This window comes from Gymnogyps californianus, chromosome 20, assembly GCF_018139145.2.
Source record: "Gymnogyps californianus isolate 813 chromosome 20, ASM1813914v2, whole genome shotgun sequence".
Taxonomy (NCBI): Eukaryota; Metazoa; Chordata; class Aves; order Accipitriformes; family Cathartidae; genus Gymnogyps; species Gymnogyps californianus.
Genome location: NC_059490.1, coordinates 12,741,070 through 12,802,017, shown reverse-complemented (window position 1 = coordinate 12,802,017; position 60,948 = coordinate 12,741,070). Strand labels below are relative to the sequence as shown.

Below are 60,948 nucleotides of genomic sequence, written 5' to 3'. Positions count from 1 at the left end.
AAGGGATTTTCAAACACAATTTAAGACAGCACTCTCACTGAGGTTTATTTTAAGCTTTTAAAAAATTGTTCTGAACGTCTGGTAAGCAGGTCTAACATTGAACATGGTGCTATGAAACAGAATTTTCTGTATTTGGGGGCAGAGGAAAGGGCTGTGAAAGCATGTCTGTTAAAACCATATCACTCCATGCATAAATTTATCCTCTTTTATTCTGCACTCATTAGACTTTCACATAGTGTAATGTTCTTGTTATTCTTTGATACACATCACAGCAATGGACTTGATGGATCTCCACACAAGCATAAGCTCTCTCACTCTGTTGTGTATTTTGGGGTCTGTACAGGTTCCAGCAAAGCTGGACTTACCAGGCCTCCCAGGAACTCTTTCTTTATTGTTCTTCGAAGTCTGTTTGAAGAGGGCTGGTAAACATAACATGGTCTGAAGAGAGTCCACAGTAAATAAGTAAAACAAGTTTGGAGACAAACTGGGCAGGCAGTTCATGCTCCACAGTCTAAATCTTCATACAGAGAAAGACAGGAAAACATTTTCATCCCTTTTGAAAAGGAACTTTGAAAGCTTTGCTGCCCAAATGCAAAGGAAGATGCTTTGCACCTAGAAAGAGCCCAATTTACCAGACAGGACAACAAATGGGCAGGAACAGGCAGGTAAGGGGATGGTGCTCGCACCAGCCCTCCTCTCACAAGACAGCTGCAGGCCAACGCCGCGCTCCATCATGGGTTAGCCTGGCAGCGCAGGACAGCCATGGGGTCACATCTTGTACTGCGAGACAGGAACCACAGTGGCTGTGTCTGAAAAGTGTCACAAAACCTACGTTACAGCACAAGGCCAGCTTTATCCTTACAACCCTTTTTTTGGGGGGGTGCGGGGTGGGGAGAAGGCCGAGCTTATTAAAGAAGTGGTATTTCCTTGCCTCTGAAAAGCACAGCGGGGCTTATTTTGGAAATCTATGCGGCAGTGTCATCGTGTGGCTGTTGTTGGTACTGGCATGAGCTAAGCCGTGTCATGTCTGGAGACCTGGGCTCTGGAGGGAGGAGGAGAACCATGGGCTGCCTCGCCAGCATGCCTGTCCTGCTCCCAGGCTGCACAGCAGCACTTCGTGGTTACTCTGTCGCTCCAAGTCTACACAGACTTTGGGACTGTTACTGTTCAGTGATTAATAACTTCAGGCTCCCAGCTAGCTTAAAGACAACAGCATCTGGATAAAGAGACCAGCAAGCCAAGCATCCAAGGACTGGAGCGCTCCTGAAGTCTTCCTGTGGCATGCTTTGGTGCCCTGCGTGCAGACAGGAGAGCTAGCTGCTAGGAGTTTGTCTCAGCAAGAAGAGAGCCACTTGTGAGCCCCCAGAAAATATGAGCCGAATGAAAATACCGCTCTGAAGGATCTTGAAAACACCTGAAAACGATCAGACTCCTTCCTTCTCCCAGGGTGAGGAAAAGGCTGTTACAGCTACATCAAATGTTACCCTGGTCCCGGAGGTGCTGTGCTTACCCTATACAGCAAGGTGACCCCTGTTCCCAAGCTCTGTGAACTCCTTGGGGACAAAAGAAGGCTATTCAGTTTTGCAGCGTGACCTCTTCCTAAATTGCTGAGCTCTAGAGGGAAGGTAAAGGACCTGTTCATTTGCAGAGACAAAGGACTGTATGAAAGCAGCCATGGCCTACGCTTACTGCAAATCTGAGGTCTGAGGGTCCATAAGGGATATGGATAGGGTAGCACAAAGTTAAGGGTGAGAAGCAGGCTTCCTTTCTCTTTTGCTCTCGTTGGTTTCAAAATTCCCCAGATTTGTAATCCAGTTTGGTGTGAAAGTGGAAATAGCTTTGGTCACTAGATGGCAATAAAGAATCAATGATGTGCTCTTCCCTGTTCAGCGGGGAAAGTTTCTAAGAGCTTGGCCTAGATTTGCCCTGGGAGAAAGAACTGGAAGATACTAGAGAAACCAGGAAAATAAGTGTGCAATCATTCTGCTTGGTAATGAGGATTTGGTTTGTTATTGTCTGTTTCTTAAAAAAAATTAGATAGGTTGTATTTACCAAGCAGAAAATAATTATCAGATTAAAATTACAATTCTGAGTAAGAAAAGGAAGCTCAGCCTCACCAGGACAGGTACTCAGAGAGTATGGCATCATACTCCTGAAACACTGCTGATGTTTCAAATAGACTGGGATTTCAGTGTTTTGCCCTGAAGCTTAAGACACATTTTTATTCTTTAGCAGTGGCAGGAGGCAATCCATTTCTGTATGACGCTCCTTCCCCCGTAAAAGCTTACCTACCTCTCCATACATTTTTTTTTAAACAATCTTTTGTCATAGTGAAAACTTTAATACAAATCTATGAGATACCAGAGTGAAGCACACCTTGTATTTGTCCATTTCCTAGGTGCTGTATGCTGGTGGCTTCTCCTCCACTACACTGTGTGCTGTGCGTATCTTAATTTTGCTTGAAGGTTAATCTCGTTTGAAGGCAGGAGTTTTGTGTGTACAGAAAATTGCAAAGCCGGCTGGCATATCCTACTCCCATATACTGTTGTGATTCGAAAGCAGCGTTATGGGAAGCAGAAGGAACTAAATGAAGAAATTAAACTGACAATATACCCTGCAGTGAGCTGATGGGGAGAAGATGAATGACCTATTTTTGGATTTGCCCACTGCTGCTTCTCAGTGGTTCTGTTGCAAAGGACAATGTGGGATCTCAGTACTTATTGCTGTCTTCTATGGGATGTGGATTTTCAATAATCCAAAGGGTAAAAGTCGTCTGTTAAGAGCCAACACAAGGCCTGCATACCATCAGCATGTTTATAGAAAAAATAAGCAGCATATTTTTTACAAACCATACCCGACTATGTAACTTGCATAGCACCTCATGATTGACAGCTCTTCATTTGCTGTTGAAGGGCTTTCTGGGTTGTTTGAATTGAGTCACATCGGGATAAAACTTGGCAGAAACTTGGGCCCAACTACTTTTTTGACTATTTAGAAAAAACCCACAAAACCTAAACAAACTATTAGATAGATGGCTGGGACTAGTCATCTCCTATGGTATATGAACATTTTGCCCAGCAATTCAGAAAGAAATGCAGTAAAAGTAAACAGTGGGGGGGGGAGATGGAGTGTTAAAAGTAAATGACTTGGGTGACTGCCAGTGATTTCAGAGCTGTGTATTTCTTTGATTTCAGAAGGCACGTTTCCCACAGTCCACAGGCCTAGATGTTGTCTTTGCCTGGATGTGTGCAGAAGCGGTGCAGCTACTTAGATCAGTTCTTATTAACAGCTGTCAAGAACAATCGTGTTCCCTGGAAGGTAGAAGAACGTGTTAAAAGGATAGCAGCCTTATATATAGCTGTGCATCCTTATGTGTCACGCCATTTCATTCTTGAAGCGTTGCTGGCAGATTCCTCCTTGGATTTAATGCAAACAGTTTAATGCAGGCCCCTTACAAGGTGTGGGTAGGGAGCAGGTTGATAAACATGCCAGTCAGTCAGGCCAACAGCTTGGTTTTAAAAGAAAAATTCAGTAAGATTTTCTTGGCTTTGTAAAAAGGTGGCGTTTCATTTCTACACCATGAAGTGTAATGATAACTGTTGTGACTGATGATTGGCGAAGGCTTGGCAAGCCCATGGAAATAGTTATTGGAAAGGTGTTCAAACTGGCTGTTGGGAAGTTGCACCCACCAGTGTGAGAGAGGCAGCCGCAGGTACTGTGGTGAATGCTTCAGTGGCTGATCAGACTAAAGATATGCTTAGCCTTTCTCAGAGTTACCCTGAGACCAAGCCTCAGTGCAGCTTGGGTGGACCATGACTGTGCCTGGGTCCTACGAAGACAGTAATCGCCGGCTGGATTACTCTAGCGAGCGGGACTGGGGACCCTGTCCTGCAACCGAGCACGAGCAGCGCCGTGGTGGTACCTGCTGTGTAAGTGTTCACGTCTGTGGGGAAAGAAAGAGAAAATCGGGCTACCCTGTCTGAATCAGAGGATGCGACTGGCTCCTAAAAGGCTTTTCAGTGTGTTTGATTCTGCCGCAGCGCACATGTTGTGATCTAGGGAAAAATGGGGAAAGAAACTCATCAGTATTTGCAAATCAGTAGACCATGGTGAAATTAGTCTCCCAGAGCTGCAGATGCCTACAGAGGAGATGGCTGCAGTGCCGTAACTACCTCAGGTCTTTCAGACCCAACAAGGGCTCTGGGATGTGATCCTTTTGCCCCATTTTAGACATTTACTTCAGGATGAGGCAGACTGTGTCCTGGAAGTGCCTGGTTTTCTCTGTTGACTGCAAAGGGTGTCTCAGTAACAAGCTCAGATGTACACCTCTGCATGTCTGATGAATCATACCAAAAATACTACAAACATTTGAAAGAAGGGAACGTTCATCTCAGTCATTTCCTAAGACCAGTCCTTTCCACGTCAAGGCAGGTGCCTTCTTAGGTAAGGGAAGGAGGAAATAAATGAGAGATCATTTGTCAGTTACAGGTTAATGTGTCAGTAACTATGCTTGTGTGAAGTCTTTATGACCAGAATAGGTTTGATGGGTGCTTTTCGAATCATGCTCATCCGCAAACTATTATACAAAGTGCACTGTACAGCGTACTTGCTCCAGTGCAACTGGCAGAGGCTGTGCAGCCAAGGAGCATGGCTTTGCTGTTTCTGCTTTACTTCAGCCTCATTCAGTTATGCTGAATGACTCAGTGCTTAATCAAAGAATTAATGGCAAATTTAGGATATTGGTCTGTGAGGTGCTGTGCACACAGCTAATGGGTTGTGCATTCTGTCAGCTTTCTGCATGCATTATTTGCTTGTGGTGGATCTGACTGAGCAAGGGAATCCCTTCACACAGTTCAGGAGCATTGGTTTATGCTCACAGGTGCTTGCAAATTAAGGACAAATGTCAGAAGGGGAATAACCACCATAAATATTCTATGTGGGCATCATAGCAGAAGCAGGTCTTTAGAAAGGACTTAAATACAATTGGAGCAGAGATTTTATAGAGAAGTTGTGGGAGGGGGAAGTTAAATCATGCCTGAAGTGTCACACTGAAATGAATATGCCAGAATCTGGAGAGGGTCTCATTTTCCTAAATATTTCTTACACAGTGTGGACAGTCAGAGAATCCTTACAATTTCCTTTTCTTTTCTTCTGAATGAAAAAAGATATAAATAATTTTCATCTTTGGGACTCCTGAAGCAGGCAGCAGCTGCAGGTGGGATGCTGATGTAGCAGTGCAGGGCAGAGAGGGCTGGGGACTCCTCTCAGGTGGCTCTGGTGGACACAGGTGAGTTTGGGGTGACAGCACCCATCGACACCCACCACCAGTGGCGTTTTTGGAGCAGAGGTGCTAGTCCTTTCAAGGCAACAAAGCAGCTCACTGTCAGGTCACAGTCTTTGTGTCATTTTGTACAGCTACAACACAAGTCATTTTACTCACTGCAGTTGGCTGAATTGACCATAGGCTTTGTGAAGGGGGTGGCTGAGGAGGTCCTTGCTGAGGGACGGTCCTCCTTTGCAGTGGCACAAGAACCACACGAGGGAAAAGAGTGCAGATCAGGAGGTCATTAAAGACATGTCATAGCAAGCATGCACAAGGGACCTGAGTCCAGGAAGCAAGGGCAACAGCAGTTAAGATATGCCTCATTTTCAAACGCTTGTCTCCATAAACTCTGCAAGTTCTTCACACGTAGGCTGAGTGTGTCTACATGTGTGTAATATTTACAGATGCTTGAAAACACACATTCACATCCTCTCACCCATGTATAAAATATATATCAGCACAAAATAAATACAAAAGATCACATTTTACCAATCTTTACAGTTTTCCTTTAACTGAGATAGGATTTAAGACAAAAGCTCTTTCAAGCATCTGTCTCAGTTTTTGAACTCTCCTCATGTTACCTATATTTTTCTCATTGTTAAGATTTTCATTACCTCATTGTTTAGAAACATAGGTATCTCTCTTACTTCTGATATCCCATTTGCCCTAGGGCTGATAACTCCCTGGGAGCCATGGGGACCAGGTGGTACGTATCTTACACACTTGGTTTCTGGGGACTGCTGGTGCAGGTGTGATTTTTGTGGCTGGGATTTTCATGCAACATGGGACAGCAATTGATGGTGACCACACAGCATGGAGAGATGCTGCTGCTGCTGCTTAGTGTTTTAGTATTAGTATTTTTGAAAAATGGAATCCATATGATTAGGAAAGCTTTAATATACTGATAAAGACCTGAAATACAGAGACAGTGGAGGTTTAACTGTGTGCTGTTAAACAAATGCCAGCATTCTCATTCTTCTTGTGGAATTTCACAAACTCCAGTGTCAGGGAAGCAGTGTGAGAGGTGCCAGCCCAATGCTGTTTGCTGGCAGGCAAAGGGTTAAACCAGTTCCGCAGGTGTTTGCCGGTGTGCTGTGGAGGCTGGTCCTGGCTGGGCTCAGCTGTGGCCAGGGCCTTACCTGCAGAGACAGGGGATGTATAAAAGGGATGAGAGGGCACCAAGCGCTCTTGGCATTGCTGGAGAGAGGAAGCGCTTGTTAGGCAAGTGTGACCGATGTTCAGGGGATGGGTGCTGGTGTTGCTAGCTGTGGAGAGCAGGCTGGAAGCTTTCAGACTGAAGTGTTACAGGAAAACAAAAAGCAGTCCTAGGGACTAGATGACTTCTACTATCTCTCTGTCTCACGTTCTCTTTCTATGATCTGTGCTATCAGAGATTTATTACCATGGGCATGTGAGCTGAAAAGTTATGGATTCAGCTTGTTGAAAGATCCCTGAAGCTAGAGACAGCAGTGGATAGTTGGACTGGTGGTGTCTGCGGTTGCACCTCCTTTTAACCTCAGTGCAATTCGGGGCATCTCTGTGCTGTGCATCCAGAACGGTGATGTGGTGACAGGTTTGTACGTGAGGAATGTGTGGAAATGAGGTTATAACAATGGCAGTGAAGTACTGCAATTTGCATCAATTCAATCAAGCCCACTAGCAAGTCATGATGGGGGAGGGCAGGAGGAAACAGAGGCTCCTGAGAGACTAGGCTGGGTGCTGCAGTTAGCATGAGCGACTTGATTCATCTTTCACTACTTTCATGCCTGTGCCGTAAAAATGAGTGAACTAAGGTAGGTAGAGATCTCCCTGCAGCGATGGCAAACCTTTCAGAGGGAGCAGAGCAGAAGGAAATTCATCCATGGGCTGTGGAAATCAGTATCCTGCAACTGCCTGAAATCCCAATGAGCCACGTGTCTGAGCCGATGGCATGACACGCAAGCAACGGCAAGATTTGCGCTGGCAGGCACTGTGTGTGGATCTTTCTGCTCTTCTCTGTCTTTCAACAGAAAAGTGTCACTTCTTTTCCTTTCTGTGAAATGGATGCTGCTACTCCCACAGGCCTGCGCAAGATATCAAAAACTGGTTTCCCATGACTGGAGGCAGTGCAAGGAAATGAGATTTTATGCTTTGTGTTATATTCAGAGATCACAGAGGGGGAGGACGGGGTTATAACATCATAAACTGCTGTATCAAATTTTGACTGGGGCAGAGTTCCCTCTAGTACTTCTAGACATCTCCTCAGAGGAGAAAGGTGGTGAAGGGACTTGTTTCTAGCAGTCCATTTGCTGTGCCAAAAATAACTTATTCTACCAAATATGATGAAAGTTTCATATCTCTTCTTGATTTTTAGAGTTTGTTCTGCCTTTACCAGCCAGCAGTTACTTATCCGTAAGGCTCGAACTTCTTGAAAGTTGATTGTCATTGTAATAGGTCAGGTTACGCTACCCCATAGGGAATTTTCCACAGAAGTAATTTGCCTGTTGTGCAGAGCTTGGAGCCCAGTGCCAGCACTATCAACATATTAAAGATGCTTTTCAGGAATAGGGAATATACTTTTTATAATGACTTGCAAATGTGAAGAGCTGGTGTGGGTGTTACAGGAAACATTGAGTAGAGGTGAAGGTGAGGAGTGAAAATTGCTCTTTTAAAAGTAACTTGTAATGGTGAGTAAAAGTGGCTGGTACACAGATCAGTCCTCAGCCAGTTCTCATCTTGGGCTGTTCTGCAGAAGTAGTTGCAGCTGCATAGAGGTTGTCTTGAAGCAATACTGAAATCAACTCTTTTCTTTCTTTTGTTCCTTCTTTTTTTTTCTAAAAAGCTTCACAAAAAGGGATGTCTGGATAATGCAGCACCTGTTTATTAATTGCCTGGGATGGCCTTGCTCTCTGATGGGGCCATCTGAGCAGAGTGCCCCGAACACCGAGACCACGCGGATGCTCCCCTGCGGGTGGTGTGTCCGTGCCCCGGCCCCGGGACGGTCCCTGCCCGCCACCCTGCCCTGTGGCTTCTTGGGGCTGGCCTCGGCCCGGCCTCAAGGGCACTGGTGGAGAGGCAGCAAGCTGGTTTGCAGAGTTGGCCGTGGCTTGTGACGGCGGCAGCTGTTGGTGCTGAGCACGCCGGCGTGCGTGGGGTGCAGCGGGAGCAGTGAGCATGCGTGGTGCCCAGATTAACCTCTGCTGCTTCTTGGCAGCATGAACTGCATGGACTGCATAAACACCCATAGGCTTTCTGCTGTGATGCAAGTAAACTTGTTATATTTAATAACTATCATTAGCTTGGAGAACCTTAGCAGTCTCTTTCTTTCCCTCTAATTACTGAGCTCTTCAAGGTGAGCTTGGAAGGAAAACTCCTTACTCAGAGGCTAAAGCTCAACTGAATGTTGTATTTTTGTGCAAAAAGCTTGAATTTCCAGCCAACAGATAAAAAAGATTGGGATTTTTTTTTTAGTTGACATTAAAGCTGGTTTTGCCAGCTTGAGAATTACTTTAGTGAGTAATAGAAAATTGCCATGAAAAACAGGTCTCTGTGCACAATGTCTGTTTAGGTGAAAATTCAGTTTTCCAGCTGGGCCAACTTGCAAATGCATTTTTTTAATTTGGGAAAGCAGCTTCTGTCATTAGGTGCTGACAGCAGGCACTGAGAACATGCGTTTTCTGTGCTTGTAAAGTGCCCTTTGGTCTATAACACTGAGCTGTGCTGTTTTGGAGGCATGAAGAAAAATACATGTAGACTTGAGCGGAATTTGCTCGTAAGAGCTGTTACAGAAAAGGTTTTCAACATTTGCATAAATTCAGACTGTGTGCTGCATGTTTTCTGTGCTGTCATTTTTGAATGGAGAGCCTATTATGCCTTTTTGTGACCTGTTAATTTGGTTGAAAAGCTGCTTTTTAAGTAAAGGGTAGGCTATTTTTTTCCCCAGTGCTACTTAGAAAAACATCACAGAATGATTAAAAAAAAAAAAAGCCCTAAGATGTGGGCCAAGAGGAATCATAATAATTGCTTATCCTTGAAATTACTCATGACACTAGGATATTCTTATGATGTGCCTTGGTTTTGTGCAGGCAGCCTTGTTGTGGGTGGAGGGGGAGGGTAATGCAAATTAAAGAAAATCAGTGAGGAAGACTTTAAGTAGAGTGCTCTGTAAAACACTGATCTCTGGTCCTGAGGAAGACAATATTAAGTTTGTCTGTTGTACAGAAGCCTTATGGAGTAGACTTTAAATGGTCACTCCAAAAGCTGTGAAAGTTTTTTCCACCTTTGTCCTCCAGATCTTTGAAATCCTCAAGACTCAGTGAAGAGATGGTTTCAATGTGTCTCATAGCACGAGCAGTAACCAGATGAACGGTGTCTGCATTGGTGTGCCATCCTCAGATACCAGTGTGAAAGCCCAAGCTCTGGCGAGTGACGGCAGTGTTTTTCAGAGGCCAAGATGTTTTATTTCTAGGGAGCATTAAGAGCTTTCTGTGACTAAGATGGATGCTGTTTACAGTGAGACTTTCTGAATGAAGGTGAAGGAGTTCCTTTACACAGGTGGTATTCCCTGCAGGGCAGAAATGGGGTGGCTTTGCCCGTACTTCTCTGACTGGAGGTATGTGAGGAAGATGAGATGATACCCGTGACATCCACATTTTAGTGCCTGCTGAGCTCCATGAGCTCAGGCTGAACTGCCTGGCTCTGTGTCAGGCATGAGAGCAGGGAGCTGGTTTCACTGTGGTGCAGCCCCGGACATTGAGGATGGCGGGGATGGGTGGTGGGACCCTGCTGCACCCACGCTGGCAAAAGCTGCTGTATTTCTATCTGCTCTTCCATGTTTTGGTGAAAGGTTCAGCTGCTCCACGTGAGGAGGAGTGTTTAACTGGCTGAGAGCATGTGCCTGCGGATGATGCTGGGTCTGTGCTTAGCTGGAACCCTTGGAAGGGGTTTTTGTATACTACTTTCTGTGCTACTTTATGCATCAAAGAAAGCAAGTTGTTCAAACTGGTTCACTAAGACAGCAACCACGTAACATCGAGAGGATCGTTTAATCTCAGGTTTTTCAGACAGGGCAGCTGTAAATCAAAGGGCAAAAATCATTCTCTTTAAGCAGAAGTATTTTCCCAAACTTCATTGAGGAAGGGTGTGTAGAATACTTTTCCAAAATCTGTTGCAGAAGACACATTATTTTAAATAACAATTAGACTTCCTTAAATGACTTTCTCAATCACTGATGCATAGTGAAAATATATAATATATATAAGCATATTTTCTGAGATATCAAAACCTGTAGCCATGTATTTCCAGTCTGGAGAGGGCAATGAAATGTGACAAAATGGGATTTTAAACTGAGTTGCCTACACACTTTTTTTCTTGCAATACCAAGCAGATAAATGTAAACACACATCATAACACATAAAAATGAATCCCATATTGAATATTTCATTGGAGAAGCAATAAACTGCACTAAAAATTGATGAATGGCAAATAGATTTTTATTTAAGCATTTATTTTTATGGCATTAACAAATAGAAAAATATATGGAAGTATGCAAATAATTTCAGAGACATTAAAATGAACAATATCAAGTTGCTCATCCTTCATGGAGATTTTGTGCTTCAGTATTGTGGACATTATTAAAGCACATATAACATGGCTGGCGGAAACACTGGAAATAGATTTGATTCTTCAAAAGCCTGAGCTTTCACTATATTTCCCTATTGAGAGCTCGAACTTTTTAAATGTTGGAATAAATCTGCTTTATGTTGCTTTTATGACATACCTTTATGCGTGCATATTTTATTATAAGATGTGTAATTGGGTCTTCTTTATATATTTTTCTTTAGAGTTCTATTTAAAAAGTCAAAGAAATAGTGTAAACTGTGATAAGCAGAACCTTGTAGTAAATAAACTTTACCAAAGGATGATTGTCTACAGTAGGAGTTTAAACTGTTTATTATGGACTACTTCTAGGCAAAAAAATGGGACTCTTGTCCCATTGCTGCTTGAATTCTTAGAAGCTGCCGTGGTGTCTGCGGGGCCATCGAGCTGCCTCTGCTGGGGCAGGGACCCCCGTGGGCAGGGACCCCGCTTGGGAAGTGCCAGCGCAGCTGGGAACGCGGCTGTACGCCAGCAGTGCTCCGGTGTCTTAAAATGGATGGGGGAGGACGCAGGGCATCACCCCAAACACAGCAATGAACGGTGGGTGTGTGGATGGATGTTCACTTCCTCTTGTCTGATGAGTTCTTCTTGCTGTGCGGTGGCCGCTTTTTAGAGCACCTATTTATCATCTTCCAGTATCAAGCTCCCCTAGCTGGAAGTGAGATGGATGGGATAGCTTGCTGGTTTATTAGCTTTTAATATTCCGGTTGCAATTAGTTTCAATGAGTTTATTTACATTTGTAGTTTACATTTTGACTCAGTGGGGGGAAAAAAGAAAAAAATCTCTTCCGCTGTTTTATGATGGAGCCTATGCAGGAATAAGGCAGATGGAAGAGGCCATCTCTTCTGCCTTACTTCCATTAATTATCCTTTAAAATATAAGTATAACTAGTTTGTCCTCTCACACTGTTGGTGGGGATTATTTCACAGCTCTCCCTGCTTACGGTTGTAATAGAGGTATAAAATGCTAGCACTTCCTAATCAGTTAATTTGTGAAAAGAAACTTCACACCCATTTCAATTTTGCCTTAGATGAATCTTGCCACTTTGTCTCTCTGTGAAATAATCTATTTCATTTAATATTAGCCTCACGTCACTGGATTGCACGTAATTTCTTGACAACGCTGTGGTGATCTGCAGAGCAATGTTTGCTCAAACTGGGCTGTGGATTATGAGTATCCCAGCCAGGGAGAAGTAAATGAGTCCTAACCTAGGAGACACTACAGAAACATTGTCATAGAGGAAGTTATTGATGCATCAACGTTTATAAAATGTCTGAGAGTCTGGAGAAATGGAAACAGTCCCAGAGCTTTGTCCAGAAGTTCAAAATAATCATTTGTTGCAGAATTATGATTTCCCCAGGAAAGAAAGGACAGATGAGTGTTGTGTTGTAGTCATATAGAGCTATGTGCAGATTAGATTTAACAAAAACCCTTCATGTAAGTTCCTAGAAATGACAGATTTTATTCTAGTGTTATTAACGAATTTTATTTTGTAAACTTTGCATATTTGTCCATAAAGGTCAGTTGGTCTGGTTTATATATAATATTTTTATTTTTAAAAAGTCTTTTTATATCTTCTTTTTATTTATATTTGTTTTATTCACTTCTAAAAATAAACGATGCCCAAATCTAACAAAGAAAGGCAGAGGGAAGTCAGGAGGAGAAATAAAGCCTTGGAAAAAGTCACTTGCTCAGTGACAGAGTTGAAAAGACCCTGGTTCTCCTGGGCTGCAGGCTGTGTCTCTGCTTTCAGCAAAGGTGTTTCCGCAGGTCTTTTCAGCCAAACATCCTTCAGAGGAGGTGGGTTCTGTATCTGCCTGCTTTTCAATTTGCTTCCAGCTGATGGACGGGACACATGTTCGTGTTATTTGGATGGTCTGAGCAAAGGCATCAAGGTGCTGCTTGGCTCTCGGGGTGGCGGCACTCCTATGGGGCTCAGTTTAAGTGAGAGGTGACGAAGGTCTGAGGACGTATTTTGGAAGAGCTATTCCCACATGGCGCTGGATCCGACCAGAGGCAGTCTGGAAGGGTCAGCGTGCAGGTCCGTGGGCAGCAATGGGCTGCCCATCACTGGGGCACAGGTGATGGACACCCGAGTGCAGGGGAGTCGGGCCGGGCGCCCGTGCCCAAGGCTTGCACCAAGGACTGTACAAAAAGGCTTCGGTCCAAACGTGCTCCTTCTGCAGCGTGGCCAAATGCTGCCTGAGCTGCCTCCGGCTCCTGGGGCCAACCGCCATGTGGCCCTGCAGAATTCCTCTAAATTGGCAAAGATGCTTCTCACATTCCTGTAAGTTTGCTTTTTCATTGCTAATAATAATTCCTGGGCTTTATCTTCCGCTTGATGCTCAAGCTGTATTTCTCTTTACGTCACCATAATTAATTTATAAGCTCAGAAATGACAGATAATGTTTATTATGGAGATGACTTCCTTGAACAAGCTCCCTGAAATAACCTCCAAGGATTTGTAAGGAACCTTACATTTGGTAATTAATTATGCAAACCTACTTTTAACATAACTTTAGGTAATCAGAACAAAAGACGACAGTTGTCTTTGTTAATTATCATGAAAATTTACTTATGAATATTGTAATTACGCACATTACTGTGTCTGCTGTCACTCATGGCTGGGGTGCCTCAGGCAGTATTATTTTCCTCCCATTGTCATTGTCACAAAGGGCTAATGACAAGAAAAGGGCTGAAGTTAGAGGTGCTGTAGTTTAATTTCAGAAAACGCTATTTGCTCGTTCAGCTCAGACCTGGAAGCGCAGCGCGGCGGCACCTGGGTGAGTGGGCGTACTGCCCCGCCATCTCCAGAAACCGTGCTCCGGGGCCAGGCAGAGCTGCGTGAGCTGGCGAAAGCCCTGACGTCCGCCTGGGCCAGGCTTTTGCGGCGGAATGCTCTGCACTCTTGTGGGTTGGTCCCTGTCAGAGGTAGGAGTGCAGCCACGCTGGCCATGGGGCCGCTGATGCTGCTTTGACGTCTTCTGTCCCCGGGATTAATGCAACACACCGCTTTGGTGTGCAGGTAAAGCAGAACTGTTTTGTGACCACTTAAAATTGCTTTTTAAGTGTTTGAGAGCACTTACATTTATCTTTGAGATAAAGCTGTATCTACCCATATCAGCTAGGAATTTACCTACTAAGTTTTGCTAAAGTGTGTTCACAGGTCAGGTTTTCTTTAAGGTGATGAAGTCACAAATCTGAAGGTCCCCTGGCCAGTTCTTGAGAGCTGGACGAGTGTGACAATTAATTATGGACTCAAATTCAGCTTTCTGGCACTTAACGTGGTCAAGGGCCTTGTCCTTCTGCAAAAGCAGATGATCCATCAGAATGGGCCAGCTCAGCCTTTGGCCCTCATTTCTTCTCCAGCAGACAGCTGATAAAGGAAATTGCCATTAAATTAATTGAAGTTTAAAAGTTCACTTTATAGTTGCCCTTTATAGCACAGAGAATGTCTTTGAATTTCCATAGCTTGACACTCACCAGAGGTCAATAATGTATCATTAAATACCTTTGTATGTGCTGCTAATACACATTTTCTGCTCTATCTAGTACTGGAAATGTTAAATGGTTTTGATGTCTGATTATAGGCATGCCTAAAGATCTAAGCTCCACCTTTAGCCTGTGCTTCCAAGACCCAATTTTCAAAGATGCTCTTGTTAGCTTGATTGAACTCTTCAGTGAAATAATCTCAACACACTACCTGCTTCCCGCCTTTTACTTCTTACCAATGTTATCTCTGTGTGCATAAACGGTGTGACTGGCTTGTTGAAGCACATGTCTCTGTTCTACTGGAAGCCTGATGGAAGATGGTGATTTTTTGTTTCTTTTTATTATTTGTATGAGTATTATGCCTTCCCCCAGCTGTGCTGATGGCCCCATCATGTTCAGGAGTGTGTAAACACAGGAGGAAAGCGATGCTCTGAAGAGCTTATCCAAATACATAAAGCAGGGAAAAGGTGGGAAGAGGGAAATTTTTTTCTACCTCTTGTAGAGATCTGGAGCTGAGAGATGCCAATCTCATGTGCATTTTCTGAGGTCAGTTGAAGAACCCAGCAGATCCAGGCTTTCGGCTCATCTCTTTTATGCCAAAGCCAGAAAACTGGATAAAAACATAATTAAAATATGACCTTACTCAGAGCATTTTACAGGAACTAGGTTCTCATGCTTTTTAATGAAAACTCTGGCAATCGGTTTTATGTACGTTTATTTGCATCTTATGCTGCAAGATTAGGCCATGACAGCATGTTTTTTCCATTTTGTTTTTTGGGGAAAAAGAAAAAATCTGTTCTCTGCCACTTTCTAAAATCCAGAACGGAACTGGTGAATGATAGTCATGACTGAGTTCCAAATTTGCAACCTGGAGGATGGAGAAATGGCCTAAATCTCTGTAAGATTGCTCTGAAGCCTTGTTTTTAAGTCTACCTCCGTTCCCCAGATACTTAAAACTGCAGAGACAGAGACACACAGAGGAAACTGGTAGAAACACAAGAGCTGATGCTGGTCCTTGATTTCAGAACCTGACCTAAGTGACTTTGATATCTGCAAGCAAACTTGCTTCATAGATATCTGCAAGTACTGCTGCTGTCCTGTACACATCATTTTACTGTCATGCAATTAGAAGCTACAACTATGATGCCACTTCAGCTTTGTAGTTTGCCCTTTTAATTTTGTCTGTTGCTATGGTAGCAACAAATGATTGCAATCACTGCTGTTTATATTGCAATCCAAGTCACATCAATAGAGATGTTGGAAACTAAACAATAAAAATCTGACTTAACTGTATACTGCATTTGTTGTTGTACATAATAGGTTGTTCACAATAATCAGGATTCATCGAAATCTTTTGTTCCTGAAGCATTTGGAAAATTCCTTTAACTAAAGGGTTGTCAAATGATAATTTATTTTCAATACATACTTACCCAGTGCTCTTCACACAGCTGGACAATATTTCTTTTGCACTGTTTCGTGAGTATATCCTTGAAAACAGTTATTTTAATAGCCCTTCTAGTTTTGAAGAAAGGCTACTCTTTTTTTTTTTACCTTGTACTAATCATAGTAGTATCTTAGGTCTAAAATAATACATCTTTAAAAAGATAATTCAGTACTTTCTCCCATGCTTTGTCCTGTCTATTTAGATTATACAGGCTTTTTGAAGAAGGATTGTCTTTATTTTGTGCAAAGGCTTGTATAAAGGCACTTCTGTGAGCTACAACATTAATGAACTGTAATATCAATTTCTGATTTTGAACATCACCTGCTGAGCTTTGAAGATGTTGAGAACAATAGAGGAGAGAGAAAGCGGGCACATGAGTCTGTCCAGTGCCCCTGAGGGGATTAGCGATGGGCAGCCAGCGCAGGGAAGCTGGTTATGCCATCTGCCTGCGCTCACCCGTCAGTATTGCACCGCCCCAGAGCTCATTTTGGGGACCTCAGCACTGCCATTTGGAAGGGAGTTTAGCTAATATTGTAGCAAAACAGTGTGAACTCCTACGCTCCTGAAGTTTAGGGTCTTTCTGCTGTTGATTTCAGCTGGGAGAGGATTGTTGGTTCTGACTTCTTCAGCTGCGGAGGCAGGAGGCACACGGCCGCAGGGCTCGCATCTCTGCTGCAGCAGTGGCTGGGGGATGGAGCATCGCCCCCATCCCGTCCGCAGCAATGGGCCCGAGCAGAGAGCAGAGCTTGCAGGGTGTGAATTTAATTTTCTGTGTGGGTAAGCTCTAGTACCTGCTCCTTCTCCGTACGCAGACCTGTGGCTGCCCTCTTCAGGAGTCTGATGCCCAGACACAGCAGAGTCCCTGGGGCTAACGTCTGCTGCCAGCCCTGGAAAGGCTGAGATTTGTCTGTGGGGTGGTGCGTCCTTTCTTACAGAAAGTTGAACCTAGACTGCCTAAATAGGAGGCCAGTAAGGCAATTTGCTGTTTAAATGACCCAATGCACATTGGGCATATTGAAGAAAAAAGCCATTTCCTAGTGACTACATCTCATTAAAAAAGCAATTTTCCAATCAATTACAATGCAATTTAGCTGCTAACTGTTTAATTATCAAAAAAGAAGCTATTTTGTTCTCTGTTCCTATATTTATGAACCATGCTTTAAAATCTCATCTTCAGAGTAGCTGTTTGGAGGACTGTGACTGCTCTATTGATGCAATTATATAAAAGTTAAAATTTTCAGTTCAATGTATTGTATTAGTTCAAGGAAATATTGTTTGCTCAGAAGCTCTTGAAATAGGAGATTCATTGATTTCTACAAAAGCTTGAACCTTTATTGTTATTTTCATGCACTATAAAAATTGTATTATGTAGGTTTTATTAGAGGAGCGTTATTTCTTTTTTTAATCCTGTGCAAGAATTTCAGTTCTGGAAACATATGCTGAAAATAGAGCAAGGTTCCTCTCAAAAGGAAGACTTCTGTCTCCGAAGAGACTGAAACAGGTAAAACACAGAGGTGATTTATAAGAGCTGGGATGCTGGCGCCTGGTTGTGACTCGCTGTCTCGGGGTAAGCACCATGGTGAAGGATGCACTTATGGCTTAGTTCTGAGAATAGGAAGACATTAAAGCAGCAGTGCTGCCATGTCTTGCAATTTTTATTAAAAATCTTGCAATACTTGGTGTTTCTTCTTAAAGCTCCAGCTTCCAGAGTTATCTGAGACTTTCATAATTCCTATTCCTAATGCTGTTTCAAGTCTCTGTAGTTTAAAGGAAATCTCAAATCCACAAATTTTTCAGCCTTCAACAGTGGATGAAAATGAAAAAGAATGCAAATCTATTGCTTCCTTACAGCTTCTCCTTTTTAGTCCACTTCAGGAGTAGATCCTGCACGGATGTAACTTGCGGTATCATTTGACACTATCCTGAGGCCTCTGAAAGTGCTTGATAAGCAGCGTGCATCTAAAGTGCTTGGACCATCAGCATTTGGCCCTTTATTCAGGGACCCAGCTGGGTGCTCTGCTCTGAAAAAGCTTGGGCTCAGTTTAAGTGCAGACCTCAGCGGAGCAATGCTTACTCTTGTGAGCATCAGGCCATGTGAGCTCTCAAGGAGGCATCTGAGACCCTCAGCTTGCACCAGCCGATGGGGTAGGACCGCATCCCTGAAGGAAGTGCTGGCAGTGCCTGCGCCTCTGCTGTAACCTGCCCTGGCCATAACAGGCACTGAGTGTTCTCCTCTTCTTGGACTGTAGCTGGGCACCTTACTCTGCTCTTGTGTGTGATTAGCCTTGTTTTATACAGTGGGCAAGTTGATGGAGGGCCCGGAGCTGCTTATCTTCCTCTGAGCCCATGAGCGTTAGGAGGCTGAAGGACGGTGGGAAGCCAGGCATGAGTGTCAGAAACATTTCTGGGAAACCCCCGAGAGAAGTCTGATGAACCCGAACTTGTGCCCACCAGCCCACACCTCTGAAGCTGGAGCAGAGGCATGCTAACTCCTCCTGCTGTCTAAAACAGGTATTTGTTTTCAAAAAGCTGAGAGAACCTATGCATGACGAAAACAGGGAAGGTGAGACTGCGTGGTCCACAGGATGGTTTAGCAAGCATCAGACTCTGTGGTCTGAGCCCCAAAGCTCACGCCGGTGTGTGACAGGCTCTCCGCTTTCATTGGTGGGTCCCCTGGCCTTGGTGCCTGCTGTCACCCTGCAGAGGATGAGTGAACACATGGGTGCTGCATCGCTGCTGAGATGGGTGGCCTTGGCTTGGCCCTTGCTTGCAGTTGCAGAGGTGGTGATGTCCTGTTCCTGGGCATTGGAGAGCCTTAACCCTGAAAGTCAGCACAAGTATCCCCACCCTGGTGAATTTACAACATTCACTATATCCCCAGCTGAAATAAATCTCCATAATTATTGAAATAATATGTCTCGTGCCCTTGGAAATGCCAATTACTTCTCTGTAAATAGTTCCCAGCACTCAGATGTGCTCTGTCTTTTACAAGTTCAGAGACTACCCCTGACCTTTTTCAGAAAGCCTCAGAGGCAGCAGTAATAAGCACACGTCCAAGTCATTATTCCACGTTTTTCCATTTGTCTTCATATAGTGTATTAGGACCCATGAAAACGCACGGCAGAATAAAAGTATTCTGATCATTGACTGCCTGCCCGTCATGAGTGCAGGGTATGTTCCCCCTGTATAAGCCTGTACGTGGAAGCTGGGTGGTGCATCACATTTAGCTGCAATTTACCTCTCTGCCAGAAGACGAGACCAGCCAGGGATGTGTGTAGCATAGGCCGGTCCTTCCAATTACCAGCCCTCACCCTCTCCACTGCGCTTCCTCCTCGGCGCCTGTCTCCTCACCGGAGCACGCTGCGGCCCGGCCGTCTGCCTCGCTGGTGGTGCTGTCGCTTGGGAAGGTGGGGAGCGGCTGGAGGATGCAGCTGGCTGGAGGCAGAGATGGCAAAGCTCCTTGCTGGTGTTAGTCAGCAAGGGCCAGTCCTGGCTGCTGCCTCCGGTGTGGATTTGGGCAGTGGCGCCAACGGACTCGTGTCTGGTGACACTCCTGCGTGAGCAGAAAAGAAAAATAGCTTGTGGGCTTTGTTGCTGCTTGTGTAGCTCATCGCAAAACCCAGAAAGGGCTGTCTTGTGGCTTCCTCTGAACAGGAGGACTAGAGGTGAGGGAGTGGGGAGGCATCTTAATTAGGAGATAATTAAATAGGCATTTCTCCAAGATGTCATGGGTATTAAAATGGAGTTTAATGGTGACGGCGACTGGACGTCTACATTTTGTTCCTCCTTCTCTCACAACTTTTAGATTATTGCAGGAAAGTTGTTACATAAAAGTCCTAAACAGGTGAAGACCCACGTCACTACCGTTCGGCGTATAGCGATCACTTTGCTAATGTTTGTGTGCCCTTGTGCATGTCTGGTCAGTGTTTAAAATTATGGTGCAGAAATAATACCAGATGAGGTAATTATGAATCTGCTATTGATGTAATAAAATTTTCAGAAGCCTATAGTGGTTTTAGGAATAAATTATCAGTTTACAGCTCAGGAACTTTGCAAATTTCACTGTTAAGCACTTAGGAAAACATGTAATTTTTCTGAGGAACAGCTGTTTTCCCCTCTTTCTTGCACGTGTATGTGTGGTTATTGTTTATTTCCAGTATGTGTAGGTCTGGAAGGTTCTGTTTATGAGCACAGTGGTATGGCACATATAATTATTTATTGATTTAGCTCAAATGATTAATGATTCACCTTTAACAGGTCTGTTTTATTGCTGTGCATAAACAGTATTGAGGTAATTAAAACGGTTTGATTGCTTTGTGAGTAAGGTGAGACTTGCCGCGCACACACACGTTGCAGTGTCATCCTGAGGACAACACTCAAAAAACCCACCACCCAGTACAGCCCAGTGACCTGAGAAACCCCACGCCTGCTGCAGTGCTTCGAGCGAGTTGTGGGAGACGTGCACCGGCCTTTCGAAGGGGAGTTCTGTTAGCAAGTTTCCTAATGAAACTCATTTGCTGAAGCTTAAATATTGACTGGGAAGACTGAATGCCTTTGGTCACAATCCTATAAAGGCTAATCCTCAGTTTTCAAATTTCAGTGTGTGAGTCATGCTGCATGTGTGAGTGGGATGAGTCCTGTGCTTAACGCAGAGGATCAAGCGTCTGCAAGATCAAAGATGTAGCCATCGAAATGTTTGCCTTTCAAGCCGAAAAGCACAACTGTATGTGCTGATTCAGTTCAATAGCACTACACCTGTTTCTAAGTGAGAACAGGATTGTGGTTTGCAGGTTCAGACTCTGGCTCGGATGAATGAACACCTTCTCCTCAAGCCTCTGATTTGCAAACGGCAGGGGAGAGTCCAGACCTTACCAGAGCCAGGCAGAAGTTGTTGCCCTCCCTGCAGCGCTGGCGGGGTGCCTGGGTGCCCCTTGGCCACTTCTGCCATCGCTGTCTGCTCAGCCTTTGCCAGGGCTGCAGCGTGCTGGGGACGGTGTCGCGCTCCCCAAAAGCACCGAGCACCAAAGAGTGCTTTTTGGTTCTATCCCATGCCGTTCCTGAGGAGTGGCAACAAATTTAGAAGATGAAATGAGTCCAGCAAATGAATTTTAACTGTGAAATGAGACTTTTATTTCTGCTAAGCCTATCTATTTAGGTTATAGAGCTGTGGATTGAAATGGTTTGTTCCAGTTTCCCTGCTACCAAATGCCTGTTTAAATAAAAGAAGCTTGCTGAATAATTCAAATAAGTATTATTCAATAATTGATAAACTTTGTAATAAAGATTGAAGCATAACCCAGTAAAACCTCAATGTGCCTTTATGTTCTTTATCAGCTTTATTCTGCTGGGGAAAGGACTGTTTCTATGTGGAGGTTTTTGTGTTGTTTTTTTGTTTTTTTCTTTCAACTGGCCTAGCAGGAAGCAGGGATTAGAGATTTGGCATCCGTTACAAGTGAAGCCACGACTCACAGAGGCACATGGGGATTTACTCCATCTCTGCAGGAGAACCACTGTGAGGGCCAAATGTTGTGGGCCTCAGCACAGCAGACAGCTCAAGGGCCCTATTTGGGACCAGCTTCCCTCTAAAATTCTGCAGAAATAAGCCCGTAGGTAAACTATATCTTTGGATAACTCAGTAAAAGAGTGTAGGAGGCAGAGATGTTTTTGGCTACAAGGAGGATCTCAGCTCGGTAAAGTCTTGGCCTCTGTGGTGAGGCTGTCCCTGACAGCTCGTCTCCATCTCCTGCCCACAGCTCTGCAACGGAGGTTTGAGCAGCTTGTGTTGCAGACCGGATCCCTGCGCTGCAGCTGATCTCTACGTTAGCTCTCAGGAAAGTTCAGGCATATCCAGCTAAAAATGTGAGGTCACTATGCATATTGGAAAACACATTAGCTCTCCTGCAGATGTTTTCATTCAAAGATAAATTAGCTTTCAGCTGCTGTGGAGGATTAAGGTATGGCAATTTAAGGCCAAACAAGGATCTTGTGCATGAGTTTCACATTTTTTAATGATTCGTGTCTGGCTTCCTGGCTGGCCTTCTGCTTAGGAGATTCGGTGGTCTAGAGGCACAGCAGTAGCAAAGGGCTTTGCCTTTGTAGATTTGAGTCTCATTTCCACCCATGTGAATACTCCTGCAAGTTAATGACACATTGGTGCCTTCTGCAAGCTGAGGTTCTCAGGGCAGCTCCTGAGGGACAGCTGTCCGTACTGCACCAGCTGAAGCTGATGCGGGTTAGCTCTTGTGAGAGAGCACCAGTGTATGACGTATCCCGAACAACACAACACATGAGAAATCACCCTCCTCTCCCAGGGTGCGGGCACACGTTTGTTCTCACTAAGCAAACCAGAAGGCTGCATACAGCCCTGTAGCTGAGTGAGAGACCCCAGGAACAGAGCTGTTGGCATCGCTCGACTTGGCTCCACAGATGCCCAAAAATCTATGTTGGTTTAGACTAGCAGTAAATCAAGGTCTCTGGGACAGTTAGTCCAGGACATTTAAAAAACTCTGAAGGCAACTTTGTTTTAAGGATTAGCGAACTTAATTCAGACAGTGTGGAACCTGCCTCCAGTGGGACAGATGAGTTTAAGTGACACTGCAACCATCTCTGGAGCCATGACATTTTGTTACAAAGCACTAAGTTATTACCAAAGAGGAAATCAGTACTTGATATGGAAACACATTTAGGACAAATATTCTGTCAATGTTCATTTAAGACCTCCCCAAGCAAATTTCTTCCCACCATGGGAGTTAATATGATGCAAACAGTGTATTTTACTTGTCAGTCATTGCATTTTAGTTTCTCTCAAGGAGTACAACTTGCCAAATACCAGGGTGTAATTATAAAGCTTTATGGCTTGATCACTGTGTGTAAAGACAGACTCGGGAGTCAATCAGCGCTGCAGGGACGCAGCGGGCAGAAGGCTCGAGGTACCGTGGCAGCGTAGAGTCCCAGCAGGAGAGCAGCCTGTTAGGCCAGCGGGGCCGCCATGCCTGGCAAGTAAGCACCTCGGGACTGTTGTCCAGATGCAAACACCCTCAGTCCCAGAGCTGCCGCGGGTCCCAGGGAGCCATCCTTTCCCCCCGGGGGAGCAGTGCCACCTTGGGAGGTGCGGTTATCCCAGCTGGAAGCAATAAGGTGTCTGAGGCCGCCTTGAAGGAGCAGCTGGTTGCTGCCAGCCCCTGGCCGGGGGTCCCCGTAGGACCTGCCTGGGTGCTGTGCTCTGCCAGCCACTTCCTCGTCTGTTCGGTGGCCGGGAGGGGGGTACGGGGCAGGGGGGTCCCACCCAGCGCTTTGCAGCTCTGCAGTGGCTTCAGAAAAAGAGGGGAGGCCGCGGGGGAGGAAAGGTGGGAGTGAGCTGCTTTCCTGGGATGTGAGGGGGAGGATGACAAAGAGCTCGAAGTGCTCAGAGCACGTCGGGAATCCAGGTAAGATTTGGAAGATGGGTGGGAGGGAAAATCATTGCCCCGCAAAGTATCTAGGAGCAGGGAGCTGGGAACGGGTCGGAGGTGCTGCAGAGGGAGAATGCAGAGCCTGCAGAAGTCACCTTCCTGCAGAGAGGAGAACCTCCAGCAAGAAGCCAAGCCAGGAATTTAGCCCCACGATTTCAGGTGAAATGGATGAGAGGCATGCCTACATCTTCAGTTTGGCTCTGCTGTGTCTTGTTGTTCTAGCCATTAGAGCAATGTTTTTTTATGGCTAGTACAGAAAATTTGTCACAGGTGTTATGACCTCCCTCTTTCTGGCTAGCACACTTGTGATCTTTCACCATCTTGTGAATGCTGCAAAGACAAGCTGTCACTGCGTGCAGAAGACAGGAGGTCTTGGAAATGGCATATGAAGTGTGCTGCAGCTGTCTAAAAATAAAAAAGAAATCAAGTGAGTCACATATGCTAATGAAAATCTGTGAATTGATCAAACATTTACCATGTTGAAGCCATGATGACTATAGTGGTTTCTGTGACAAAGCCTGCTCTGGTGGGAGCTGAGGCATTGCAGAGAGCCATCCCTGATGCGCGTGTGGGGAGGGCGGCTTGCCTGGGGGAGGACGTGCCAGGGAGTGAGTTACCTTCCCTGCCCTATCAATGCAGGAGGTGCATGTCTTCAAGAAGCTGGCCTTGATTTACAGAGAAACCTTTATGATGCTGTGCCTGGGTATGTCAGAGATGCACTCGCTCTTTCTCTTACCTGGAAGGATAAGAGCAGTTGAAATCCCTGAGCTCCAAGTTGCTAAAAATGGGTGTTGAGGAGCAATTCTCGGTGGGCTCCTACACGTTTTTTCAGTTGATTTGGCAGAACCAAGATTTCCTAGACAGGATGCAAAAGTTTTGAATTCCCCAATCTCCATCTACCTTTCAGTAGGAATGATGGGTCACTCCCATTTATTGAATGGGAAGGGGGAGGGAATTTGCATACTGTCGTTAAGGTGCTTGCAGACTAGTTTTATTTCCATTGAAGTGTAAAATACCTAGCAGCTTGAGAAGGAATGCTCTGACCTTCCAAACACTGGCTAGGCAAAATAAATAAGTAAGTAAGAGTTATTTTATTTCTAAAGTGTTAGTGATGCACAAAGACTCTAATTCATTGTTCGTTACCTCCAAAGGGTTGTCACTTAAAGCTGCTTATGAGTCTAACCACTTGCAAAAAGCAGGCTTTCTGGGGAGAAGGGATATGGAGCTCTGGAATAGGCTGGCTGATTAATATTTAGTGATTGTAGCTTCAGAGTGATGTTTTAAACACAAAAGCGTATCATGAATTTGAAACTGATAGCTGTGAGAATGAACAGAGCTTGGTCTGTGTTAATAACTACATTATGCACCATAACAGATTGGCATTAATAAGTACAGATCAGATGTATATCTAGGGAAATAATCTGTTATGCTATTAGATGTCAATAATAAAATGTTGTGCTTCCTCATTGCAATATACAAATCTTTTCTACTTCTCACAATTAAGGGAAGCTTTCCCTTCTAAAACTGCCTATAACTCACCAGTACGTTATCATTGTATTGAAAGCATGCTCTGTGAGAATGCATAAGAAATTTACTTTGATAATAAACTGGTTTTCAAATCTGAAGTCATCACTACAAAATTAAATGGGGCTGAAGAGCTCAGAGGAATGTAAAGGGCAGGGAGGATAAGGCAGTATGGGCTGGTGGCTTGTGCCCTGGGCTCTGTCTCAAAAAAGAGAATGCCTATTTCTGGCTGGACTTCTCCACCTGATGCATTTTTTCATGTAGGTCTTGGCGGTTCTGTTTCCTTCCTCACCAAGGCCTGTGCTGGTTGGTAGCTCTTTGAGCTGATAACGGTGTCTTATGGCTTGTACAGTGTGGTCCGATTTGGGTGGGTCTTGCATCATTATCCTGCAATAATGCTTGAGTTGCTCCTTTATAGTTTACCAATTTGATTGCAACCAAGATTAATAGTCTTAAATGAGGTATCAGTCTTAGGGTTTTTTGACAATGAAGCGAGTCCCATGTTTTAAACTGCGGCATGCAATGGAGCTGCAGCATATCATTGTTAGAGAAAGAAGGAATATTTGCTGTCTTCTCATCTTCTGAAGGCGAGTGCTTCATGCTAGGGATGAAGAAATGTAGCTGGATGCTTATGAGAAACTTACAGTCTTTGCACTTGTGCAAAAGTTTCTCTGCATAACAAAGAACTTCAACCACCAAGGCTGCTATTGTGGCATCTCATTGACTTCAGAGAGAGTTGGATTAGGAGGAGAATAATAATAATGATGACAGTAGAACAGTGTACCAAGGTACTTAAGAGTATTTACTAGAGCCCTGGAATGAAAGACCATTTCCACAGAATGAAGAATTAACCAATACGTTTTCCCTTGCTGACATATCTTCCCAAGACTTGCTCAAAGAGTGGGCACAAGTGCAAGGTTTTCCTCAAGAGGAATGACGAATGAAAAATGGATTTTCAGCTGATGCTGAAATCTGGTGATATAAACGTTCAAAAACAAAGTTATCTTAAACTGTCATTCTTATCAATATTTACTGAATTAGCAAAACAAAAGCAAAAAAAGTTGTAGGAAGTTAACCCTTTCAACCTATAGGATTTCTTTGGGACAGAATAGAGAACCATGGGCGTTAAATTTCCAGGTTTGGTAATGATGCGCTGTTGTAGGCACGTATATGAAGAGGAAGGTAGAAGTGGGTGTGTATAAATAAAACATAAACTTGCATATATCCTTGTGAATTGAAATGATGTTTTTTTCAAAACAATCGATTACTAGCCAAAATTTCACTGAAATGCCATTCTGCTCAAGTGAGTAATGTGGGAAATATTATTTGTGATAATTACATACCTGAGTTGGATTTACAAAAACACAATTACTTTATACATAGTTTGGGATGACTTTGATAAACTTGCTCATTTTGTGCTATCAATTTAGAGAAGACAGGAACCATTTGTTTATGAAAATTACCATAAATAAACAATGAGACAAGACCTAGATTTATGGCTTAATATTGTAATTGAGTTTTGCTGAAGAAAAAGAAGTCTTTTGAAAGAGTGAACTTATAATTATTTGTGTACACAACGAAGGTGCAGTGTGTTGTAGACGGCTCATGAACTGCCTGTCAGCCTATTTATGTGGGAATTGCATTCAATGCCAAGCTTACTGAGGAGATACAAAACTTAACAAAATCCATTGCGAATGACATAAAAAGATAAAAAAATTGTAAAGGCTGCTGTGTGCAGCCACACGCATACATCCGCTGAGCCAAGGTCTTGCCATTCAGAGCTCCTGCTTCCCTAGCCTGGCAACGTGCAGTTAGTGCAGTCCAGTTGATGAAGAAGGATTTTATTTGTCTTGTTTTAAATGCAAGTGCCCATACAGAGGGCACTCTGTCCTGTGGGGTCCCAGCTCTGATGCTTGTGTTTATCTGGGGGAGCGGACGTTCAGCCATGGTGAGGCCTTGCTGAGGTCAGTGAAACTGCTCGTTTCCAATAAGTTGGGATGGCAGCAGAAGAGACGTAAAGGTCGGGGTAACTGGATGGGAGTTGGTCTTACCAGGAAATGGTATTAATCTTCTCAGTTATAGCTGAATAAACTCCACTTTTTATCCATTAAACTGTCTTAAGTATCTAGAAGGAAGATATCTCTTGGACTGGCAGAGAAATATTTAATTAATTGTTTAAATCATTACATATACATCTTATAATGAAAACACTTTATCAGACTGTCTTTTTGAAGCTAATGGATTATTTTTTCACTTAAGCAAACCATACATTATTTGGAACATTAATAGCTAGGCAGATTTTTAATCTGCTATCAGAACAGAAAAATAAAATTCCCAAACAAAGATTAATATTTATTTTTAAGGCAATTCTTCAATGATTAATGACCTAATGGATCTATTACATCTATCACTTTACTGGAGCATGCATTCAAAAAACTGCATTAGATAAACAGATGGTACTGTTTGAATACAGTTAGGAGAAAATGAAAACAACCTTTAAGAGGTCCTCCTTTGAAATTACCTTGAAGCAAAAACTTTGTAGTTAAACTCTTCTCCTGTATAGAAGGTATTAGATGATTTTTTTCTAAGGCTGCCAAGGTGCAACATATAGGACACTGCAGATGGGTAGCAGAAAAAGAAATTTGGAGACATGCAGATTTTTAAGCTTGACTCATTTTAGTCTATTGTATGTTTAATACCATGGTTAAAGCATCTGACTATAACCTTGCTAATACCACACCAAGCTTTCCATCTTTGGCCAAATGCTGCTGCAGAGATTTCAGTCGTCCGGACTGCGTGGAGAGAGAGATCCCATTGTACAGATGTCCCTGGAGACAGGGGCTGTGTCTGTATTATGGAGGGGGGTTGTTTGGCTTTTTTGTTTGTTTTTCTTTTTCCTTTTTCTCTCTAGCTATATAAGGCTGTTGCAACCTCAGCTGGAGATAAGTGCCTCCACAGCCTGGGATGTGGTACCTGGTGGTGGGAGCACAGTGGAAGTACAGCACTGGTAATGAGGTGCGATGCTTGCTAGCATTAATATGGACAAGGAATGGTTGTGTGCTCAGGTACTGCATCTTGCTGTGAGGTTTGGGGTCTCTCAGGGCAGAGACCTTGGGCAGGACCATGCTAAAATGTCAATGAGGATAGGTTCCTCTCCGGGTGGTAAGGAGCAGCTGATGATTACAGCTTCCTAAGCTGTGCAGCCAGCTCAGTCTGCGAGGCACAAACATAGTTGTCTGCAGGGTGGACGAAAATGAATATTAATAGTTTGGATCGTGAACTAATACAAACAGGTGTTGTTCAGAGGAAGTCAATAAAGTTCCATTGACATGGATGGGGCAAATATTTGGCTCCATATTTGTATTATTGGGGGGGATTACATTAGTAGAATGGGTACTAGTTGTCCCATGACCTGTGCTGATGTGGGGACACTTTTTCGTAATTTCAGCAAGTAATATGTACAATTCATCTTCCTGAACTGAAAATGTGATCTTATTTTGTAGCATATCAGAAGGAGTTAGTGTCCACTACATGCTATACTGTCACAAGCCTTTAAATCCTCCTTCATGGTTTTCTGTGCAATTACAGTCTACTGGGGAGCTAAGAAAGGAAGAATCTGACAAATAGGCTGTAATCTGTGACTTAGGCTCTACTTCTTCATTCATCTTTCTCCTTCAAATTTATCCTTTATGAATTTTAATAGGGGCATAATTTGCAATAAAAAGTGTGCTCTGTAATAAAAACCCTGCCCTGGCTTTCATGGAAGGGTGATGTTTCGGAACAGGTAATTTGTAAATGGCAGTAATGATAAGGTGTGCTGCATCTTAACTTTAGGGTGGAATCAGTACGAATCGCGTTTCAGGGACAGACAGCGTGGGGATCCACTGGAAGCTGCTATAACCACAGGCGGCTGCTGGGTAGCTAGTATGAGTGTGATAGTAAAGGTAGGATTTCAAGGGTGCAAAGGTCATGAAATCGATGCTGATGTCAGGTGAATTTGAGACACTTGTAATTTTGCGGATTAGTCATATGTTCATCGTCTGAATGATGCTTTGTACATAGGTGCCTGTATATGATATTTTCTGCTGTGTATTAGGGCTCGATTCTGTGCTGTACCTCAAAGCCACACAGAAAAAGAGAATTTACCTGGTTTTGTACTGCTAACTCATTCTCTGGTTTCCAGGAGCTGCAGCAGCCCTATCTGGACTATTTTCAGGCGTGTATGTGTACATATGTTCCCTGGGCATCTGTATTTCATGCAGGATCACAACAGGGTGGGTGGCTGATGCTGAAAAGGGTGTTTCAGAGGGCCCTGTGCAGAGAAGCAGCTGGGGACCACCCCAGCCCCCAGAGCGGGGCGGACACTGATGCTGTCCTGTCCCCGTTCTGGTGCTCAAGCTGCGCTGCGGCTGCACCGTGTCGGTTGGGCATGTGCCGTGGCCATGCGTTGCCCGGCATGGCGGCAGCCCTGCCAAGCCTGCTTGAGGACCGGAGCTCTCCTGTGCAGCCCCCCCGGGTCAGGGCAGTCGCAGGGAGCAAGGCCCCGAGCATTGTTAGCAACCGCATGGCCTCTGCTGGCGCAGCTGCTTGAAGCTTCATGGTCTGGTCCTCTGAGTCGCCCCCTCGCCCACATTTTTATTAGGAATATGTCATCTTTGGAGAGGTTATTATTTGCAGTAATTGCAGAGGGTGGTGTGTCAGACTTCAGCTTCAGCTGGTTCCCATCTCCCGTCACCTATTGCTAGAAAAGAGGTCTTGCCGAGGACAAATAGTCTGAGTGGCCTCGCAGGTTGTTTGCACTGTTTCAGGAGGACTTTGTGAATGTGAAAAATGGAGCCTACACATCCCCGTGGGTGGGAACGACTGAGCAGCCGCTTTGGGGTGTTGATCCAGTGTGGCATGAAGCGCCTGGGCTCCTCGCTGGAGCCTGCAGATCTGCTGGGGATGTGCTGGATGGGTACAGGGTCTGGCTTCAGCTCTTACTCTTGTCTACGATGAGACACTTTCCTTGCTGTCAGGTCTTACAGTATTTTCAAGGCTTTCAGTACGCAGAGACTTGCCAAATAGATTTTTCAGAAGTATCGTGTTGCCTAATGGCTGTTAATTTCGGCGCAGGCGATGTGTTGGAAAGGAGGGCCGGAGCAGGACAGGGGACCGTGGCAGCTGCTTTGGGACTGCTGGGGTGGGGTTTGGCTGACGGCAGGTTCACGTCTGCAGGCTGCGCCTGAGGCGAACCAGCCCGGGTCTGGCAATGCGGTCGGTGTAGGCGTGGGAGTCCAGTGGGAAGCTGATCCCACTCTAGGGTTAGACGCTGAACCTAATCCAGCGGAGTCACGGCCCAAAAGCGACTTTCAATTTCTTGACTACAAGGACCCAAGCGATGTGCTAGGGGTCCCCCTGGGCTAGGGGACGGTGGGGTCTGGTCCACCTCACAAGCAGCCGGACCACCCTCACCGGGGCGTGCCTGAGGAGCTACCTGCCGGAGGAGGGACGCCTGCCAGATGCAGTTCTCGCTCACAGCCGAGTCCTGAGCAGCTGGTGATGCTCAGAGGATCGCCAGGGAGGGGAGAATCAGCAAAAAGGACTTTGGAAATGTCCTTTGAAACTGGAAGGGAATCTGCTCAGAACAAATCCCTGCAAAACTTTATAACCTTCCTTGGCGGCTGAACAAAAGCTATTACAGTCTAGTGGTTACTGTATATTACAAAGGTTATTTCCAAACACTTGGCTAGCACCCGGAGAGAAAATATATGCCTTGTGGTTGACTAGCATCTGAGTGCTTCCTTTCGGAGGATGTACAGCTCTAGTGTAATGAATACAGCAATCATCAAGTGCTGTGAGAAAAGGACAAATATTATTGTTATGATTAAACTGTGAAGGTTAAATGAATCATTTGGGAGGGCTGAGGTGTACTGATATTAGACCTACTGGGGAACACAGAGGGAGGAAAATGCCTTTGTGTATTTTCTCCCTCTATCTTATTGATGGTATTTTCTTCCCCAAATAGAAGCTCTGTTTTATGCATTTTGATACCTTCTTACCCCTCAAAATGAAAACACTACTGTTATGCATGTGTTCCTCTGAAGGCTGACATGACCCATTTGTCCCCATTACAGATGATATGAAATGGTGCCATTTTGACTGACCTAGGGCAAGGACAACATGCCCAGGGCCGGATCTGTGACGTTTTCAGCAGGAAGGATCTGGTCAGTCCTGTTGCGTGTCATCTTCTGCTGCTCAGGCCCTCACCTCTTTTGCTGTCCAAGCCCGACAAAATGTGAGTATGGTCTCGTTGTCACTGGGTTTTGGGTCAGCTGCATCGCAGGGTGCACGTGCCCCGACTGACAACACATTGTCCTCCTGCGGGTGGCAATGGCCACCCCAGAAGTGGAGAAAACTCGGTGGTTGGTGTGGCTTGTCTGAGCTGAGAGCCTTGGGCAGGGTAAGTCCTGAGCAGGCCTTCAGATCTCTGCATGACAGCCCACAGAAAGGGAAGATACTGGAAAGCAAAAGGCAAACTGGGCCTTTCAGGAAATGACTGGAAGGAAATAGTAAATAAAATTCAGCTGCTGCTTGAAAGCATTTCCTTGAGTAGTAGAAAATACTGTCAAAAGTAGCCATTTTCCTTTCTGTCTGCAGTAAATAGAAAAGGTGGGCAATGAGGAAGAGGAGAATAGCAGCCAGGGAATACCAAGAAGGGCTGTGAAGCAGAAACAGAGGATTACTCTGCTGAGAGAGCAATGAAAAGGAGCCAGACCTCTCCAATCTTGTCAAAAGCTGAGAAAACACAGAAAGACTGTGGCACATGCGTGCCATTATTTGGCTTCTGTGCTCTTCCTTGTGGTGGCTCAGCTGCTATGGCCTGTGCTGGTGATGCTGGTGCCGGCCCCGCGCAGTGGTCCCCACCATGGGAGGGAAGGAGATACCTGCAGGAACCTGCGCTCCCGCCCGGACATGGATGCAGGAGCAGATGTGTGCAAGGAGCAGAGAGATGCTCGTGGGGAGACAGTGAGGCCAGGAGACTGTGCTGCGCTCCTAGTCCGCACTATTTGGGACTCATCGTGCAATCTGGTTATTACTTCAAGGCTGTTGACAGCACAGCTTTGGAGGGGTGAGGAGCTCTCCTCTGGGAGCACAGTTCTGCACATCCTCCACGCACTTAATCCTTTAAAACTTTCTCAGCACCATTGAACCTACCTGTTTCTACTGACTGATGCTCTGGCCCCCAGCCTCCAGAGCCCAACCTGGCTCATAGTGCTCTGTTGTCTTATTGTGTTGCCATTCAGCCCACATATTCAGTGTGTACTGAGATTTCAGGCTGCAATTTTGGCTTCCATTGGAATGAAAATTAGTGTCTCTACCTTGCCAGTGAAGAAGTGTAGAAAAGCTCATTACTGGCTAGCAAGGAGAGTTTTATTTCAGATGTGCAACAGAGAAAGAAGGAAGACACTCTATAGTGGCTTAGTGTTGGGTACTTCTATTCTTCCCCTGTACATTTGTTCAGAAAAACTGAAAACGTAAGAAATGCCTCTCTCCATCTGTGCAAAGACTGTAACATGTTTATGGTTTGGATTTCTAATGTGTTCTCCATCACTATCTGATGGGTTACTTTGGGCAAAGCATTTTACTGCTCATCCCCCAGCTTTCCCAGCTGCAAGATGGAGATACTGAGACTGTTCAGAGCTTAGGGATGTATAAGTGGAAAGCAATATAAAAGAACAGCACCACATCATGCAGTACAGAAAACAGAACTACTAAATGTTCTTACGTTTCCACAGATTTCTCTGAGTTCAGGCTTATCTTTAACAGACAAAGTGACTATTTTACAAGCATGAGTTGCACTCCAGTGCCCAGCTGTGCCTCTGAGAAGTAATTGGATTTGGTACTTACCTTCCTTTTGAGCCTTTAGAGTTATTGTCCCAGACATAGTGCATTGTGGGGGGCAACTATTTTTAATTAGACTTAATCAGGTCTTAATTTCGCCTGCTTGCATTAAAAATTGTTTCACTGATCACACCTCGAGGTAAATATGACAAAATCAGCTCTTAATTCTCAGTTACACTGCTGTCAGCAGCAGGAAACCCAAAGCTTGTCTCTCAAGCCCTAAGGAAAACCTCTCTCTTTGCCATACCATGGTCAGAGCCTGTATGAGCAGAGCAGGGAAAGAAAAATCGTATCTGTTCTGAGATTGCTGGCCCAAGTATGCATTCCAGACTATGCTTGAAAGAAAAACCACTGAGGCTCTGTCTGGCTGTTTTTCAGTCTGCACTTCATTTTCTTCTGCCAACTGGCTCCCTGCTGAGTTGCAAACTGTAATCTTCAAATTAGCTGGAAAACACCCCCCCCCCCCCAAAAAAAAAGGAATGGAAATACGTGCAGGCTCTGTGTTTTCTGTAAATCAGATCTCTCTCATTTGGAGTCTAAGGTCTACCCTGCAAGACAGTTTCCCCTTGTGTGAGACATCCTGATGTCTGCTGTTACCTTTCAGCAGGTGTAATGTGGGCAGAGCGCTGTTATGCTGGGCTCTTGCACTGACAAATACCATTGTTTCATTCCCTTTCTTTTAGGTGTTGAACAGACTTGGACATCCCTCTCAACTTTTTTGAGATTCCCAGTTTGAGGACAGAGTTATAAACCCAGTGAAATCTTTCTTTCCGCCATGTATGCATTTTGTTCTGTGTGGAAGATGTTAAGAAATCGCTCAAAGACCTTACCTCAAGCTAGGAATAATTTATGAGGGGCTTCATGCTTGTATTTTCTTAAACTAGGCTCCTTTTTTGGCAGCTGATAAACAGAAGTTAACAAGGCTGGTGTGCAGCCCTTGCACAGGTTCCAGGCATGTTGATGATTTCTTATTATTTAAGTTTTGCACATGAATGAGTGATCATCACCGTTCTTTTTATGCCAGCGCTTGACAGCCTGCAGTTGTGTGTTGTTGTGCGATGCCTTCAAGATGTTACTGATGGTGGGAGCTGAAATCCTGAGCGCTTTTCCATTAGCGAACGTACTGCTGCAGCTGGGTGGTACCTACACCAAAAACTTTCGTCTTCCAGAGATTTGCGAGTCGGGTTACTTCTGAGGTGTTGCAGTAAGTCCTTAACCTCTAGCAGTTCTTGGGGTTTCACTACAAAAATCCCATCTTCCTCGGCTACAGGTGAGCCATGTCTGGGCAAGCTTTACAGCCCAATCCCAACTTGTGCTCCTGTCACATCATGAACTGGTCGCTCGTGCTGCTGCCACGTGATGCGCAGAACTGCTACGGTGCTTGGGAATGAGGCTGTGTAGAGCCAGCCTTGCTTGTGTGGCTGTGGCACAGTGTTGTGTGATGCAAATCGAAAACAATCATTTGCGATCAGAAAGAAAGCATGGAAGGTAGGGGAGTGCAAAAACCAAGGAATTACATTTTGAAAGCTTTTGGCTGCCTATGCAACTGATGCAAATTGATTTCGGTGGGGCTTGATTCACTAGCCTCAGCTGAAGACCTGGCTCTGAGTATTTTAGCATTCTTCCTCTTCTTTACCCAGAAAATGCAATAAGACTTTTAAAAAACCAAAAAAACCCAAAAAACATTTAAAAGCCCAGTTTTTCTTATAGCTTTACTATGACATTTCATAAAGCAGATAATTGTAGAGGAGATAAAAACACCTGGCATTTTTGAGCAGAGAGAGTGGAGATAATTTGCGTATAGGTCAAGAAATACCAATGTTCCTTGTTTAGTTTTTCACTGAAGTGCTTAAATAACATCCAGTTGAATCCAGAAACAAAGCTGAAAACATAAAGGACAGAGCTGATTGCTACTGCAGGTTCAATTAAATCAACATGGCCTCTGGGGAATTTGGCCCAGTATAAATATCCCTACTGGATTTATTTTTTTTTTAAATGGTGCATTTGAGAAAAATGAAAGCAATTCTTCCAGCAATTTTGTAGAGACAATCAGACCTCAAGATATCTCTGATTTTGTTTTCAAAAGAAATTGCCATGTTGATTAGGGTTCTACTTACTGTGTTGTCTGGGTCTTCCAAAGGGATCCAGAAAACAATGAAAAAGGTCATAGGCTAAAGACATTGGAGGAAGTAGACAATTTTTTAGTTTCAAGTCCATGCAGGCAGTTTGTATTTCCTGACAGAATTAATAACTGAAGGACATGGGCACTGGGAGCCCTATGAGTAGCACAGCATGAAGTGGTGCAACCAGAGATGGTGGTCAGGGATCCCATGTGATCCAAAGTCTTCTGTGCTGTTCCAGATCGTGCTTTAATCATAAAGCAGCTGGGATGCTGGTAGGGACCCAAATGTGACTGACGTTGGCAGATTGACAGGGCCATTTATCATCTCTGTGAATATGAAAGGTCTGTGATGTGGGCTGTAGCCTTTTAAAAATGCCTTTTGTGACTTGAAATATCATTTATACCTGTTACGGTCTTATGAAAAGCACTCATGGCTATTCCAGTAGCTATGGCTATAACCATTCAAATCAGGTAAAATTATTAGAAAAATATGCTCCTTTCTTCATTCTGTCATATTCTGTTACAGAATGAGAGGTCTTCCTGATGATTAGTGTCCTGTTAAACAACTGCAAATGACTGGAATTAGTAATTTTCATAATGGGGCAATGGTAAGTGAGACCAAATAGATCTGTGAAGGACCTGCTGCTTTACCTGGTCACCGTTTCCCTGGAAAAGGGACCAGTAAAATGGTGAACGTATTTTTCCAGCTATAAATAAAGCAGACAGATTTTCTGCAGCTATTCAGTAAATGGCTGGCCAGGAAAATGTCAAGTGAAATTCAACGTCTGTATACGCCCTGGGAAAGAAATAACTCTAGTTAGAGGTACATACGGATAGCTCTAAATTAGCTATCCTTGTGTACCCTTAGCTGAGTGCTGCACAGCGGTCCCTCCAGCTCGGAAGGGGTGAAGGACAGCGAGGAATCGTGCAGCCAGCGACGGTGGGGACGATCACCAGGACCCAGGAGCAGCTTCTACCCAGAAGGCAGCAGAAGGGACTGCAGCTCTTGCAGGTGGGAGAGAAGCAGGGAAGAAAGGGCTGAAGGTGTGTAAAGCCAGGCACAGAGCGGAGAAACACAAGTGAGGAATGATCCTTCCCTGCAGACAATGTGAGAAATGGAGGCGACCTAGGATATTACAGGGCAGTGGGTTTAAAACTCTGCCCTGGACAAGGCACAATTAAGATATGATACTCGCTGTCGGAGTGAATGTTAGAAATGCACAAAGATTTTTACAAGATTTCCAGCAAGGGCAAAATTATGGTTGCTCATTCTCATCCATTGGAGGATTCAGTAATAAATAAAACATCATTCATTTAGGTTATCCGTGTATTCAACACCTGATATATGTAATAAGAGGGCAGAGATAGCTTGTAGCAAGTGGGATACGGTTGCTTATTACAACTCGCAGAAAAAAATGACAACAAAGGATTAGAGAACCGAGGAAAAACAGTTTTTGCTGGACCATTATAAAATATTAGGATGCTGTTAAAGCAACTTAAAGCAGAAGAAATGGAAGTCGCAACAAGAAAATAGGACAGCATTGTGTCTCTGTAATCATGCTAGTTCTAACTGGCAAATTGAGTTATAAGTTAGAATTCACTTTGGAGAGCTTGAGGCACACATCAGTGCAAATCAGCATTATTTAGTCATCACTAGCTGTTTGCAGGCAGAGTAATCTGATAATAGCAAAGAACTAGTAATGATAGATTCATTGCATTTTTCACCCTATGTGCCTCCCAAGCACTTAATTTGCAAAGTTTGCCAGTTAATACCTCCATCTGTACTATCAAAAATTCCCTTTCTCCTCTCAAACTTTATTAACCTGGCAAGAACATCGAAGATAACATCCTGTATCTCAATACATAATCATTGCAGAAACAATTTTTTTTCATAAAAAGAAACATGTGACCTTTGGAGAGAGAGTCTCTGTTTTATTTACAGCATTAGAGGTGATCAGAGCAGGAGAGCTGCCCTTGCTCTGTTGGCCTTGATGTAGAGGAATTGCATGTGTTGCCTCAAAAATCACATAGCAATTAGTCCCAGACCTCTTGAATCCTGATCCAACCTCTTACAAAGAAGTCTGGTCTTCACATTTAAATCAGTTGCAAATAAAGCTGACCAAAAATCCTATTGAAATTCTGATAGAAAAAACATCTTGCTTTGCCTTTTTTTTTTTTTTTTAAATCTTTTTAAGCAGCTTTGATGAGGACAGGAGCCTGTGCACCTGAATTTCACGTCAGGAGATTTCCTTCCTTGCCTTTAACCACAGCAGTTTCATTGTGCGGACTGCAGAACTGAGCCACTGGCATTTCCAGGAGGTTTCAGTTATTCATTATTGGTGATTTGTCCAAGAATTTGTTGGCAAGGAATTTCTCGGCAAGGAATTTCTCTTGGATACGCATGTTTGGGGACAGATTCCCTAGCTGGCCTAAATCAATATTAATTTGCGAAAGCTGAAGAGCTGTACCTGTTCTACATTCACAGGGTTTGGGGTTTTTTTGTGTTTTGCTTTCAGTATTACTAGCTGTATGGGTGGCTGAATAGTCTTCTCGAGGAAAACCAAAGAGCATTCAGCTGTATCTCTCTCCCTGTGCATGCCATCAGCTCATTTATGCAGGGAGACTTTTTTCCCAGTAGTTATCCAGCTCTAGTTTACAGCTTTTTCTGTCAAGACAATCCTGCGCTTCCCGGCACTTGTGGAAGGTTGCACGGTGCTGAATTTGGCTGGCTCCACGAGCGAGCTGAGCCCGGGCTGGCCTTGCTGGCCTTCATCATGGGAGAGCTCTGCCACGTGCTGGGGGAAGCCAAAATGAACGGGAAACAGGAAAAAAGGAAGGGAGGGAGTATGCGTACTGCAGACACCAGGTGGAAATGGCTAGGCTCCCATTTTAGTTTTCTTGCGGCTTTGGGCTTCAAGTTTGCTTCAAGTTTTGCCACCGTTGTTCGCCTGTATTCGCAACAGGACCAACAATATTTCATTCAAGTGTTCCTAGGTGTTCTTGTGCAGTGTTTAAGGCCTGCGCATAAATTATTTGCCAATGCATGAACACCCTGTGTCATGATCACAGAAAAAGTTACATTTGGGATCTGTTGTGATTTCTGTTTCAAGCTGTTGGGAAATTCCCATTTCCTGAAATGAATCTTTTTCTTGTTCTAGGAAGTGCAGAAGGTGACCTACATTCACAGGCTTATTATCAGTTCTTTGATGAAAGGATTCCTCTGTGTGTGGAGATCTTTTTATGTTTCGAAGGTGCAAAGAAGCTAACAAGGAAATAGAGGGGAAAGGAAATCTGTGCCTGCAAACATAGCGTAAGTGATGATAAACTGTCAGAGCAAATGCCGCCTACGGCACATCAAGCCGCTTCTCTCCTCTCTCAGTATTTACATAATCTCCGCAATACACACACCTTAGGCACCCACGAGGAGACCAGTGTAAACCGGGAGATTGCGGCATTAGGATTCCTAGCCGCTCTAGGAGGCTGCTGGATTTCAATATGTTCTCCCATATGTTTTAACACTTTAGCATTTCTTCCATCTGTTTCTGGGAAATGTGAAGGAATTTAATGATCTTTTCTAGGGTTATTAAACCAACAGCTGTTGTCATTAATAGAGGACATTCTTTACGGCAGCGTGCAAATTCCAGTGATAAATCCAGCCCTGCCACCCTGTATTTCTTTTTAATGAATACAGCATTTGTACTGAAACTGAGGTTATGAATACAGTGAGTTCTTAAACTATTATTTTATGATATAGCTTTGGCATAAAAATAGGGCTTTTTTTTTTTTTTCCCTCCTCTCCTTCCTGATTGCTTTTGCTCTGAAATACATTTTATGCTGGGTGAGACACGAATTTTTTTTTTTTTTTCATTCCCATTTTCCTTCCTTCTCCCCTTTTTGTTCTCCCTGCCAAAAAGCAAACTGAAAAACTGGGGGAAAGTTGCTCAAAAGAATGGAATACATCACAATTGAATAGCCATTTTTTTTGTGAAGTTTATTTGCAGAAAGAAATTATCTTTTCCTGTTCATTTTAAAGGTTCCTCTGGCATGCAAAATTGATGGTGACTTTTATTGTATTTGGAGTGTTTTTTTGTTGTCAGTGACTTATTGTCCTGCATCGTAATGAAGACTGTAAATATCTGCTTGGATACACTTTATGTCTAATTACACACTATCCTGTTTTTCAATACTTTCATTTAATACTGTATAGTAAAGAGCTTTTTTGCTGCATCACTCTGATTTTCCTACTGTTTTTTTTTTTTAAAGAGTAACATAACCCAACATAATAATTACAATTTTGAGCTCAGTGAAATATGTAATGTAAGGTAATGATATTTTATGTACTTGCATAGTGGCCCCATATCTAATAATTTCAATAACTTTTCTTGAATATTTAATATTCTCTTGAAGGCTTTAAGAGCTTCCTAGCACCTGCAAGTGGGAAGAACAGAATATTCCAGGGCAGCAGAATCTTCTTTGGGCAGTCTTGCTTTGTCATGTATGGCTGTCATTCCAGGCTTGTGAAATGCAGTAAGATTTGGTGTCCTTAAATCAGATTCAAAACCAGATGTGATTTGAACTTAGTCTGGATTCACAGAGTATGAGTATCTGGCTATAGTATCGGAGTCAGAATAAATAGGTTTCAACACATTCGTCTTGCTGGGCTGCAAATCTAAGTGATTAAATAGTGGAACTGTAAAACGTACCTGTTTATTGTCAAATACTGTTTGTAACCAACTTAATTTCCTTCTGGAGAAGGACAAGTGGAGTCCTGACTTCTGCAGTTTGAGACTCCAGCAGAGACTGCTCTAATCCCCTTCCCCACCTCTCGAGGAAGCCTGTTCCAGTGTTTGACCACCCTCTCGGTAAAGAAATGCTTCCTCATGTCCAGTCTAAATGGCGCAGCTTTGAACCACCCCCAGGCGTCCTGTCCCCGGATCCCAGGGAGCAGAGCTCAGCACCCCCCTCTCCACGTCCCCTCCTCAGGGAGCTGCGGAGAACCATCAGGTCGCCCCTCAGCCGCCTTCTCTCCAAGCTAGACAAGCACGGAGTCCTCAGCCGCTCCTCAGAGCACGTGCCTTCCAGCCCGTCACCGGCTGGGTTGCCCTCCTCAGGACGTCTTCAAGGGCCTTCACGTCCTTCTCAAATGGTGGGGCCCAGCACCGCACACAGCGCTCGAGGTGAGGCCGCGCCAGCGCTGAATACAGCGGGACAAGGACACGTTCCTCTGTGGCTGGTGTTTTGATGTGGGAGGTATTTGAATGAAAGCAATTGACAGTAGAAAACCACTGTCTTCTAACACCACTTCCAAAGCATTTGAAGTATTTCCACTAGTGTTGAAGTTGTATATAAACAGCCAGGAGACTTCTGATGAATTTCACTTAGGAGTAATCACTGCATTTCTGTCATTAATAAAGGAAAACAAGAAGAAAATGCTTTTCTGCTGTCTTCTGTGGCTTATTCATCCTGCACCTTAAAAAACAAAACACACAAGAAAGTAGTTTTTCATCTTGACTGAAATGCATTTTAAAATTAATTGTTTTACTGGCTTGAAAGCTTCATAAATTGGATTAGAATCCCATATATATACCAGCCATGGGTAATGGGCGATCTGGCCTGTTTGTTATCTTTCTAATGATTTTCTCACCTAGCATTTTAATTAAAATAATCCCTGCACTGACATCGTAAGCAGAGATGGGCAGGAGCTGAAATATTCTCTCTGCCATGGGAGAAGATTTGGGCTGAAATTACCAATTTAAGGGGGATTTACCAAACCTGCACAAAATGCAGATAGTGGAACCTGAATTAATTAGCATGGAAATGACTGAGCACGGTTAAATGCATATGTCTTGTTAGTATTCAGCATTGCTACCATGAGAGGAAAGAATAAGAAATGAAAAAGATGGGATAAAATGAGCAAGAACAGGAAGAGAAAAAACAGATGTTTCTTAATCTGTGGTAGTCCTTTCAATAAACTTGCAGACCAGTCCAAGGAAGTCATGCTAATGATTCATAATATTTTCATTGTAGCATATCTATGTCCAAGGGCTTCTGGCTGCATCAGATGTAATTAATAAATGATTATGCATCTGTCTAAGGGCTATATGCTGTCACTTAGCACTGCAGTATGCGCCTTCTTTGGGAAATGGAAGCAATAACTGAAATTTAGGGGTCTTCACAGACTCTTTGATCTATATTCTTTTTCTCTTTTCTGAGCCAAAACTCTGTGTTAAAAGTAGCAATCCTTTTCCCAAAGAGCAGGTGCTCAGATGTTATGATTGTGAACATCCTATAACTTCATAGGTGTATGGATAGTGGGACAGATGTACAGTGACACAGATGGATGGATTAAACACTTGACATTCACCTCTGCAGAGAAAGATCCTGTTTTGAAATATAAAAAGGAACTGAAATAGAAGTAGAGCCTGTGTGAAATTTCAACCCTGGTGTGCATAGTTACTTTGAACAGAAATATTTGCTACTTTTTTGACAAGCGGGACTTGCAGTCTCATTCTTTTCAAAGGAGAGAAAAAGCAAAAGGAAAAATGCAACTTGTCTTTAAAGAGCAGCAGGAACTCTGGATCATTTATTCCTTGCAGCATTTCCCCTTAAACAGAACTTTTCTGCGGATGCTTCAGGCTGAGTTTTTAAAATTGGTTCTGGGCTTTATTTTCTGCTTCCTAGGGAACTCATTTGTAGGCAAGTTTTCTGGCAAAAGTGAGACCCTCAGAAAGAGAAGAGGGTTAGAAAGACACTTGTTCCCCAGGAACCAGGGACCCTTCTTCCCTGCTGCTGGTGCCCGTGCCTTCCACCCCTCTCTCGCAGGGGAAGCCGGCTGCTGCCGGAGGGAAATGAGCACCTCCAGGCACCGACTGCTTCCCCGGGCACGGAGCTCGCCTTGGCGCTGCAGGCAACATGCTAGTAATTTCCATACTTTTATCCTCTCCCGCTTAATTTGCCATAAGGTCCTGCAACGCTCATCTCGGCACATGTGCTCGAGTGGTGCTAAGAAGCCCTCTCTTCGTGGGGTCCCTCGTGTGTTTCTGGGACACAGAAACTAACAGCGGTGTTGATATTTGAGGAGTGGTATTTCTTCCCAGCTGAGCAGCAGTTAGAAAAGAAATATCTTTTGCATCATGGAATTAAACAAATATCTTTGTTAAGGGGAAAATACAAGAGAGATTAAAACTGTCAGCCCCAAAGTGAGAAGAAAAAAGAATGCGTCCACTAGCTGACCTGATTAAAGAAAAGGGATCAATGAAGTGTCAGACTGATTTTGCTCTGTGATTAAAACCCTGAAGTACAGAATATTCTTGAGAAGAGCGTTTGGAGTCTCATCACTTTGAGTTGCACTCTTTTACCCCTTTCGTACTTCTGACATGAGTGTGCAGCTAGTGGAGACAAGGAACATGAGTGATAATCTGAAGATGGATGTTTAGAAAAGGAACAGTAATCAATGCTGCATTTTATCCCTTTTGGCTTGGTGGTAATTGATGGAGTGGGTAATGACGGTTGGTGTGGCTTTTGGCGAGAAGACGCCTTGGGCCGAGTGTGCGGAGGGGAAGGGTCCATGTACGCACCCGAGTCTGGCAGTTGCAAGCCGGGGCTCAGCCTGCCCCCAGCTGACAGCGTCCCCAGCAGCGCTGGCAGATGGAAAACAACGCACGGGTCCCTCTTGGACAGCGATAATAATAACAAACCCCATCCAAACCAGCCTGTGGTTTCAGGTGTGTGTCTGACCCAGGGAGGACCATGCGGCTTGGAGCGGTGCCTTTTGCCAAGCCGATGCCGTTCCCGGGAGGACCCTCCATCTCCACCTCCCAGTGCGGCACGGACGTTCCCTGGGCCCTGCCTCGCCGCAGGATGGGCTGCCGGAGCTCCTGCAGAGGCTCTCAGATTTCTTTTAGGATGCAAACAAAAAAAAGGTGATTTTTTTTAACTGGGCTTTACAAGAACCAGGCTAAAACAAAAATGAGAATCCTGCCCATCCCTTAGGGCCAGGCAGGGGCAGCACGGGGCAGGGCAGTGCCTGTGCCCCAGCAGCTCCCAGCCACCCCGCAGGGCTCCTGGGCAGCCCGGGCAGGCACCAGCCCTGCCGCTGGGGCAAGAGGGACAGGCGCCCTCCTGACCACGGGACGTACCGATGCTGTGCACATCCAAGGGATACAAATGCCTATTTAAGCTAAAAATACTGCCAACATGTTGCTGCCTAGGTAAATCTCCTACTGATACTTGTTTGTATCAAGCCAGAGGGCCTGTTTGTGCCCTTTGACAAAGTAGTTTCAGAACTGGAGTTAATAGTGTCTGCATATGTTGATGGTGACCATATGGTTATACTGATTGCACAGGGTCTGCAAGAACTAAGCAGGAATCCAATAACCCCCCTCCCTTAATTATATGCAAAGTTAGAAACAACATTATAAGTATTTGTTAGGGGCAACTTTGAAAAAAGATACCTTGCACTTGTAGGCAGTTGCTAATTCAGTAGAATCCTGAGATAAATAATTCATCATTACATTCGCAGGCACATTTCTAATTGCTTTTTCCTCTCGCTGCCCCAAGCCATGGGTCCTTCATCTGTGTGTTAGAACAACTACTTCTGTTAGGAAAAACAAAGCCAAAACCCAAAGAACTGAGGCACATTTCAATGTATTTTTCCCTATGTAAAGAAGTTGCATATGATTTCCTAAAAGCTTCAAGGCTATAGAAGGAGGGGAGGACTAAAAGCCGTATCATCAATTACCTACATTTAGAAGATGTGAACCTAAGGAACTGCAGGGAGCATCAAGCTGGGAAATTAAGAGAGGGCTCAGTTCTGTAGCCTGTTGTGCCAGACTAACGCCCAGGCAGTGCCCTCGTAAGCAGGTTCTCCTCGAGCTGCTGTATTCCCACACACACATCGTGACCACATCTCGGGGCTGGGGTCTGTGCTGGCTAGCACTGTACGTGGGCTCCCTGTGCTTGAGTGCTGGCTCCTGCCCTGGGAGTAGAGAAGAGGAAAGAGCCATTGCTTCAGGTTGTAGCCTGCTGGTCTGTTCCTGCAGGCCTGGAAAGAGCTTCTGAGGGATGGGAGAGCTTAGGCAGAAGGCTTCCTGGTGTGGTAAAGCTTAGCAGGCAAAGGCATTGCCAAAAGCAAGAGGAGGCAGGTAACGCAGAATATTGGCCTTCCTACCCAAAGCCATCTTTGGAGCAAGACACCGTTACACAGGGCTCTGAGGAACACCTGAACCTCAAGTTTGGGGAGTTTGTCATGAATAAGCCCTAAAATCACATGGCTTCCACAAAAAAGCAGAAGCCAGAACGAGAATTGCCAGCTGCAGGATTAGACCAAAACATGCACCTTTTCTTGTCTATTAAGCCAGGAAGATCCTGCTAATTTAGTTGGAGTTCACAGTTAACCCTTAGTTCTGGTCTCTCTCTGCCAGACCAAGGGGCATTAATTGCCCCAACCAGCCTGCCTGGCAACGTCTGCCCATGGCCAAGAGCCCCACTTGCACTCAGGCCAGTCCTCGGTCCTTGCCGAAGCTGCACCACAGGTACAGCCATGTCCAGCCCTGTCCCCTGCTCATCCAGACTCCCTGACCGGACTTCTCAGGTTGACCTTGGCTCCGACTGGTTGCCTTGTCTGGTCTGGTGATGCCTGGGCTGTCAGTGGGACGTGTGACTGTCACCATCCTGCCTTGCTCAGGTGCTGTGGGACTGTGTCCTGCAGGTGCAGTCACTTCCCAGCCTGTGCCGTGGGTACCCTCGGCTCCTGGCTTGTCCTCCCTCCTGGGGCAGCCGTGCTCCTGCTGTTCCCCAACGTGCTCACAGTCATCCCCTCTTTAAAGCTAGGCTTAATCTGCAGTATTGTCACCGTTGTGTGGAAAAGTTGCATAAGATTCATTGCATTTCAGAAATGAAGAATCCATCCTGAAAGGGGAGATTGCATTTGAAATATATCTAGGCTTGGTAATGTTTTAAATGTAATGCCTCCAGCATTTTTCACTTTCAAGGTGACAGTAATTGAAAGATGGATTCCTGCAATTTTGGCATTTATAATTCAACTGAGAAAAGGTCAACTTCTTCATGGAATCTTGTTTAAACTGGTAGAAGGCATGGAAATGTCACATTGTCTTTCTGATGGTGTCACCGGTGCTTTGATTAACAACAGGTTCAATCTGTAATGCAGAATAAAACCCAAATGCCACAAATAGCTCAGTAAGAGCCTGGTCCAAAGTGCCTGAGAGAGCAGTAGAAAGATTTCCCTTGATTCCACTAGTGTTGGGATCTGGTCTAACTGAAACACTGAGAAAAACAGAAACCTGTGTCATTATTTAGAAATACATTATTTAGACCTGAGGGGGCCAGGACCCGGGAGCCGGAGAGGAGCCCTTTGTGGGAAGGCCCCCCAGGTGTCCTGGCCCTGGGGGTGCTAATGGGCCAGCTGGCCCCAACCAGCCTCACCTGGAGCCCCACGCCCACGCTATTTAAGCTCAGCCTGGGGCCACCTCCCCTTCTTTGTCTGTGCTGCAGCAGCGCTGGTCCCAGCCCCACCACAGCCCGGCCGTGGGCATGGCGGCTGCATTGCCAGCTCGGCTGGAGGTTTGCCGCAGGAGCCCGGTGAGTCGCTCGGATCCCCGACTGCTGATTTGTCCTGTCTTGGCTGATGCTTCCCTGATCGTAGTGGCACTGGGAGGTTAAGTCTCAAAGTAACTTGTAAAATCCTGTGCTGGAGGTTAAATAGCATAGTTCTAGAAGCTGGTGTGATGCCCCTTATACGGCCAACCAGCTACAGGGGCTAGGCTTCCCCTGTGGTTATTTTTCAGTGGTCGTTTTAGTTCCATTGATTCCCCCCACCCCCCTTCCTGTGAAGTTTCAGCTTCTGTTTTTATGAGGAGAGTTCATGGCGGGGAGCATGCTTGCTGCCTAGCATCTGCATCAAAACAGATTTTTGGCCCTGGAAACACTTCTTCAGGTGTCTCAGTGGGCCTCTCTCCCTTGCAGCTCTTGGCTTTGTTTGCATCTTCTGTGCCGTTGCAGCAGTATGCTACTCCTGCCTTATGCTGTCTGCAAATTGAATGTATGCTTGATTAACTCTTCCGGCACATAATGGTATTTGAAATGTGACTGTGCATTACTGGATGAAGAGTGTGGTGACGGTGATAAAGACTGTATTGCTGTCTTTGGGATCAGAGATCTGGATAAAAATCAATTGCTTGGATTTGCTATTGCTTCCTCCCAGCACCAGGGAGTGGCACTGCCGTGTGGAACAGGCAGGCTGAGGAGGGTGGGGGGCTTGGGGAGGCCAGGCCAGACTCCGGGAGCTGGGCCTGGGCAAGGGCTGGAGATAATGTGGGTCAGTAGAATGCATTGCTGTCCACAACACAGACCTGCCCCTGCTTCCTATGGGCAGTGTGTGGGCTGGTGAATGTGCAAACAGGGCTGCTGCGGCTGTTCTCTGCGGGCTCACAGCTTCAGGACTTGCTCTCCGCTGTTGCTGAAGCACAGTGTGGATCTGGTGGCCTGGATGGTGTCCTGCAAGGCTGTCTCTGAAAGCAAGGGCTGGGGTGGGGACGGCTGCTGGAACTGCATGCAGACTTGAGTCTTCTTGCTGGTCAGCTGTGTGCATCAGACATGCAGGACTGACCGGAGAGTCTCTCAGGTCTGAATGGGTGAGTGCTGGGAGTGAAAGTTACAGTTAATACTTCGGGCGATGCTTTTAATTCCAGACTTTGTGTGCATGTGGCTTGTTCTTTCAATACTTGCCACGATGTCTGTCTCCCTTCCCACGCATAGGGGTGAGTCTGCGCTGAGTGCGGTGCTGTGCACCTTTCTTCTTTCCAGGGCATGTGGCAAGGGTCAATTTGATGAGATGAGAAATTATGATGCAGGGGAAGGGCAAAATGTCATCAGAAGTGAGACATAGAAGTAATAAATCCTGGTAGGTTTTTCAGGAAAGGTTCTCTCAGGTTTAGTAAATGAACAGCTGACACTTTTCTTTGTATTTAATCCAAACAATTATTTACATACTCAAAGGAATGGTGCTGAGCTCTGAAGGTGGGGGAGGCTGAAAATTATCTGAAATACAGATTCTTGAACTCAGCTGAGGCTGTCTCTGCTGATGGAGTAAATTAAGGGCATCAACTTTGAGCAGAGATCCTCAGAGAAACTTCCTTTTCAGAGAAAATTGGGGGGTGGGGCCTGCACCTTCATTTGCCAGTAGGTTTTGCAGAAGATCTGCTTACTCTTCTGTGTGTGGACATCGCAGCTAAAGATCTAGCTTTCCAGCTTGTGCGTGATCTGAAGCTTTGCAGTTGCATGCAGGGATGAATTTGGAGGATGCTAATGGCATGCTGGTGATGAGCAGCAGCAGTGCCCTTGCTGGTGATAACAGCTGCTCTGTGCTCCGGAGGGAGCAGAGATGCCCTGTGCCTCCCTGGGGAGGCATGGGCCCACTCTGCTTCCCGTGCTGTGGGAAAACTGGGATCATGGGGTCACAAAACCTTCAGTGCAGGTGGAAGTGGAATTTGTGTAAAATGAAGCTTGTTCCCATAAACTTCAGGAAGAGCTGAGCAGTTTGCAAGGTATCTGGCAAAGCAAACATCAGCATTGCAAAGGATCAGACTATTAAGTTATTGCTGGCTACACAGGCAAAATACTGTGACGCCCTATGACAGCTTATGTTAGGAAACTGTATAATCTTCTGTATGTGGACCCTCTTTGCTGGAATAATTTTATCTGACAAAAGTCAACCTTCAAGCATTTTTAGGAAAAAAAAAAGTGATGTGCTGCCAGATAGGGGAGGCTTCTTGCTTCTGGAAATAATCAGTTCGTATAATATTCTTAATCAATGAATTTTCTGAAAGACAGTCTCTTGTTGCAATAGTTCATCTTCAACTTCCAATTTTCAGAATGATTGTGAACCAAGTATCACATGTCAAGAAACATTTTCCACTGACTTACTTTGTGCTGCATGTTTCTATTTATAGATTCACTGTTTGTGTTTTATTTCTAACACACTTTGCTATCAAATCCTTTCAATAATTCAGGAAAATATAAACAACAAAAGGTGCCGGGCATGTTAGAAGCATGCTGTTGGGAAAAATGTATCCTGGACCATCAGTCTTGAGGGTTGAAGAGTTTTATAAGGAAAATCCCCTAATAATAGAGTAGAAAAAGCTAAGGTGACACTTTAACAGGCTAGAAATTGGTATCTGTAAAGACTCAGCCTGGTGTGAAGGCAGGCATATAGGTGCAGTACACAATGTGGAGGAGAAACTTTTGTATGCAGTCTGCATCTGCCTTATCTCTCATTCAGCTTGTTCCATGGGCTTTGTGAGCGTGGAGCTGAAGTGCTTCTCTTGTATTCACCATTTGTGCAACTCATTTTCCATGCTTGTTGCACCATCTGTGATTTAACAACTTAAGACTGTAAGTGGGTTCAAAAACTGTGTTGACATGCATAGAAGAGAATCGTCGTGGACTGAGAAATGCAAAAATGTTTGACTCAAAAAGCCCAAGTGGCAGAGTGGAGGTCCCAAGAACATACTGGGAAGGTATCATTATAAACTTACTACTGCTGTGTACTCTTTTTACAGGTATCCTGTGACCCTCAGTGTTGCCAACTTGCTTGTCCTGAGTTTTTTTACTTGCTTGAATATCTTGGGAATCAGCAGAATGGATGGATAAGTACAGGTTTACAGGTCATCACCAGATCAGAAGGGCTTTGGGCTCCCACTGCCTTTGAACGGAAAGGTCTGAGACTTCTTGCTCCTCTACACTGCAAGCAGGTCTATTAACACTTGACTTTCATACCTAGAACATTATCAGAATGACAAATTTCTTGACAGCTGCTTGCTCAAATTGTCAACCAGCATGTTCCAGTAAATTGTTGAGAGGTACTTGACGTTGAATGTATAATGAGACTGCCTCTTGCTGCAGGTGGGCATGATTGTTCCCATTTTTCTTCCCATTTATATAAAATGTGGCAGTCCTGCTATTATTCATTTGCATAGACATCGCTTGAATTGGAGTTGAAGTGTGAGTTGAATTGCTCTGAGTTTAAGTCTGTTTACACAGAAAAAAAGTGTTTTGTGTGCTTGATGGTGGTCTGAATGTGCCACCACCCCTAGGGCTATGCTTAGAGGAAGGGCGAGAAGACCTTTCACAATCTCATTAATTAGCATCTCTGTTCCTTGGTGAGACTAGTCATTTTCAGAGGAAGGCCTGGATTCCTCTCCTCTGTCTTAATCCCTTTAGGACAAACCATTCTGTTGGATTATCTCTACTGCAGTAGATACTGCTGAAATTCTGCTTAACGGACCATAGACAGTGGTGTTTTACGTGATAGAAAGGCTGCACCTCAGCTAAGCGTTTGTGTGTCGTTGGGTAGGCATTTTGATTTACAAGTATTTCTGAGAGCATGAATATTCTTACTGTCTTTAACAATTTTAAGAATCTGTGCAGTCTGAATAAAGGCATCTTTATTCAAGACCAGTGTGAGGTGCCACACTAAGTACCAGAAAATCTGTATCCTTACAGGCTTTCTGCCTGAAGCCAGTGAAACCAGTAAACTCGGCAGCAGCTTGGATAATCAGCTACAGTGTCTGTTATCTAGGATGTCTTTTCCTGTGTGTTGCTGATTGCCTTATCGCTCCCACTTTACTTGCTGGATGTTTCTATCTCCTTTTTATATTCCAGCAGGATTTCTAGTACCCAGAGTGATCCAGGTGAAAGGCTGGGGGACGAGGGGGGATACAGGAATACAGAAAACTTGATAAAACTTTGAACTGGAAACAAATTCTGTGTCCTGCAGCTCACCCAGCTGGAAACATCTGAGTCTGCTGATTATGAAGTAAACTACTAGCTGAAATGTATCCCTCGAATCACCTGACAAATATCTTAATTAGAGCTTTTAAAGAAAAGTAATCCTCTAAATGAGCTGCTGATAGCAAGAACACTTTAAAAAAAGTGTCTCAGTGGTAGGGGGTTAATCTCTTTCCTGCTCTGATGGTGTCACCTTCTTAGATGGGTAGCACATAAATATGCATCATTACATGCTTCTAGTAGGAAGCTATAAAAATGGACACCATGCAAATATTAGGGCTAAGGAAAAAAGGGACCCTTTCTATTCCTCACTGCTGAGCAGTGAGGGATGGATGCAGCATCAGCTTCCCCGGTGAGCAGCAGCACAGGGAAAGGCAATTATGAAGAAATATGCGCCTGCAGTGGAGGAAAAATAGAAGTTTAAGAGGGCTGGAGGAAGGATGCTGAAGCCTGGCTAACAAAGTCCCTGGACTACTGCAGACGTGCATCTGAACACTCAAATGTTCAGAAGATCCACTTTGAACAGCTTTTGGCCAAAGCACCTGCTATCTCTGAATAAATGAAGAAACGATCATTTAATGACATCGCAGTGAGCTTGAACTATTATCTAAATTTCTGTTCTATGTCTATGGTTTGGACCAAAGGGATGCCAGTCTGTGACTGTTCAGTGCTACAGCAGTAAACACCATTAACCATTAGTGATTAAAATTTTCTAAGTGGTAAGCATTGTCACTGTTATTGCTAGCTCTTTTCATTCCTTGCTGCTTAAAATAATCCATGACTGATTTCTTTTTAATAGTAGTTTTGTACTAAAATGCAATGGTTTGAATGTAGGTGAAATAAAACTTCTAGGGAAAAATGTCTTTTCATCTATGGGCTGGACTAGTTTAAAAAAAAAGACTGAAAAGATTTAGGGTATAAAACAGAGGTAGCAAATCTTCTTTTAAAAGAAGGCTGGGAATGCTTTGTCCTGTGCTAACACTTGAGTACTATGTGCTCTGTCCTGTGGTATTCATCGCCTCTCCTCTGGCTAGTAGCTCCCTCTGCTCCTTGCCTTTCTCCATAATGCCCTTTCTACCAAATTATCTGATTAACACAGTGAATTTAAGCATGGTAAACTGTATTTGAGTTTTGTGGGTCCCATTTGTAACCAGAAGGGTGGCTCAAGTATTTGAAAGTCTGTTTTCCCTAAATGTACCTTTTATAAAAAGATATTTTCTTTCCCAACATGCCTTTCTTGCACCCTGAGAAACAATGCCACTCAAGACCACGGGCTATGGAGTCAGATACCGAGTTAGGTTATGTGGTGCTGCTGTTGCACCAGTGTTCGTGCTGTCCCCTTTGAACTTCTCCGCCTGTTTAAGTTTTTGATGCATGGCTGATGGCTATTTAAGTTTTGGAATGCAATTCCTTTATTTACGCACATGAAGAGACTGAAGTGGAGGCTTGAATTAAAAGCTCATCAAACTAGGACAGAAACTTGTTTACAGAATGATTATCATGATATATTGTAAATTAACAGTTCCAACATATCTACAATAAATACATGGATGTAGCTCCATTTTAATTTTCATCTCTCATGAATTAGAGCCTTGCTGCAACTCTGCGTGGGGTAAATGACATTTTTCCACTACATTCAGTAAGAGTGTGACCCAGAGTGGAGTGTTCCATGTAATTACCAGGGGAGCGATCATCTTAGCTTTTCCAAGATAATATTTAAGTGAAAGAAATATGCTCTGTAACTGATCGCTAAAGTGGTTTTTTTTTGAGATGCTCTACTGATTTGTATGGTAAGTAAGCTTAAATTGTACACGCATTTTAAAAATACAATTTGCAGAACACATTAATAGCACTCAGTGGGGTATGCAAATTCTCATTTGTGTGGGACTTTCAGGTTTTTGAGATTTTTCTTTTCATCTGGCGTAGGAAACTCTTGGTAGAAAAAGTCTCTTGACATGTTGAGATTTGATTTGTTTTTAAGTGTTACTTTATTTGTTTATTATAATACATAGCAAAATGAAGAGGTGTTTAACATTTAGTAATGTTAAAACATACCACTTTTGGAGCACTTTTGTTTTTTTTCCCTAAACTAAATTTCAATAAGAGCATGACACATTTGCAGTGCATTACAGGTTTTGATAGAACTGGACTTTTTAGCAGTGCTTCTGACTTTCAGACCTGCTCAAAGAATGAGGTGTATAGACATCCCACTCTAAGTATGGCTAAGGATGTGACTTTTCTTCCTTCCAATGATGTGTCAGAAAGAAGCACAATCAGCTTGGAGTTGTGGAAGAAGTCTTTCCTGGATTAGACAAGAAAAAATTTTTATTAACTGAAATTAGGAAAAGTGGGGAAGATATATAATGCTGAAAACTCTACCCGTTATTTTGAAGTTTTAGTCCCTTTTCTGAAGGCTATAAATGTGTAGGTAGAACTAGAGGTTATTCACTACTTTTCTTTTACACAAATTACTGAGAGTCCATTTCCGTAGTGGTTAATGCCTAGTTCCCAGTGACAAGACAATATCTCCTGTACTTTTCCAGGAAAGATAGTTATGATTATTAGCCAAAAATAACTGCACAGAATGCTAATTCACTCTTTGGTGTCTTGGACAAGTAAGAAAATGAAAGATTGGCCTTAAAGTGACTTGATGGGCAGTGAGCAATCTCCATTCCTGTCAGTCTGTGTGAGATGGGTGCTCAGGTACTAACTATGCTTCAGCTCGTTATCCAGCTCAGCCTGATGTGTCAGGATGCACTGTTGCTGTTTTCTGCTGGGTACTTTCAATTTTTTTGACCTTAATACCTTTATGACTCTGGTTTCAGAGGTGGTCAGCCATTGGGAACAAGCATCTCACGCAGGCCTGTATGACATTAAGTAGTTCCTTTGTAGATATCAAACACATCGAACAAAATACTAGCCAGCCTGAAATCTTGATATTTACTGGAATGGCGCAGAAAGGGATCATTTACTCAGAAGGTGGCATTTCTGAGTTAACAAAAAGCACTCCAGTAGACATCAGGAATGGGATCTGTCCCCAGACTTCAGAGAGCAGTAGTGTAGAAACCCCAGACCTGAGCCTGATGTATTGATTCACTGAATTTTTAATATCTACAAAGAGAAATGACCTATCTGTCCTGCGGTTCATTGCATCCTAAGGTAGACCTTTAAATTGATCAGATGCCTTATGCTCTTGTGTGCCTGTTTCTAATTATGCCATTGATTAGAAAGCAAGTTGAGCTAACCAGCTTGGATGTAGGTCTGTGTCACTGGTGTTTGAAGTCAGATTTGAAGCCCCTACTCTGAAAGGGACTTGATGTAAAACATTTTGGTCAGTGGAAGATTCCCCAGGTGGACCTCAGTGTTTGCTACAGCTCTCATTCCTGCTCATGAGTTTTTTGGAGATTTGTGGCAACTGGATGAGCAGATAAAAGGTGCAGTCTATCTCCAGGATAATTACTTGTACAGCCATTGATATTCTCATGGGAGTTTGAGGCTGTTAATGGTTTGGAGAACGCAGAAAATTCTTAGCACATACTGAAGTGTTATCAGTAAATATGTGCTATTAAAATGATCGGCAGTTGGTACAGCATATTTGTGTAGATGGGTAAGATTGAACAATTGCAGGTCTTACAATAATGCTGAAATATAAACCTGTTTTCCTGTGATCTTCTTAATTACCATACGTAACCTCTATTACCAAAGAGTGTGTAAAGGTACATGTGCTATGTAGACATCCCCACATATTTCTGAATGTTTTCTTAACTGATCAACAAAATAACAGTGTGTGGAGATTAGATACAGGAAGTTTGACCCTTGAAGGTTAATATTTTTTGAATTAATTAGATGATCCACTGGGGAATTTCTCAGAGGAAGGTAATTACATTTCTTTTTCAGTAAATTGAGTGCTTCACTAGTTTAACAGATTTTTTTTTTTCTAGGGAAATACATGGTATAATAGAATGTTCTTTAACTCTTTCAAAGAGCAGAAGCTTGCTCCTTCTATTGAGACGATGCTTCAGAGTTTCTAGGAGAAGCCATTTTCTTGTATGAGCATTTAGACATAATGTAAGACATGCATTTATTTTCAGTAGTAGATTGACTGTCTCAGAGCATACTGTTGACACAGTTTGATATTTAGCATGTCTGAATGCCTTCAAAAAGAGCCCTTTAATGTTAGCCACTTTTTCCCTCCTTTACATGCGTACCTGACCTCCTTAGTCTTACCTTCTTTAAACTAAACTGTTCTTTTGCCTGTTTTTCCTAACCAATTTTTTGAGACCTCAGATCATTCCCCTTTGCATTCTTTCCAGTTGATGTTTTGCGGCAATATCATGTTGCTGACTCACGTTCCATCTATGATCCACAATAATCGCCAGATGCCTTCCTGCATGACTGCTGCATAGGCAGTTGTTTCTCATCCTGTATTTGTACAGCTGGTTATTCCTGCCTTTTTCCTATTGACTGGCTGGGGGGGGAAGCCTGAGAAGCAGAAAAGGCCTTGATGCTGTGCAAGCACTGTTCGGCAATAGCTGAAGCACCCCTGTATTATCAGCACTGTTTTGGTCACAAATCCAGCACACAGCACCATTCAGTTTTATGGTGTCAATTGTCCATGTCTTAAAAAGATCCAGAGGCAATAATGAGCAAGTTCTTCTGTAACTCCTGTATGGGCCTTTCTGTGACTTGGATAAAGTATAGAGAGGCTAATGGCAGTGAAAGTTACTGTGTCAATCATTGCTAACACATTGAATTTGGGGGCTACAATTCTGCATCTCCTGATAATGAAAAAACATGAATTCAGTTACTTTTGAGGTCTGATGTTCCCAGACACCCTGCTTGTACCGTGCAAGATGGTGTGACCTCCTGCCTCTTCCTTCTTGTGAATAGGTCTCCTCAAAGGAGGGAAGAGTGCTGTTCCTAAAATAGCAGTGGCTGAACAATAGTAAGTGGCTTTGCTTTTGATCCTCAAAAGCAAAGAAACACGAGGCAGGGTATCCTTTTTATTCAGCATTTAAATGCTGACCAAAAAATTGCTTTCAAGGCTGAGCTTTTAGCTGTGGACCTATCTGCAGCACTGTCATACAGATGTGTTAAAGTTTAAAACTAGGTAATGCCAGTATTATCTCAGCACAGGCAAAACAGCTGAATGCACAGGATATTTAACAAACTGTTTTCCTCATGAAATTCCCTGTGTCCATAAGTATGCAGCTGACAACATTTAAGAGAACTAGGTTCAGTGGGCAAGCCACAGTTCCTCTAGTAAACACAGAGCTGTTAGAGCCTAGGACTTGGCTTTGGTAGTTTTAGGGTGGGTTCCTGTAGCAGCTCAACATGTGTTTTGTGTGCTTTTTAGGATGAAGTTAGTAGGGAAACCAGCAAAATTTTTGACCAGCATGGGGTAACCTAGCAACAGGGTAACACTTCAGAATCGTTTTTTCCTCTTTAGCATCACACCTGCTTAACGAGCCATTCTGGGGCTGACACTTTATGCTTTTTTTGTATTACCTATTTACAAAGTTTCTTTGAAACCTGAGTGCTTTGACACCTTAGCTCTATCAGAAACACCTTCAAATGGGTTTAATGCAGAGCTCTCACGGTGGTGCCTAAGAGTGATGCCTTGTAACTGAGCTCAGCATTGCTGCTGTGCATGGCAGTATACATTGCTATACAGTGAGCTGCTCCCCAGCATGAAGGCCATGGGCAGTTTCCAGGAGCTCAGGCTGCTCTGTCACCTCTGAGTGCTTGTGGCAGTGGGCACTTGGCTGGGAGGAACCGGGATAATCCAAAAGTCCCCAAAACCATGTAAGAATTCGTCCTGTGCAATACTCCATACCAAAAGGCAGCAGCGTCTGGAAGACAAAGTAAACAGAGCAGCTTTGTGTAGAAGAAATCATGACCCAAAACCTTTCCAGGTTTGCGTTTCCAACCTTGCCCTTTGCTGCAGTGAAGAAGACAGCCGATTTGCCGTATAGTAGTGAATTTGTATGGGATCCATGTCCAGTACCTTTAAGCCCACATAGGAAAAAGCATAACAGAACAGAGCCCATGAATGTCTCAGGATTTAAAATGCATGTTTTGGATTTTTGTATTTGCCTCTTAATTTTTCTCATTTTCAGGCTTTTTTGTAGGTCTAGTAGTTAATACAAATTGCATTGTGTTTCTCAATGGAAAGTTGAGGTTTTGATATATTCCCAGGACTTTAGGAGCTAGGGCTGTAAATTAATTACCAAATATCACCAAGTCAAGATAAGTTGCCAAATCAGCAATGTGTGCCAATGGCTACTGAAGTCAGTGGAGTGAGAAATACTGATTAAAAGGAAACTGGTTCAAAGTAGTACATACAAATAGTACTGTAGTTGCTTTCATATGCCAATATTCTGTCCTGTGTTGCATTTTAACAGAGGTGAATTGATTAATAGATAAAATGATTGTTTCTATAATGCTAATGACTGATTTTTAAGGAAATTTCTATATGGCTTTTTTCCTGTCTGAAACAGTGAGCTAAGGCAGGGCAATGATTGGAGTGCTTTGTGTTAACAACTGGCTGGCACAAACTGTTTTCCCACTACTACTCTTTTCTCATTGACAATGAAATAAATTGCCTTGCACTTAATTATAAGTACAGGACTATGGCAAATATAATTCCTACCTCAATCCTTCCTTTCTTAAAGAAACTTGCCAAAATATTGTTCAAATTGCAACTGGGAGAGAGGGATTTTCCAAGAAACCTTAGCTTCCTGATTCCCTTACAGGGGTGTGTGTGATTGATTATTGCAGCAAGGAGGAGTAATCCTGTGAAAATTAATCCTTAACTGTCTTTCCACAAACTCTTAATGATGGTATCCACCTCTTATCCCATAGATTGCTTTATGTTTTTAGTCATTAGGTGTTAACCTATGAAAGTTAAATAACTCTGTTCACTTGAATTGTATTTCTGAAGAAGGTAGTAGTGCCATTAAAGCAGAGGAAACATTGAAAGAAGGTTTTTCAGCTCAGTTTAGAAGCAGTTTATTTCAGCTGGGTTTGAACTTCTTACCAGCTGACTGAAATTCAATTGGCTTAAACTCAGCCTAAAGCCAATCTTAAACTATAGTGAGAGTGGGGCATATTTTGGTATCTGTAGGGGAAAACTATGTATTCAGTTTCTCAGTGAAGAAATCTTGCATTCAGTGCTAAGGGAGTAATTCAAATATATTACTGATGTTTTTCAAATCTGTTTATTTGCTAAAAGCCTGAATTGTGACTCATGTTTTCAAATGACAGGAAAAGGTTGTTACTTCTAACTTTGTAAAAGTTTCCCAGGAGGGAAATATCACTTTGTTAATTTTCCTTCTACCTTTATATTAAGTACAACTGAGTTAAATTACACCATTAGTTACGTTGTTCTGTTTTTCAACGTACAGATAAGATTTTTTTTTTCTGGGAATGAAAACCAAAAGAAAGCAAACCGGTCACAACCCCAGCAGATTATATATCTGCTTGTTCTAGCTATAAAATGACATTTTCATCTGTAAAGTATAACAAATCCTGCATCATTTGTGTGCGAGCAACTGTTTGGAGTCACGGGCGAGATAACAGGATGGCGGTGGGCCGGAGGGCTGCTGGACGTGCGGCTGCCTTGAGGCGAGGCGCTGGGATGCTGCTGTGGTCCATGAAGTGCAGACACATACATGTGTGTTAAATAGCCCTGAAGTAAATTGCGTCGGTGGGATTAGTAGATTAAGCTGGCCCATGGCATTGCTGTCGCTGCCTGCCGGTGACTGCGGGCTCCTCCTGAGACGCTGCAGCTGCTGGAGCGCTGAGCTGTTGTGTGCCAGCTCACTGTGCCTCCTTCCAGCCTTACGGCTTAAACTGAGAACGGCGAATTGTTGAGACAGTGATGACGTATTCTTCTCCTTATCGTACACTTCTCTAATGCACTTGGAGATGTCTTCATTGACACCAATTCCTGTGTATGATAAGCATATCTTGATGTTGCAAATGTTGAAAATTGCACCAGTTTAATCTTAAGTTTCCTTAAATTAGTTCATAACTCTGCCTAGACATTTTTCATTTGGTTTTAAAGTGGGTTATGCCAATTTAACTCAAATTGATCCTTAGTGATTTGAACTAAACTGACACTTTAACTTCCATAGTATGTAATACTTTAGAACATATTGGGGGGGGGAATCATTAAAGATGAGAGGCAAATGGAAAAAAGTTAATGCAGATTTATGACAAATAGTAAGCTACAGTAACCCTGTGTGTTTGCTTTTCTTAGACAAAAGAAGTGTAACAGTTTTCATCCATATGGCTTTCGCTAAGACACTTGATATGGTATCCAAAAAGGAAATATGGAGAACAAGTCATAAAATGGCTAATCAAAAGGCTACAAATCACAGCCATTTTGTGCTGGAAAGGACATAATTAGAGTAAGCATTTAAAGATCAGTCTGGGCTAATCTTATGAAGTGTTTATTGTTTGCCTCTGCACAAAGGGAAGCCAGCTGGAGTTGTCAGCATGGAAGGCAAAGATATTGCACTGGGATACATGGGTGACACTTGTGGAATGAGGTAACAAGGAAGAGATGGACTCTTAGAGTGTGAATTACAAGATCATGCACTTAATGACTGGTAATACTGCAATGAATGAGGGGCTGAGGGCTAAAAGAATGTTGAAAAACCTGAGTGTATTATTAATCACAGAAGAATCTGAGAAACCAGCGTATTGTGGTCCTGGAAAAGTCAAATGGGAGCCAACAGGGATATTACGAGAAGACACAGGAAAGTCGAGTGCCGCAGTAATGCCTGATTTGAGCCCATCCTACTGCAGTTGGCATAGCACTGAAGGTAATTTCCACGTTGTAAGTGACAGTTATAGTATCTAGTATGACTGAATTGCATATACATCTCTTCTGTTCCTTTCTCCAGGATAACTGATATTCAATTTTGCTTCACCAGCAAGCAGACAAAAACTCTCATTGTGATGCAGAGTTCACTATCACAAACCTCCCCATGCTTGCAAAGCATGATAATGTAGGCCCAGGATATATGTCCTGCATATAGCATCATGCATATCAATGAAGCAGTTTAGAAAAAAATAAATAAATTAATAGTGCATAATGCACTTCTGACATCTGGGTTATTGCTGCTCTGCTGTGTGCAATGGCAGTAAGCAATCTGACTGTGCTACTGTATGTGCGTTTGTTCTGCAAAGTCAGGGGGCAGTGAAACACCACTGCTCTCATATCACGGCATCCCTATGACAACCTTTATGAAACTGAGATTTGTGATTTGCCTTTTAGGAGGCAGCTTTTCTTTTCCAGCTCTGGAGAAGTGGACTGGATTTGGGTAAACCTGCAGCTTGGAATCTTGCTGTGAAAACAGTCTTGCCAGCTGCTTCCCTTAATGAAGTGCTATGAGGTATTTCTATGTGTATTAGGGTTGTAGAAGCAAGAGCTTTTGCAAGGAATTGACTGTGATAAGCAAACCTTCTTTAAAGCTAATCAATTGCATTGCTGTTTGCCTGGTAGGCTAATTGTGACAAGCACAGGGACCACTGAAGCTGTCACTGCTACTTGCGCAAAATGCTTTTGGTGACATTAAGATGCAGTGGTAGGACAGAAGAAAGGGGCTAGGGCTGTAGGTCCCCCGCCTCTGACCCAGCGGTTTCACATGTGCAAAATGAGTGTGGCAATACTACGAGCTGGGAGGTTGGCATCCCTCTGTGCACCGAGTACCTGTAAAAGAATAGGTTACTCCATGGACTATGGCACAATTGGGTATTAGGTCCTGATTTCAGCAAGGATAGAGAGAAAAATAAACAGTGTGGAAGAGATCATAGAGGAGAATAAAGGCCTAGGTTACTACTTTGAGTTTAAACAAGGATTTGCATTATTTGCACTCTGAACGCTGGCTGGGGAGTGGTGTGCCAACAAATTGTTCCTGTCTGAATTGCTGGCCTGGAACTGCAGCAGTGTATTGACATCAGATTCCTTAGTTCAGTGAACAGCGGGGTGTGTGAAACAGGAGAGGAGCACGCCTGTCTTCTAGAAAGGTTGATTTGTGCATCAAGGCCAGAGTAATACATGGCCACCGGAGTTAATCTATCTGTGGAGTTCCAATTTCCCTGAAGATGAGAAATCTGAGTAAGTCACTTGTGGTCCTGATAGAGACGTGAGCCTGCCTGGTGAGCAGTCCAGCTTTATTTAAGACACATCCTTGAAGCAGAGGGTCATTAAAATGATGTTGGCATTCTTCTCACCTTTATTTTAATACTTGGTGTTTGAAGTCACTATCTCTGGCCTGAGAACTTACTTTGATGTAGGTGGAAAGGGAGACTACGACCTCTCCCTCCCTTCCTTGCTGAGAACTTGCTCTGAGCTGGGGGACGGGTGGGCTGTCAGCAGTGCTGGCCATGCGGGTGCTGTCCCTGAGCTTGAGGCGAGCGCCTTCGCCCGGGCACCCTTTCCCCTTCCTCACTGACTGGGCTGCAGAACAAAGCTTGTCAAAGTCTCTTGTGGTTTTGGAAGCAAATTCAAAATGTTTGAAACATAGCTGCAACCATGGAGACAGACCCCTTAAACACTGAATTTTGTCATAAAAATATATTTATATGGGTTTCCACAGGTGGGAAAGTAGAAAGTGCTGTGGAAAGTCTGGAGAAATGAAGCCCAGCACTGGTCATGCTGCGCAAGCCCATGCCCATACAGCTGGTCAATAAAGCAGAAGTCGGCACCTCTGCCTCCTCTTTGGGGCTTCCCTTCCACCATGCTCCTCCCAGCAAAGGGAGCGCACCAGTGTGGGAAGTGCCTCTGCCCTGCGGAGACCTCTCTCCGTGCTTCCCAGCTGCTCCAGGCTCTGCCATCAGTGCAAATGGAAAGATGGGTAAACACTCAGAGCGCTGCACCAGGAGCAAAATGCTGGTGAAGTCAGAATTTGCACTTTCCACTGGATGCAAAACCAGAAATTTTTTTTGTCCCTGTTACTGCTTTGCACAGTGCTGGCAGTATTTCCCTTTCCTTTATGGCACTGTAAGGAAACTCACCATTAACAGCCGTTGATGATGGTGTTTCTTGGCCAGCAATGTCAGCTGCAGCCAGTATTTGCTCTGCAGTAGTCAAATTGTTTCCTTGGATAAATTATAAGGCCTCTGGCAATGCATTAATATTGACTGCATAAAGTTTGAATGTCTGAATGAAAATAAATAAGAAAAAGTAATTGAATTTAGAAATCCCAAAAGGTATAGATCTCGGGTTCCTCATCAAAAAGAAGATGCTTCATT

General features: G+C 43.9%; 1 long non-coding RNA gene across 1 annotated transcript; it reads left to right on the top strand.

Moving 5' to 3' along the window:
* Window positions 1-23,265: 23,265 nt before the first annotated feature.
* Window positions 23,266-38,067, top strand: LOC127024621 (uncharacterized). Its single transcript, XR_007767570.1, has 3 exons — window positions 23,266-23,324; window positions 30,989-31,149; window positions 38,037-38,067. It is a non-coding gene; the product is annotated as an uncharacterized LOC127024621 (long non-coding RNA).
* Window positions 38,068-60,948: the final 22,881 nt, after the last annotated feature.